Raw genomic sequence first — 72,089 nt, 5'->3', positions numbered from 1 at the left:
GGAAGAAACTTGTGGTAATAGCTAATCAACCCAAGGAACGACCTCAACTGGGATACATTTTCCGGAGCGGGAGCTTTCACAACAGCTTCGATCTTGTCAGGTGACTTATGAAGCCCCTCCTGGTCAATGACGTGACCGCAGTACGAGATTCACTTCTGAAAGAACTCACATTTCTGGCGATTAACTCTGAGTCCATATTCTTTCAATCTGGTGAGCACCTGCTCCAAATTCGCGAGGTGTTCCTTATCATCATCTCCTGTAATCAGAATGTCGTCCAGGTAGCATTGTGTGCCTGGAATTCCCTGTAATACCTGCTCCATGGCCCTTTGCCAAATCGCTGGAGCCGATGCCACTCCAAAAACCAGTCTATTATACCGATATAAGCCCTTATGTGTGTTGATCGTGAGATACTGGCGTGACGCTTCATCAACTTCCATCTGTAAGTACGCCTGCGCCAGGTCTATCTTGGTGAAGTGTTTCCCGCCAGACAGCGAAGCGAAGATATCCTCAATCCGCAGAAGCGGATATTGCACCGTGTGAAGAACCGGATTAACAGTGATCTTGAAATCGCCACAGATGCGAACCTTCCCGGGTTCCCCCGGCTTGTTGCTCAACGAACGCTTCATGACGGGAACAATGGGCGTGGCCCATTCGCTCCAGTCCACCTTTGACAGTACTCCTGAATGTTCTAGCCCTTCCAGCTCTGCTTCCACAGCAGGTCGTATCGCATAAGGTACCGGTGTGGCTTTGAAAAATTTTGGGTTTGCATGTTCTTCAACCTTGATGTTTGCCGTAATTCCTTTCAGTGTTCCCAGTCCCTGTTGGAACACCTCCTTAGCATCGTCCAATATTTTGGACAGTCGTTTAGGTTTGACATCATCCTCTTTACAGGAATCTACAGTTAGTGCTTGTAAGGAATGCCAGTCCATATTTATTCTCCGGATCCATTCCCGTCCCAGTAGTGGTGGACCTCCCTCAGGTAACACATACAAGTCCATTCCCTGACTTTCTTTACCATTGTAGACCACCTTTACCTTTATCTTTCCGATGGGGTATACTCTTTGCCCCGTGTATGTTTTCAATACAATCTCCGTATCCCTCAGGGGAATGTGTGAGAATAACCTTTTGTACTCTTGCTTATTCATGACCGTCAATGCCGATCCAGTGTCCAATTCAATCTTCACTTGGACTCCTGCTATCCGAAGCATGACCCAGATAGTTTGGTGGTCTGCTGTGTTACCCACATTATGTATTTTTAGACAACCCAGTTCCTTACTGCTGGAGTCTGAATCCGTCTTTTGTTCATCCGAACTGTTCTCTGTCACCTTGTGTACTTTCTTGTACTTCTCCTGCGGCGACTTTTTGTCACTGGTCTTCTTTCCTGACCGGCATACTTTCGCTATGTGACCAAGTCTGCCACATTTCCTGCATTCTTTATCTTTGAACCAGCACTGGTTCTGATCATGCGTTGTCCTTCCGCAACGATAACACTTTGCTGCACCCAATGCCATTTCATTGGTGCTGAATTCCGATGGCCTTTGCTGCATTTCCGCAATGCCTCGTGCTGCTGCCTCGTGCGATGCTGCAATGCTGAAAGCTTTGTCCAGCGTAAGATCCTTTTCCTCTAGCAGTCGCTTCTGGGTTCCTTCCTTTAGTAGCCCACACACGAACTTATCTCTCAGAGCGTCTGCTAGTCCTGTACCGAACTGACAGTACTTTGATAACTTGCGCAGTTCGATTAAGAATTCAGCGTTGCTTTCCTCTTTGAGCTGAATTCTTTTGTAAAATTTAAATCGTTCTGCTATCAGCAGCGGCGTGGGGTTTAAATGCTCTTGCAGGATAGTAACAATCTCAGCGAAACTCTTTCCTACCGGTTTATCTGGTGTTACAAGGTGCCTTAATAACCCGTACGTCTTCGCACCCATCGAGTTTAATATGGTTAGTGCTTTCTTATCCGCCGGTACCTCATTCGCTGTACAGTAAACTTCAACGCGTTTCACATAAGTGGCCCAATCTTCTACATCGCTATCAAAAGCAGTGATGTTACCCGTTTTTGGCATCTTGTTGAGTTTCCTTTATTTTATTTATTTTTCCAAAATGGCGGCTTCCCGCGCTTGGCGGCTTTTCCCGCGCTTATCTTCTTCCCCCACCGACTAAAATGGCGATTACCGCGCTGTTGCCGTTCTCGCCTCCCAGCGGTCCTTATTTCCCCCGACGCTGCTGCTCTTGTTCCCCGCCGCTCCCGCGGTCCTCGTGGACATTAACGCTTTTCTGGCTGCTGCGCGTCTCTGCCCGATTGCAGTCCAGCCCTTTTCACCGGCTGCGGTCGTGTTCTCCGCCCTTTTCTTTGGTTTCCCTCCCCTTCTCCCACTGACAACTCGGCCGACTTTCTCTCCGTGTCGCTAGATCGGGCTTACCCGCCGCTGTCGTAGAAGGGATGATCACTGCCTGTTGCTGATGGTGGACTTCGTGGCCAGCAAATCCAAACCGGGTTCTCGATGCCTCCCGTGCGATGCGGTGCTCAGCAGGATGATGAGGCGGATGCCCCTTTTTGACGCCCGTTCTGAGGACGAAGCTTCCTTGGATGCAAAACTGCCGCTAGGTACGATCAGACTCGTCGCCACTGTTGAGTCTGTGTTTTCCAAATGTAGTTATGCTGAATAACTGGACACAGACAACAGAATACTTAAACAGGTCTTTAGTAATTGAGGGTCAGGGCTGAACTGAAATACAAACTGCTCCACAGAGTTTATATACCGGTGTGGTCACCACCGGTACTACAATATACAGGAGCCATCAGAAAGTAGTTCATCACCTTAAGGTAGTCTCTTAAGGTGGTACAGGTTACATACACTACAGAAGCTCGGAACCTGCTAGCAGTTGAGCTCGGAACCTGCTAGCAGTTGAGCTCGGAACCTTCTAGCAGTTCCAGAGAGGCTTTCAAGCAGACCAGACCTATTTGCATTGTATCCTACAGTTTCCTGTACAGCTTCGTTTGTTCATTAAATTTTATTGTTTTTGATTTTCTGAATCGATCTCAATTCTTCGGCTAGGAACCCCAGTTCCTATATTGGTGACCCCGATTTCTTCGAACAATTTTCGTTGAAATTACATCATGGACACGAACGCCGTCACCCTCAAACTGCCGCAATTTTGGGAGCAACAACCGGCCGCGTGATTTTTCCAGGCGGAAGCCCAACTTGCAATCCGGGGAGTAGCAGCGGATTTGACCCGTTATTATTACATGGTCTCCGCCCTCGACAGCGCCACGGCCTCGCGGGTCGTCAGCCTCCTCGAGAGTCCACCGAACGATGGCAAGTACGAAGCTTTAAAAGCACGTTTACTGCAGATTTTCGGTCTGTCCAAGTCGGAACACGCTCGCAGACTTATCTCCATGCCCGGCCTTGGGGACTCAAAACCCTCAGAGCTCATGAGCCAAATGCTCACGCTTTTGGGCTCGGAATCGCAATGTTTTCTGTTCCGCGAGCTGTTTCTCTGTCAACTACCAGAGCCAATACAGACGGCCTTGGCCAATTCCGCAATCACGGATTGTGCTGAACTCGCCGCGGAAGCGGATAAAATATTCACCGTCTCACAACAATCTTGTGCAGCCACGAGGTGCCAAAACTATGCTTAACTCGCCGCAGAGGCGGATAAAATATGCTGCTGCACACAGCCATGTTGTGCAGCCACGAGGCGCCCATCCCCCACAAGAGCGAATCCGACTCCTCCTCCTGCAGGCTGGTGTGCATACCACGCTCGTTTCGGCGTGAAGGCCAGAAATTGTCGTCCACCCTGCAGTTTCTCACCAAAAAAAAAACCTACCTCAAAGCAGCGGTTTCTGAGAAGATCAATAAAGGCCTAAGGGACGCGCTGGAGTTGCGATGGCCGTCGGGTCCACAGGGAAACTCCTATGCATTACAGACTCCCTGTCAGGGCGACGTTTTCTCTGTGATACTGGCTCCCAGTGCAGTATCCTACCAGCGTCGAAGCTAGATCTTCAATCCGGCGGTCAAGGTCCCCCCCTCGAGGCAGCCAATGGTGTGGTCATTCACACGTTCGGAAAGCGTAGGGTCCAATTGAGTTTTGGCGGCCAACATTTTGTTTGGGAGTTCATCACGGCGAAAGTCTCACAGGCCATCCTGGGGGCAGATTTCTTCTGCGCAAACGGGTTTCTCGTCGACGTCCGACACTGCCGGCTAATCGGTGCCTCCACTTTTCATTCGGTCCCCTGCCACCGAAGCACCGCGATGTCTTGGTCAGTTGCCTGTGCAGTCCCATCTCCAAATGAGTTCTCTCGTCTTCTCAGTGAGTTCCCTGAGCTCACCAGGCCCACATTTTCTTCTTCAGTCGCGAGGCACGGTGTGGCACACCACATTACCATGACAGGATCCCCCGTTTATGCGAGAGCTCGAAGGCTGGAACCAGGCAAACTCGCGGCCGCCAAGGCGGAGTTCCATACAATGGAACGCCTGGGTATTATTCGACGTTCGAATAGTCCTTGGTCCTCGCCATTACACATTGTTCCTAAGCCGGGCGGCGGATGGCGACCATACGGCGACTACAGACGCCTGAATGAGGCTACCACACCAGATCGGTACCCAATTCCTCACATTCAGGATTTTTCAGCCCATCTGGCAGGGAATTCCATCTTTTCCAAAGTAGACCTCGTCCGAGGCTATCATCAAGTGCCCGTGCATCCTCAGGACGTCCCCAAAACTGCCGTCATCACACCTTTTGGGCTCTTTGAGTTCCTTCATATGCCGTTTGGGCTGAAGAATGCAGCACAAGCCTTCCAACGTCTCATGGATTCCGTGTTGCACGATCTGCCGTTCATCTTCGTCTACCTAGACGACATCCTTATTGCCAGTAACAGCACAAAAGAACACATTACGCACTTGCGTACCCTTTTTTCTCGTCTCAGCCAACATGGCCTTATTATCAACCCGGCCAATGCCAGTTTGGGTTGCACAGCATTGATTTCCTGGGACACAGAATCACCTCAGAAGGCGCCGTCCCACTGGCCACGAAGGTGAAAGCAGTCACCTCGTTCCCTCTTCCTCAGACCGTCAGGGCCCTCCAGGAATTTCTGGGAATGGTCAATTTTTATCATCGGTTCGTCCCCAAGGCGGCATTGTTGATGCAATCTTTGTACGAGGCCCTCAGAGGTAAATCGGGCAAAGACCCGATCGATTGGACACCCCAGATGGACCAGGCTTTCCTCGACACTAAGAACGCTTTGGCTGCTGTGACCATGTTGGCACATCCCCTTCCGGGCGCAACCATTGCCCTTACCACCGACGCATCTGATTATGCCATCGGGGCAGTACAGGAGCAGTGGGTCGACGGCACATGGCAACCACTGGCTTTCTTCACCTGCCAATTGCGGAAGAACGAACGCAAGTATAGTACTTTTGATAGGGAGTTGTTGGCATTGTTTCTGGCCATCCGCCATTTTCGCTTCCTACTGGAAGGACGCCCATTCACAGCTTTTGTAGGCCACAAGCCACTTACTTTTGCGATGGCCAAGACAGCGGAACCATGGTCAGCACGGCAACAACGTCATCTTACGTACATATCTGAATTTACAACCGACATAAAACATGTCTCAGGCAAAGACAACCTGGTGGCAGATTGTCTCTCCGGCGCCCAGCTCCACGCAGTACACCTGGGAGTCAACTATGTTGGTTTGGCAAAAGAACAGAAGGCAGACCCTGAAGTGCAGGCATACCGGACCGCACCTTCCAGCTTACAAGTGGCTGATGTCAGTTTCCAGGCCGCAGGGACCACACTCCTGTGTGACATCTCGATGGACGTCCCACGTCCAATCGTTCCAGTCGAATGGCGCAGGAGAATTTTCGACACTATCCACGGGTTGTCACACCCTGGCATGAGAGTGTCACAACGACTCATGGCAAAGAAATTCATCTGGAAGGGCATGCATCTCGACGTCCATGACTGGACCAATACCTGCGTGAGTTGCCAGAAGTCCAAGATACAACGCCATGTTAAGGCCCCAGTTGCCACTTTTCCGGTTCCGGAGCGTCGATTCGACCATGTGCACATGGACCTGGTTGGTCCTCTCCCTTCCTCTCGCGGGTACACTCACCTCCTCACCATGGTAGACCGCACCACCAGGTGGCCAGAGGCAATTGCTTTGGTTGCCACCACAGCGGCAGACGTCTCCAGAGCCTTCATCTTGTCGTGGGTAGCTTGGTTCGGGGTACCGGCTGACATCTCCTCCGACCGGGGGCCTCAATTTACCTCTGAGCTTTGGAATGCCGTAGCTCAAGGTTTGGGCACCAAGCTTCATCGTACCACCGCCTACCATCCACAGGCGAACGGACTGTGAGAAAGATTCCACAGGTCCCTTAAAGCCGCACTGCGTGCTAGTCTCCGTGGGCCTAGTTGGGTGGACAGGCTCCCTTGGGTGCTGCTAGGTCTTCGCACGGCGCCTAAGGACGACCTGCATTCTTCTTCAGCAGAGCTGGTTTATGGCCAACCACTCAGAGTGCCTGGCGATTTTCTTCCTCCTCACACGGAACCCTGGTCCCCAGCTCAGCAGCTCGTCAGCCACCAGGAAGCAGCTAGGAATTTCATCCCAGTGCCTACGTCGCATCATGACCTGCAGTGCTCCCATGTCCCGGTGGATCTTAAGAGCGCAGAATACGTGTTCATTCGGCAGGATGCTCACAAAAACCCGCTCAAACTGCTTTACACAGGTCCGTTCCGCGTCATCTCGTCAGGTGACAAGTCCTTCACAGTCGACATCGGCGGTAAGCCTGACCACATCTCCATCGACCGGTTGAAACCGACGCATCTGGATCTGAGCGAACCAGTCGTCACCGCTCAGCCGCCTCGTCGTGGTCGTCCACCGTCGACTGCCGGTCCAGTACAGCCACAGTCATCCACCGAGTCGCCAGTGCCCGCCTCACCGGTCCGACCACAGCCGGCCTCTTCTCCTCCGCCTGCGGCATCATCCCAACCACAGCCAACGGCCAATTCATCTTCTAGCGCTCCTTTCCAGCTGCCGGGGTATCGCAGTCGGTCGGACAGACTCGTCAGACCCCCTTCTCGCCTTACCTTCTCTGTTAAAAGCAATTCTGGGGGGGCGCATGTGGCAGAACCACCAGAGGATTACGGACAATTGTATATAATTCCTTTTACAGCAATGTAGTACAGCTGGGGGCTGCACCTTTAATGTATCTGTTAACTGTACTAGGGCTTCTTTCCTGTACTCCGCGTGATGACGTCATGCCGTCCGTCACGTGATCTCTTAACGGCGGGAAGAACGTGATGACGTCATGACGTCAGAGCTCGGAACCTGCTAGCAGTTGAGCTCAGAACCTGCTGGCAGTTGAGCTCGGAACCTGCTAGCAGTTGAGCTCGGAACCTTCTAGCAGTTCCAGAGAGGCTTTCAAGCAGACCAGACCTATTTGCATTGTATCCTACAGTTTCCTGTACAGCTTCGTTTGTTCATTAAATTTTATTGTTTTTGATTTTCTGAGTCGATCTCAATTCTTCGGCTAGGAACCCCAGTTCCTACAAGGGTAAACATATCAAGAAAGGCTGGGGGGGGGGAGAAATTCGGTATCACCCCGTTTGGGGCACAATTATCAGCCGGGCGCAAAGTTTAGCACCTGGCGCTAATTATCGCCTCCGACTGTAAACTTGGCTTCTATCTCCCCTGGAGGTGATTGGAGCGCTAAATCAGGTGCTACACACCTCTCTTGAGGCGTTAACGCCGAGGAGCGAGGCACTACCTCAGAGCACTGGCGAAGCTCATGTGATGTCAGTCAGCAATGGAACACAGACACACTGGCGCCGGCCAGTTCTTAAAGGGGAGAGTCGATCTTGCTCTCCATCCACACCCTGCTCATTGCAGCCTTGAATCTCGGCCTGGAGAGATCTGCACATCAAATCTGCTGGAAAGAACAATGGAGAGGCCCAGGGAAAGAGTTCAGAGTGCAGCCCCCATAGTCTCTTCTAAATCGATGTAAGGAAGGTCAAATCAAAATAAACCTGCAAAATGCTGCTCAGTACCCAAAACTCCTTCGCACAGCATTGAATCTCTTCAGAAATCTCTCTCTCTCTCAGAATGCATGGTGCAAAAATGTCGCCGACAAAAGAAAGGCAGGAAGCGGCCGCCTTTAAATAGCGCTCCCCCAGTCCTTTCCCGACTGCAAAACGTTCCCCTCTACCTCTTAGGGCGCTAACGGGAGGCGCAAAGCAACCGAATTTTTCCCCTGGGTCTCTTTTCTCTTGAAAAAAGAAGGCTGATAGAGGTCTTTAAAATTATGAAAAATTTTGATAGAGTGGAAACAGAGAGAATGTTTCCACTTGTGGGGAAGAGCATAACTAGAGGCCATCAATATAAGATAGTCACCAAGAAATTCAATAGGGAATTCAGAAGAAACTTCTTTACCCAAAGAGTGGTGAGAATGTGGAACTCGCTACCACAGGGAGTGGTTGAAGTGAATAGTATAGATGCATTTATGGGGAGACTAGACAAATATATGAGGGAGAAGGGAATAAAGGGTTAATCTGATAGATTTAGATGAGGAAAGACGGGAGGAGGCTCGAGTGGAATATAAACACTGGCATGGACTGGTTGGATCGAATGGCCTGTTTCTGTGCCGTATATCCTATGTAATTCTATGTAATCCTATGTAAAGGCAACATTTCTACTGCTGGCTTGTACAGGGATGTACAGGTGATAAATGTGCTGGCGGCTCCCAGCATTGAGGACTTGGCTATCACCAAACCCATCAGTCGCGGGGCTTTCGATGAAGTGTACCTGGCTCGGAAGAAACATGATGAGAAGAAGCTGTACACCATCATGTCAAGTACTGGACTGAATCGTCAGCTGAAGAGGAAAGTGCAATAGCCGAAAACTTACTGCTAAATGTAATCAAAAGTAACCGAGGTATGTTATGTGGCACGATGATCATGTTGAAACCTTTTCACACTTAGCCATGTCTGGGCATGCTTCCTGGGATTGGGGTAGAAACAGGTTTGGATGGGTTCAGATTTTACTAAGACCCATATATTACAAAATGCCTGGCTTTTACTCCCCAGTTTTCTGTGGTACATCAGATATAGACTCTATGGTTTGACTTTGACATTAATAGAATAACCATTGTGACAGGTGATGTATTAAGTCTTTTTCTCTGTTGGTTTCGATGGCCTTTTCTGACCAGTGATTTGCTGAAAAGAGCGCATGTCTGGGAGCAAAGGTCACGGAAGATCAGCGAGGGGTCAGGTTGGGAAAAAAACAGCAACTCAATTTCTATACCAAATCTCATGATTTTTTAAGAGTTTGCCTTTTGATTTATGAGGTGGTGGAGTTGATAATACTGAGTATATTAGAAATCAAGCTTTTGAAAATTGATATGTGATCTAAATGTGCACAAACATTTTTAATTCAGTACCTTTATATGAACCTGTACCCTATTACAGTTTATTGTGGCATTAGATGCGTGAAAATCTAGTACTGTAGTTTTATTGAATATATCTCATCAAATCAAAAGATACTTAAACAACATGATTTAATTTCCCAGTTCCAGGGTTTTGGTTCTCCACCATCCTATTGCCGAATATTTGAGCAACTTGAGGGCTAGACTTTCTGCCTATTGACAATGAATTGCCGCAAAATCTAGTTCATCATGTGTCTATGTCTGTAAATATGTGAGGTGGCGCTATTGTGGGGTGACCTTGTTGTTAAATCCGTGAATCTTTAGGTAGTGTGTCCTTCAAATAATCGACAGAGACTGCAGAGGAACAATCAACAGGTGTTTACTGGATGAGGGTTGCTCTAAAACTAAACAGTACAGATCCCTACTCAGGGTTTATATACAGGTGTGGTCACTGCCGGTACTACAGTATACAGGAGCTGTAAAAAGTAGTTCTCCCCTTAAAGGTACATACACTATAATTCCTCCCCTTTTAGATTAACAGTACCATAACATTCATTTAACAATTAACACTTTTAACATGCAACATTAGCTGAAAATAGTCCATTTATAAATTCAGTCTTTGGGGCGGCTTCCTGATCCTTTCTGGATAGCGCCTTTCCTGAGTGTCTTGCTCTTGCTGCGGAGGCGATTCTGCCCCCCTGTCGTCGGTTGGTTCATCAGCTTCCGATGCTACTGTTTCTGGGGTAGATGCTACCTGTATGTCGGGTTCATCACCAGGTACACGAGACATGGGGTTGACTCGTTCCTGTGACGCTAGGATCTGGTCGACATGGCGTCTCACAATGTTCTCCCCAACATCCACTGTGTACATTAGTGGCCCCTGCCGTGTGCATATCGTTCCTCATTGCCATTTCTCTGTTCGGTAGTCGCGGGCCAAGACTGGTTGCCCTACATTGAAGCTCCTTGTCGGCTTCTCATTGATGTGCTGGAATTGCTTATTCTCAACATTTCTTCGTACATTTGGTCTGAGCAAATCCAGACGAGATCTCAACCTTCGGTTAAAAAACATCATGGCCGGGGTCTGGTTGGTAACTGCATGTGTCGCATTTCTGTAGGCTAACAGGAAATTGTCCACCTTATGCTGCAGTGGAATCTCGTCATCACACATGGCCCTTACTGCCTTTTTAAAGGTTTGTACGAACCTCTCAGCCAATCCATTTGTGGCTGGATGATACGGGGCAGATGTGTAATGTCTTACCCCATTCCTTCTCATAAATTTCCGAAACTCTTCGGACACAAACTGTGGTCCGTTATCAGAGCAAATCTGCTCTGGCAAGTCGTTCCTGGCAAATATGGTCCGTAGGACTGCAATCGTTTTCTCCGTGGTGGTGGAGAACATTTTGATCACCTCAGGCCATTTCGAGTGCACATCCACGGCTATTAAGAACATTGAGTCCATGAATGGACCAGCAAAATCGATATGCACCCGTTGCCATGGAGAGGAGGGCCACTCCCATGGGTGTAGAGGGGCATGTGGTGGTGCATTTTGGACCTTCTCGCATCCTGAGCAGCTCTTTGTCAGGTCCTCGATTTGCTGATCGATCCCCGGCCACCACACATAAGCCTTAGCAAGGCTTCTCATTTTCACCCCTCCCAGATGGCCTTCGTGAAGCTCATTGAGCACTTTCTCCCTTAACTTGGGTGGAATTACCACTCGGGATCCACACATCAAGGTCCCCTGGCATACTGACAGCTGCTCTCTTCTGGATGAGAATGCTGGCAACAGTGAGTCGCCATGTGTTGGCCATCCCTTCACCGTCAAATCATATACCCGAGACAGTGTCGGGTCATTTCGGGTCTCCTTCTCTATATCCGCGTTAGTTACTGGCAAGCGTTCAATTATAGTCGAATAAAATATTTCGACAGGGTCCACTGCTGGTGCTTCCTCCGCAGTAGGCAGTGGCAGGCGTGATAGCCCATCAGCGTTTCCATGTTGTTTCGTGCCCTTATACTCTATTTCATATTGGTTCGCCCCTAGAAAAAGGGACCATCTTTGTAGCCGTTGCGCAGTCATCACCGGAACACCCTTCTTTGGATTAAAGATGGAGACAGGTGGTTGGTGGTCAGTCAGCAAGGTGAACTTCTGCCCGTGCAGATAGTGGTTGAACTTTTTCACTCCCCACACTAGGCTGAGGGCCTCCCTGTCAATCTGGGCGTAGTTATGCTCGGCTGAGGTTAGTGACTGAGACGCAAAGGCTACTGGCCTCTCCAAGCCGTCCGGGAATTTGTGCGACAGCACCGCTCCAATACCATAGGGTGATGCATCACACGCCAACCGAATTGGTAGTGCTGGGTTGAAATGAGCCAACACCTCTTTTGATTTGATCAATTCTTTGCACTTCTGGAAAGCTCGTTTACATTCGTCATTCCACTTCCATGGTACCCCCGTTTGCAGTAGGGTGTTCAGTGGGTGTAGTACTGTAGACAAATTCGGCAAGAACTTATGGTAGTAGTTCACCAGCCCGAGGAACGACCTCAGTTGTGACACATTTTCCGGTGCTGGAGCCTTGACTACTGCCTCAATCTTTTCAGGGGACTTATGTAACCCCGCTTCATCAATAACGTGGCCACAATACGAGATCTGTTTCTGGAAAAACTCGCATTTGTGGCGATTAGCTCGTAGCCCATATTCGTTCAATCTAGTGAGCACCTGCTCCAGGTTGGCGAGGTGATCACTGTCATTTTCGCCCGTGACCAGGATGTCGTCCAAATAACACTGGGTCCCTGGAATCTCTTGCAGGGCTTGATCCATTGCCCTTTTGCCAAATAGCCGGAGCTGATGCTACCCCGAACACCAGCCGGTCATATTGGTAGAGGCCTTTGTGAGTGTTGATCGTGAGGTACTGTTCCGAGGCTTCTTCTACCTCCATTTGCAGGTACGCCTGGGCCAGATCAATCTTAGTGAAGCGTTTTCCTGCAGATAGCGAGACGAAAATATCTTCAATCCGCGGAAGCGGATATTGTACCGTGTGAAGGACTGGGTTCACTGTCACCTTAAAGTCCCCACAGATGCGAACCTTCTTTGGTTCCCCAGGCGTATTACTCAACGACCTCTTCATTACAGGAACGATGGGTGTAGCCCACTCGCTCCAGTCCACTTTGGACAGTACTCCAGAACGTTCCAAACCTTCCAGCTCTGCTTCGACGGCTGGGTGGATCGTATAAGGCACCGGTCTGGCCTTAAAAAACTTTGGGCCTGCATTTTCCTCTATTTTGATCGTTGCTGTTATGCCTTTTAGTGTTCCGAGTCCCTCCTGGAACACTTCTTGTGCGTCAGTAAGCATTTTTGACAGTCGTCCAGGTGTGACGTCGTCATCCTTTTTGGCATCTACCCTCAGTGCTTGTATGGCATGCCAATCTAACTGTATCTTCCGGATCCATTCACGTCCTAGTAGTGGTGGTCCTCCATCTGGCAATACATATAGGTCCATTTTTGGTGTTTCCTTGCTGTTGTACATCACGTTCACCCTTATTTTTCCTTTGGGGTAGACTTTTTGCCCCGTGTACGTCTTCAAGACAATCTCTGTATCTCTCAAGGATATATGTGAGAATAGCCGCTTGTAGTCCCTTCAGTTTATGACTGTTAGGGCTGATCCTGTGTCCAATTCCATTTTCACTTGGACTCCGTCTATCTTGAGCGTGACCCAGATAGTTTGGTGATCCTCCATTTTGATTACATTATGTAGTTTCAGACAACCCAGCTCCTTGCTTCCGGAGTCTGTATCACTTTTCTGTTCATCTGAACTACTCTCCGTCACCTTATGTACCTTTTTGTACTTCTCCTGTGGAGATTTCTTGCTGCTGGTTTTCTTTCCTGACCTGCAGACTCTTGCTATATGTCCTACTTTTCCACACTGCCTGCACACTTGGTCCTTGAACCAACAATCCTTATGGTCGTGTGTTGTTCTGCCGCAGCGATAACACTTCACTGCTCCATATGACACTTCATTTGTGCCATATTCTTGCGGTCTCCGTTGTATCTCTGCAGCGCCCCGTGCTGCTGCTTCATGTGATACTGCCATGCTGAAAGCCTTGTCCAGCGTAAGATCCTTTTCTGATAGAAGCCGTTTCTGGGTTCCTTCACTTTGAAGCCCACACAAACTTATCCCTTAAAGTATCTGCTAGTCCCGTTCCAAACTGGCAGTGTTTCGATAGCTTGCGCAGTTCTGTTAAATACTCAGCATTACTTTCATCTTTATGCTGGTTCCTTTTGTGAAACTTAAATCTTTCTGCTACCAGCAGCGGTGTGGGGTTTAAGTGGTCCTGTAGGATTGCCACTATGCTTTCAAAATCCTTTTCCACTGGCTTCTCTGGGGTTACTAGGTTTCGCAGTAAGCCATACATTTTTGCACCCATGGAATTCAACAATACCAGTGCTTTCCTGGCATCTGGCACTTCATTCGCCTTGCAGTACACTTCTATGCATTCTACATATGTCGCCCAATCTTCGACTTCATTGTCGAACGCTGTGACACTGCCACTCTTCGGCATCCCTGGGTGTGGTTAGACTGGCTAAAAATGGTGTCTCCCGCGCTCTCCCTTCTTCTCCGCTGGCTCAAAATGGCATCTCCCGTGCTTTCCTTTCTTCCCGCGCTCTCCTTTCTTCTCCACTTTGGCTCAAAATGGCGTCTCTCGCGCTCTCCCTTCTTCTCCGCTGCGGCCCAAATGGCGTCTCCCGTGCTTTCCTTTCTTCCCCCGCAGATGCTGCTCAGCCCTTGAACACCGGCCGCGCTCTGCGCGTTTTCCTGCGCACCTCTCTCGTTGACGCCGCTCGGTCCAGAACCCCGGCTGCGCCCTGTGCGCTTTAGCCTCTCTCTCTTTTTTTTTTCCGTCGACGCCGCTCGGTCTTCAACCGTGGCTGCGCCCTATGCGCTTTACCCTCTCTCGTTGATGCCGCTCGGTCTTCAACCCCGGCTGCACCCTGTGCGCTTTACCCTCTCTCTTACCCGTCGACGCTGCTCGGCCTTTTTCTGTGCCGTCGGTCGGCTCCCGCCGCCGCTGTCTGGGAAGGGTCTGCGCAGCACCTGCTGCCAGCCCGCTGCGCTGGATCGTCGCGACTGGAGAACCAAGCCCAGCTCTCCACAGCCTCCTCTGCGATGAGTTGCAGGTAGGTTTGAATCCACTCGTCGCCACTGTTAAATCCGTGAATCTTTAGGTGGTGTGTCCTTCAAATAATCGACAGAGACCGCAGAGGAACAATCAACAGGTGTTTACTGGATGAGGGTTGCTCTAAAACAAAACAGTACAGATCCCTACTCAGGGTTTATATACAGGTGTAGCCACTGCCGGTACTACAGTATACAGGAGCTGTAAAAAGTAGTTCTCTCCTTAAAGGTACATACACTACGCTTGTGAGCCACTCGCTGAAGATGTGTGAGGTGAAGCTGTTGCAGGGTATATGAATAACTGCAATAATCCTGGTCCAGCAATGCCTTGATTTTAAAATGCTCATCCTTGTGTTCAAATCTTTCCATGGCCTCGCCCCTCCCTATCTCTGTAACCTGCTCTAGCCTACAACCCTCCAAGAACTCTGCGCTCCTCCAATTCTGGCCTTTTGTGCATCCCCAATTTTCTTTGGCCCACCATTGGTGCCCGTGCCTTCAGCCATCTAGACCCCAAGCTCTGGAATTCCCTCCCTAAAACTCTCTGCCACTCCACCTCGTTCTCCTTTAAGATGCTCCTTACAACCTACTCTTTGATCAAGCTTTTGGCCACCTGTCCTAGTATCTCCGTAAGTGGCTCAATATTTGATAACACTTATGATGTGAAGTGCCTTGGGACGTTTTACTACGTTAAAGGCACTATTTAAATGCAAGTTGTTGCTGTTGTTGAATGGCCTTGTGAGCCAACCCCTGCAGCGATACGTAGGGCTGGATTTTCATTGAGGAGGCGTGTAGGAGGCGGGACTACAACTTTCGGGGTTGTAGTCCCGCCTCCATCAAGTTGTGGCCAACCCACGCGATTTTCACTTGATTGACCTTGTTGAGCCCGCCCAGTGGGCACAGCAGGCCAATTAAGGGCCACCCGGCAACAGGTGACGTCACAGACAGACATTTCATCTGTCAAGAGCTTTTGACAGATGAAATATCAGAGTTTCACAGCTGTTTGAAGCTGTCAAACACTGACAATCTGTACACTAAGTTAATTCCTTCCTCTCAGGATGATTTAGAGATCTCTCCGGAACAGAAAGCTGAATGCTGCAGATTTTGACAGGTCGCGGCCATTCTGCTTTCTGTGCTGGTGAGATGAGGGACTCCCGAGACCTGAAGGAAGGAATGCTGTAAAGGTAAGTACATGTAAGTAAAACTTCTTTAAACACTTTACACACACCAAACACACTTACCCCTGCACTCATGCACCCATCACTCACCTGAATTAATGGTACTCTTTTATTATATTATTTAAGTCTCAACCCCTCCAAGCTCTTCATCCCGACGGCATGCCTCGCTAACTTGGCGTGGTTTGGAGCCGTCGGGAATCCCACACTTCACCAATAAAAATAGGGATTAGGCTAAAAACTGCCTGTTAACTACCTGTTAACAGGCAGTTAATTGGCACTAATCCTCTTCCCGCCTCAGGGAGGTGGGTCCCAGCGTGGGTCGGGTACCCGCCTCCTTTGAAACTGGCACGGAGGCGGGTTGGGGTGGGATGGGTTCATGCCCCCCATTTTCAAGAATTTAACCCCCCACATGTCTCCAATCCCGCCTCCACGGCTCAAAGAAAATCCTGCCCAATGTATACAAGTAAATTTATGCCTGTCCATTGCCACTTAAAGTTGTTACAGGGTATGTGATTAACCCTCCTGGCCCACGAAGAGATGCCAATGAAGCATGTGGAGTTTCACCCTGTTGAGACTTAAATTGCATATTGTAACCACCTTTGCCAAAGTGCTTCTGGCTCTTACAGATTGGGGCAGTAATTCCTCCCCAAACGCGTGAGTACGGAAGGGGTACTCACGCGTCTGGCCGGAGGAAATGCCGGTTTTCAGCATGCACAGCACATGCGCTGAAAACCGGCATTTCCTCTCCTCTAACCCAAGAGTTGAAGAGGCTAGCGCGTGCGCTGTAGGGGGCAGCGCGTGCGTCTTGGATTTCCTCTGTTTTGGGGGATTTGCGCATGTCTAAAGGCCTCCGGTCTTTATGCTTATAAAAAGCACACGTAAGTATTTATTTTTACAGGTAAGTGGTGTTTTAGTGCAATTTAGAATTTTTTTTCCCACAGGTTTATTATTTTAAAGAATCTACAATAAGGTAAGTTTAGTTTTAGACCCTTTTTATTAAAAATTTATTTTTTTCAAAAAAAAAAATTATTGTTTAAATTTTTTTTAAAACTTATTTATACTTAATTTAATGATTGGGATGTTTTTTTAATTTTTATTTAAAGTTTAAATAGTGTTTTGGGCCCCCGTAGTTTTCATGAGTTTGACAGTTCTTACTCTCAAACTCATGAATGAACCTTCCCCTCCCCTGATTGGTTGTACAGTGCTCACCTGATCCCAGCCGGCACATCGCACTAACTACGCCGCTGGATCAGGTAAGCACTGTGCGCTGACATCTGAACCGGGCCTGTGACAGGAAATGCAAGCAGGCCCGGGCTTCAGATGTCAGCGCGCAGGGTGAGTGCAGATCGGGGGCTTGCACGCGCGGCAAGCCCCCGACACCAAGTTCTGGGCCATTGTGTTTTATATAACTGATGACAAACCAAGCCATTTTAGATCAGCTTGGAGGCACAACACGATGACACTGACAAGTACAGTGCTCGCTATGACCACCTACGGATGAAAAATCAATAGCAGAAAGCTACAGAAGAAGAGGTTCAGACCAGTACAATACATTCTGTTTTTAAAAGAGCAATATGCATTATTAGTTATTTATTTAATATTTTAAAAATGAGGGACCTAATCCTCCAGCCTCCCGAAACTTCGCCGCCATTTTTTCCCCTGCTTTTCCTCAACTGCGTCGGCCCGCCGGAGCGGGTGGTGAGTTGGGGTCACTCGGGCCGGGCCTCACAAGCGCTCGGCCCGAGACACACAGCGGGGGACCGGCAACGGCCGGCCATCAACCGCCCGGCCCGACACACAAAGCGGGGGAGCGGTAGTGGCCGGCCGTCAACCGCGCCGCCCTCTAAACTGCCCTGGCAACGCCAGGCCCCCCCCGCTAGTAATATAATAAAAGAGTACCATTAGTTCAGACCGCTCCTAACTTATCTGTTCCAGGAACATACTCTAATTTATTTAGATTTACTATGTGGTGAGGGGGTAAGACCTTGCTAAATTATTTTTAAAATTTAAATAATTTGATTTGAAAGTTGTTACTGGTAGGATTGCAATCTTAGTGATACTGCCACTAAAATGTCAATAAAATTGTTATGACTACATAATCATCAGCACCAGTAGAGTATGTATGTAAACTGTTCTGTCTCATTTGTGTGAGATCAGGAGATGTGGAATTAAGTGATGTGATGTGCAGTTACGTGATGTGTATGGGATGAAGAAGAAATAACTGAAAGAATTAAAGTGTGACTGAGTTGTTTTATAATATTCATATAACACTATTTTATGACTTATATATGTGAATGTATATAGTCTCAGTACTTATCAATTCAGAAGGGCTAATTAAATATAATTTAATATTTCCCATTCTGCATGAAGGAGGTATTAACCTACTGAGGGATAGGTAGGGTACTGCCTATCTGATGGACTATTGAGAATGGGGACTCCATGTGATTGGTTTTCCATGAGTTTATTAAAGATCTAGGGGGAAAAATTTGGTTGGTTGCGCCACCCATTAGCGCCTAAAGAGGTTGAGAAGTGGGGCGCTAACCAACTAGCACCCGGGTGCAGCAAACCCTGCGCCTCTTCTTAAATTGAGCGGACATTTAGCGCCGGCGCTAAACCGTTGCGCCCGCTCACCGGCGCACGCAGATCATGACGTCATTTCAGTGTACAACGCCCTTGGGGCGCCCCAGACCGGAAATTCAGTGGCGCCTCCCTTCGTTCCGCCTGGCGCTACCAAGGACAGGTTACGTTGAACGTTTCCCAGTCGCTGTTGGGCTGGGGGGGCACTATTTAAAGGGGACTCTTCCTGGATTATTAGTGGTAGCCATTTTTGTACTACACCTTCTGTGAAAGAGAGAGAGAGAGTTGCTCAGAGACAAACGGAGAGCCATTTCTGCAGTGAGCCAGAGCTGGCTGAGGAACTTTAGCCTTCTGAACATTACTTTGCAGTTGGTAAGCTTCTCAATCAGCATAACTTTCAGTGCGCACTTACTATGGGGGCTGCATTGGATGGGAACGTCATCCTCAAGCATATTGACAGGGCACAGAGACGCAGGGATAGAGTGGCAGGCATGGCCAGACAGAGGAGGGCCAACAGACATCGGCACACGAGACCTTATGCTGCCAGGGTTTTCCGCCAACAGTTTTCGTATATCAACATGTCGGAGGAGCAGTGTTTCCGAAGGCTTCGCTTCAGTAAGGAGGTGGTCACTGAGCTCTGCCACCTGCTTCAGCCAGATCTGCAGCCTCAACTAAGGTGCAGGACATCTCTGTCAGTGGCTGTGAAGATCACTGTGGCTCTAAACTTCTATGCCAGCGGCTCCTTTCAGGCCGCTACTGGGGACATTGCCAGCATCTCACAGTTCGCGGTGCATTGCTGCATCCGTCAAGTGACTAATGCCCTCTTTAAAAGGAGACGGCAGTACATCTCCTTCCCAATGACCCCGGACAAGCAGCGAGAGCGCGCAGAGGGCTTTGCAAGGATAGCGGGCTTCCCCATGGTGCAGGGCGCCATTGACTGCACGCATGTGGCTTTGCGGGCGCCTCTAGAGAATGCGGAGGATTTCTGCAACCGAAAGGGGTTCCATTCTTTGAATGTGCAGCTGGTCTGTGACCACCGACAGCCGATACTCGCTGTCAATGCCCACTTTCCAGGCAGCAGCCACGACACCTTCATCCTGCGCCAGACTTCTGTGGCAGACCTTTTCGAAGCCCCGGCTCATCCAGGAGGCTGGCTTCTCGGAGACAAGGGCTATCCTCTGTGCCCCTGGCTGATGACCCCGCTCCATTCGCCCAGCACCCCTGCTGAAGAACATTACAATGAGAGCCATCAAGCGACCAGGAACATCATTGAGCACACAATCGGCGTGCTCAAGCAATGGTTCCGCTGTTTGGACCATTCCGGAGGAGCCCTTCAGTACTCACCTGAGCGAGCCTCCCACTTCGTGGTTGTGTGTTGCATGCTGCATAACCTGGCAATCCTCAGGACCCAGCCAATGCCACCAGACATTGAAGCACCAGCAGAGGAGGAGGAGGAGGAGGAGGAGGATCACCAAGATGGGAGGGAGGCACAAATTGCAAGGGCCGTCCGTCAGAGGCTTATAGCAAGTCGCTTCTAGGCCCCTCTGAGGGAATGCTTTCTGCCATTCCAAGAACATGAATGGAACCGTTCTGCTACCCCTAAGCCGGTCAAGGCAACAATTAGTGCAAAGAACAGACATGGACATTGTGAATAAATAAACTTCTTTATTTAACAAAATGTGTATCCTTCCCACATGACAAAGCAATGGAAACAAACAGCAAAACAAACAGACTGCCACATAACTGTCTCTCACACCCTGGAGACAATGTCCAAAACATAACTGTCTCTCACACCCTGGAGACAATGTCCAAAACATAACTGTCTCTCACACCCTGGAGACAATGTTCAAAACATAACCAACATTGAGACCAACATCCTCGGCCTTGAATGAAAGAAATAACATAATTTAGCAGCACCTCCTACTTTTTGCCCCTCGATGGTGATCTGCTTCCCTTGCGGAATTGCCCCCTTCCCGCCCTGCAGCTCCTCCATAATGGGACCCCAGTGGCTGCAGCAAGGCTGGGGGAGGCCTGCTGACTGTCCAAAACTGAGACCACAGATGCCCTTGAGGTACGGCCTGGACCAGCTCTGGGCCTGGAGGGCCCGGCTGCTGACTGCTCCAACCCCACATGGGCGGAAGCAGTCTGTCCTACAGGTGGTAGCAGCTGCAGTGGAGAAGTGCCAGTGGTGGCATCAGGAATGCTGTCATCCTGAGAGCGGACAGCAGCTCCCTGGTCGGCTGACACACTGGCACTCTGACGGGGCAGCACCGCAGCATGCGCAGCAATCGGCTGGTGCACAGATTGCTGGCCTGCTGTGGCGCGGCGAGGGCCCCGGGGAATCCTAACCGATCCAGCGAGGGTGGCAGCAGTCAGTGCTCGCGTGGCCTCAATCTGCGTCTGCATGAGACCAGCCACTGACTGCGTGGCAGCACTCAGCACTTGCATGGCAGGTGCCAGTGCTTCGCCGAAGTCCTGGAGAATCCTTGCCAGTGCTGTGCCGAAGTCCTGCACACTCCTTGCCTGTGCTGCGCCGAAGTCCTGGACACTCCTTGCCAGTGTCTCAATGGAATCGGGCATCCTTGCCACTGCAGCCATGAGCTTAGTGTGCCTCAGCCCAGCCTGGGCGCTCATTTCTGCAAGGACACGCACCTCTTCTGCGCTCTGTGCAGCAGCACTCGCGGCCCGACTCGCCCTCCGGGGAGACGGCCCCCGAGCTTCCCTAACCCCCTCGCGTTGCTGCAGGCCGCTGGGTCCTGGAGCTGCATCCTCCTCAGACCATTCCCCCCCCCCCACTCCCCTCCAGGGAAGGCGCCTCCCCAGTCTGGACATGGGCTGGCTCACCTGAGGGTGGTACGGATGGTCCGGCTTCCTCCTCCTTGTTGCCTCCAGAGTCACTCGCACTGGCAGCTTGAGGGCCCGCCTCCCGAGCTGGTGATGCAGCATCTGAAAGCAGGGAGGTTCAAGAGTGGCTTTAGCGAAAGGACAGGATGGCAGCAAGGGATGCATGAGTGCTGCAATGCTCTGAGTTGGGTCGAGAGTGAAAAAGCATGCTGGAACAAGTGGAAGGAGAGAGGTCAAAAAGGTGATGACCTTACCATTGCTGTCCACAATGGGGTCAGCATCTCCAGAGACGACGGGGTCAATCATCCGCTTGCCACAATCCGATGGACTCGCTCCTCCAGGTCTGTAAGGGTCTGCAGGTGAGGCTGGCCTCCTCCGGTCCGATGCTGTTGCCTTCTATTATGGGCCAGCTTGGCCTGCAAGAGAAAGGACGGGGTGTAATGAAACCTGGAGCCCTGATCTGGGATGACATGCCTCCCATGGTCGATTACCCCTTACATTATGCTGCCCTGATCTGGGATGACATGCCTCCCATGGTCGAGTAACCCTTACATTATGCTGCCCTGATCTGGGATGACATGTCTCCCATGGTCGAGTAGCCCTTACATTATGCTGCCCTGATCAGGGATGACATGCCTCCCATGGTCGATTACCCCTTACATTATGCTGCCCTGATCTGGGATGACATGCCTCCCATGGTCGAGTAGCCCTTACATTATGCACAGAGCTGAATGTGCATGTGTGTTTCCAGAAAGGGCCATGGGTGCTGGATGACAGCTGGCCATTGGGGCTTTGCACACCCTCTGGCCATAAAGTGAGGTCCAGATGGAGGGATGACGAAGATTCTGAAAAAGGCACTCACCCTGACGATCCGAGTGAGGTCGTTGAACTTCTTCCTGCATTGCACAGGAGTCCTGGGAACCATGCTGCTGGAGGTGACTCTGTGGGAAACCTCCCTCCAAGCTCTGCGATAGTCGCTGTGTTGAGGCCTCCTGCCATTCTCTGGGTAGAGTACAGATCGCCTGCGCTCCACCGCGCCAACCAGAGCATCCAATGCCCCCTCGCTGAAGCGCTGCGCTCTCTCCCTGGCCCTCTCCATGTTCAGGCAGTTGTCGATGCCACAGATAGGTTACCGCCGAGTTTGAGGCCTACGAGGCACAGGGTGCGGCTGGAGGTGATAATCGATCCGCCCCTTTAAGAGCTGGCTGGCGCCAGCGTGCCTGGCTGAACTCGATAATTGACAGCACCTGCGCTGCGCCCGCCCGCGGAGAAATTGCGTCGCGCTGCCGGATTAGCGCCTTAAGACTGTCGTGCAGCACCTGATTTAGCGCCGCAATCACCTTCAGGGGCGCAGCTACCCAATATCGCTTGAGGTGGCAATAAATTGCGCCTGGCGCTAAACTTTGTGCACCGCCAACACCAGCGCCCCAAACGGGGCGATACCAAATTTCTCCCCCCTAATATATTACAATTAAACAAGATGATGTTAGCCTTCTAATTCATCAACACTGTCCTTGTCACAAGTCCACTTAAGGTCCAAATCTGAAGATTACTCCAAACTCAAAGGTAGTAATCTCCGGATTACTCCCGGTGCCATGTGCTAGTGAGTACAGGAATTGGAGGATAGAACAGATGAATGCGTGGCTGGAGAGATGATGCAGGAGGGAGGGCTTTAGATTCCTGAGGCATTGGGACCATTTCTGGGGAAGGTGGGACCTGTACAAGCCGGACGGGTTACATCTCAACAGAGCCGGGACCAGTATTCTCGTTGGGACGTTTGCTAGTGCTGTTGGGGAGAGTTTAAACTAGCTTGGCAGGGGGATGGGCACTAGCATGTAGGAGTGGAGGGGAGGAATGGGGTGCACGGAAGAGTGAGTGTGTTGGATGGTACTGGAAGGGAAGGTAGTGCTGGAGGCGGACGTAGTACCATATTAGATAGGAGCAGACTAAGAAAGACAACGAAAAATTCAAAAATGGGTTTAGAATGCATGTACGTAAACGCAAAAAGTGTGGTGAATAAGGTTGGTGAGCTACAAGCACAATTAGCTGTGTGGCAATATGATGTTGTGGCAATAACAGAAATGTGGCTTAAAAACGGTGAGGACTGGGCACTTAATATTCAAGGGTACAAGGTGACCAGAAAAGATAGGGAAGGAAAAAAGGAAGGTGAGGTGGCAGTGCTGATTAAGGAAGACATTGTAGAGTTGGAAAGGGAGGATGTTCTTGAACGGACAAGGACAGAATCCATTTGGTTAGAGATGAGGAGCAAAAAGGGTATGATCATGGTATTGGGGGTATTCTATAGACCTCCAAATAGTGAGAGGGAGGTAGAGGAGGAAATCTGCAGGAAAATCGCAGAGACATGCAAAAGCTATAGAGTGGTGATATTGGGGGACTTTAATTACCCAAATATCGATTGGGGTAATGCTAGGGTAAAGGGAAAGTATAGTAATCTGGGATGTTCTGATTAAGGTTATCCACCAGGTGGTGCTGTAGCCAATGCTGCTACTAAGGTCAGGGGTTTGCTTCCTGTTAAGATCAGGGGTTTGCTTCCTGTTAGGTCAGCAAAGGTGGAATGCCAGGATGCTGGATGCAGGCCTGTCTGTATGTGTTTCCCAGTTGTTAATAAAGTACTCGTGTTAATTCTACTACCTCGCCTCTTCGAGTTCCTTGTCTCACTACATGGATTTATCACATTTGGCGATGATGTAACAAAAGGACCCTGAATAAAGAAGAAAAGTCTGCCGGGATGTTTAAACAACAAAATCACAAGCTATGGTTAGCTACCAGTTGGAAGAGAGCATGGCTGCCACGGTAGGAACGGTTTCGGCTTTTGATATTCAAGCACAAACTTAGGAGGAATACTGTGAAGTGTTGGGTTATTTTTTTCGAAGCAAATGAAATAAATGATGCCGGAAAAAGGAAAGCCATTCTGCTTAGTTCAGTGGGAAGCCAAACCTACAGTTTGATGAAGAATCTGCTCAGTCCTGAAAAGCCTGGAGACAAATCATTTGTTGAATGAGTGGCCTTGCTAAAAGAACATTTCAACCCTAAGCCTAGTGAGATTGTACAGCAGTTCAAGTTTAATTCAAGGAACAGAAAAGAGGAAGCGAGTGTAATGGACTATGTAGCGGTGTTGCGTAAATTAGCACATGATTGCAATTATGGGAACAACCTGAAGGAAATGCTGAGAGATAGGCTAGTTTGCGGAATAATGGACGACCAAATGCAGCGTAGATTATTATCCGAGACTGGGCTTACTTATGAAAAAGCATTGGAACTTGCTCAAGCCATAGAGACAGCAAACCGAGATGTAAAAGAAATACAGGGTTCAGACAGGGCTAATGCTAAGCAAGTTGCAGGTCAGGTTGTTGGGCACAAGTTGAACATGCGTCAGAAACCACAACGTGAGCATGTGAAGGCATGTTATAGATGCAAGGGCGATCACCTGGTGAGTGAATGCCGGTTTCTGGAGGAAAAGTGCTACAAGTGTGGGAAACAAGGACATATAAAACGAGCTTGCAGGGTGAAATCACCTGTGGAGGAATCCAAACCAAAAGGGGGAGGACAGCAAAACCAAGGGAGAGAAGTGAAAAAACATGGAGCACACCACATCAGCGGGGAAGCTGAGGAAGAAGAGGACATGTTCATAATGTATAGCATGTTAGAGAACATTCCAAAAGTGGCTCCTATCACATTGCAACTGACAGTAAATGACTCTAAGGTGAACTTTGAAGTGGATACAGGGTGCGGTGTGACCATAATGAACAAGGCAGAGTACTCAAAATTGTGGAACCGTGCAAAAGTTCCAGAGTTAAAGCCTTGCTCCCTGCATCTTAAAACATATACAGGTGAACGAGTAGCGACATTAGGTACAGCTAAGGTAACTGTGCAACACAGGGACACAGTGGAACAGCTACCTGTAGTTATAGTATCGGGTACCGGACCAAACCTGTTAGGTCGGGGCTGGATAAAAGAACTTAAATTAGACTCGGGAGCAGTACATCAAATAGATACGGGTAAACAGTTGACTTTGCAAGAAGTGTTGAGTGAACATGCGAATGTGTTCAAGGAGGAACTTGGCACATTTAATGGCCCCCCAGCTAAGATTTATGTAGACAAGGAGACACCGCCAAGGTTTTTTAAACAACGACCTGTGTCTTATGCCATGAAGCCAAAGGTAGAGGCTGAGCTTGACCGTCTATTGAGAGAGAACATACTGGAGCCAGTGAAATGTTCGGAATGGGCAGCTCCCTGTTTTAAAACCGGACAATTCGGTAAGACTCTGTGGAGACTATAAATTGACAGTCAATCGGGTGTCCAAACTAGAGCAGTATCCTATTCCCAAAACAGAGGATCTCTTTGCAAACCTGGCTGGAGGAAAGAAATTCACAAAGTTGGATATGAGTCATGCCTACTTGCAGATTACACTGGATGACGAATCAAAGAAGTATGTCACCATAAATACACACAAGGGCTTGTTTACATATAGCCGCTTACCGTTTGGTGTCTCATCTAGTCCAGCTATCTTCCAGAGGACAATCGAAGGTGTACTGCAAGGGATTCCACATGTTTCCATCTATCTGGATGACATTCTGGTGACGGGAAGAACCGACCAGGAGCATCTGAGCACTCTGAGAGAGGTACTAGAGATTGGAGAGGGCAGGGTTCCAGGTCAAGAGGAGTAAGTGCACTTTCCTGGGGAATGAGGCAGTGTTCCTGGGACACAGAGTGGACGCCACTGGGCTCCATCCACTCAAGGAGAAGGTACAAGCACTGCAGGACGCCCCTGCTCCTACAAATGTAGCTGAGTTAAAAGCTTACCTGGGACTGCTGAACTATTATAACAGGTTTTTACCAAACTTGTCAACTGTGTTAGCACCTCTTCACAAACTACTGTGCAAGGAGACACAGTGGCAGTGGGGAGAGGAGCAGGGGGTTTCATTTGAACAGTCCAAGAAACTGATGCTGTCGTCGGATGTGCTGGTTCACTGCAATGCAGAGAAAGACATCATTCTCTCTTGTGACGCTTCACCTTATGGGGTGGGGGCAGTTCTTTCACACTGCATGGAAGATGGAACTGAAAGACCAATAGGATTTATGTCCTGAACTCTAACACCAGTGGAAAAAAAACGGTTCCCAGTTAGACAAAGAGGGGTTAGCAGTAATGTTTGGGTTACAGAGGTTCCACAAGTACATATATGGCAGGAAGTTCACCATATGCACCGATCATAAACCTCCTCTCTTTTTTCAATGAAATGAAAGCAGTTCCACAGATGGTGTCACCCCGGATCCAGAGGTGGGCCGTGACGTTGAGGGCATATGAGTATGTCATCGTCTACAAGGCGGGCAAGTACCATGGGAACGCAGATGCCTTGAGCCGTCTTCACTGCCAGGCACACCTATCCGTGCAGCTCCAGAGGACAGAGTGTTGATGTTGGAGGACACTGACATGGCACTTGTGACTGCAGAGCAAGTAAGAACATGGACAGGTAAAGATCCAGTACTGTCTAGAGTTCGAGAATATGTGGTGAGGGGATGGCCACAGCATCGGGAAGGGGCTGACTTCACACCCTACAGTGTCAGGAAAACAGAGCTGAGTGTGCAGGATGGTTGCATGTTGTGGGGAGCACGAGTGATTATTCCACAGCCAGCACAACAGTCTATCCTAGAGCAACTACATCAGTGTCATCCTGGGGTCTCGCGTATGAAAGCCTTGGCTAGGAGTTACTTGTGGTGGCCAAAGCTAGATGAGGAGATAGAAAATCTAGTCAAGACATGCAGCACTTGTCAGGAACACCGGAAGGCACCAGCAGCGGCTCCTCTCCACCCCTGGGAGTGGCCGGATAAACCATGGAGAAGATTGCACTTAGATTATGCGGGTCCATTCATGGGGAAGATGTTCCTCATAATCATTGATGCACATTCCAAATGGATGGATGTTTATCCTGTAAATTCTGCTTCCGCCACTCCTACTATAGACTGCCTGCGTCGGAGCTTCAGTAATCAAGGGCTACCGGAGATCGTGGTAAGTGACAATGCCACTTGTTTTGTGAGTACAGAGACAAAAGAGTTCTTGAGAAAAAATGGCACAGTGCAGGTGACCTCGGCTCCATATCATCCGTCCTCAAATGGACTTGCGGAGAGAGCCATACAAACATTTAAAGAGATGATGAAAAAAAGTACAGAAGGGAGTTTAGCAGCCAAAGTGTCACGGGTTCTGTTCAGCTACAGAATAACACCTCAATCCACCACAGGACTCTCTCCTGCTGAGATGTTATTAGGTCATAGACTACGCTCCACTCTTGACCTTGTCCACCCAGACCTAAAAAGGAAAATGGAAAACAGACAAAACAAACAAAAAGAGAACCATGACAAAAGAACAAAGAGCCGAAGTTTTGGAGAAGGAGATGCGGTCCTTACCAGGAATTTCAGTTATGGACCCAAGTGGATTCCTGGCTTCATAGACTCAATGACCGGTCCCGTATCATACAAGGTCATGTTGGGTGATGGTAGGGTAGTACGCAGACATGTAGATCAGATACTTACCAGACAAGGGGAAATTGAAATGAAGTTTCCAGATGCAATGGTGTGGTGATTATTCTTTATGTTAAGTAAGAAGTATTGTGATTGGTTGTTTGTTTCCTGCCTTGGGATATATGCTGTAATCTCATTGGTAGTTGATGTCATGTGATTTGTGGTGGCCATCTTAAATTCAGTTCTTTCCAGCCTTTAGTTGGGACTGGGTGTTGAAAGATGTGCTACAGGATTTTTAAGTTAATAAAGCCTAGATTAGAAAGGCAAATCTATTCTTTATTTCAAATGGCTGAGGACAGGTTTGCCGTCAGTTATCCAAGTGCATCTGTGGTGCCACCACCAGGGACAGAGACAATTCCACAGGAACCCATTCGTCAAGAGGAAACCATCGTTGCAGAGTCAGATACTCCGAGCACTGCTCAGGAGCAGCTGGTGGCTTCACCACAAACAAGCAGGGACTTTACTGTCAGACGTTCACAAAGGACTCGCAAGCCACCAGAGAGATTGATACTGACCTGTTAGATTTGTCAAGTATGGAACATGGTGAATGGAGACTTCTTATGTGACCCTTGGGAATGGTTGTTGGTTAAGAAATTCTACTGAAATCTTAAGGGAGGAGGGATATAGTAATCTGGGATGTTATGATTAAGGTTATCCACCAGGTGGTGCTGTAGCCAATGCTGCTACTAAGGTCAGGGGTTTGCTTCCTGTTAGGTCAGCAAAGGTGGAATGCCAGGATGCTGGATGCAGGCCTCTCTGTATGTGTTTCCCAGTTGTTAATAAAGTACTCGTGTTAATTCTACTACCTCGCCTCTTTGAGTTCCTTGTCTCACTACATGGATTTATCACAGAAAGAAGGGGGAGGAATTTCTGAAATGTGTTGAAGGAGAATTTCCTTGACCAGTATGTTCTTGGCCCAACTAGGAAGGAGGCATTGCTGGATCTGGTGCTGGGGAATGAGGTGGGCCAGGTCGACCAAGTGTCTGTGGGAGAACACTTGGGTACGAGTGATCGTCGTATCATAAGATTTATATTAGCAATGGAGAGGAGCAAAGAACAATCTAGAGTGGAACTTCTAAGCTGGAATAGGGCTAACTTCAATGGGATGAGAAAGGATCTAGCCAGGGTAAAATGGAACCAAAGACTGACAAGAAAAACCGTAATGGAACAATGGGTGATCTTTAAGGAGGAGATGTTCCAGGAACAGGCTAGATGCATTCCAACAAGAGGGAAGGGTAAGGGAACCAAAGCAAGGGCTCCTTGGATGATGAGGGAGATTGAGAAGATGATGAAACAAAAAAAGAGGGTGTATGATGAATGTCAGGTGAATTCTTCAAGGGAGTACCAGACCAAATATAGTAAGTTGAGAGGGGAAGTGAAGATAAAAATAAGATTGGCAAAGAGAGAATATGAGAGTAGAATGGCGGTTAACATAAAAGGGAGCCCAAAAATCTTCTAGAGTCATAGAGTCATAGAGTTATACAGCACAGAAAGAGGCCCTTCGGCCCATCGCGTCCGCGCCGGCCATCATGCCCTGTCTAATCTAATCCCATTTTCCAGCATTTGGTCCGTAGCCTTGTATGCTATGGCATTTCAAGTGCTCATCCAAATGCTTCTTGAATGTTGTGAGGGTTCCTGCCTCTACCACCCTTTCAGGCAGTGAGTTCCAGATTCCAACCACCCTCTGGGTGAAAAAGTTCTTCCTCAAATCCCCTCTAAACCTCCTGCCCCTTACCTTGAATCTATGCCCCCTTGTTATTGACCCCTCCACTAAGGGAAAAAGTTCCTTTCTATCTACCCTATCTATGCCCCTCATAATTTTGTACACCTCAATCAGGTCCCCCCTCAGCCTTCTCTGCTCCAAGGAAAACAACCCCAGCCTGTCCAGTCTTTCTTCATAGCTGAAGCGCTCCAGCACAGGTAACATCCTGGTGAATCTCCTCTGCACCCTCTCCAAAGCAATCACATCCTTCCTATAGTGTGGCGACCAGAACTGCACACAGTATTCCAGCTGTGGCCTAACCAGCGTTTTGTACAGCTCCATCATAACCTCACTGCTCTTATATGCTATGCCTCGGCTAATGAAGGCAAGTATCCCATATGCCTTTTTAACCACCTTATTCACCTGTTCTGCTGCCTTCAGGGATCTATGTACATGCACATCAAGGTCCCTCTGATCCTCTGTCTTTCCTAGGGTCCTACCATTCATTGTGTATTCCCTTGCCTTGTTAGTCCCTCCAAAATGCATCACCTCACACTTTTCAGGGTTAAATTCTATTTGCCACTGTTCCGCCCATCTGACCAACCCATCTATATCATCCTGCAGACTGAGGCTACCCTCCTCACTATTTACCACCCCACCAATTTTTGTGTCATCTGCGAACTTACTGATCATACCTTTTACATTCACATCCAAATCATTAATGTAGACCACAAACAGCAAGGGACCCAGCACCGATCCCCGCGGTACCCCACTGGACACAGGCTTCCAGTCACAAAAACAACCTTTGACCATCACCCTCTGCCTTCTGCCACTAAGCCAGTTTTGGATCCAATGTGCCAAGGCACCCTGGATCCCATGGGCTCTTACCTTCTTGACCAGTCTCCTATGCGGGACTTTATCGAAAGCCTTACTGAAATCCATGTATACCACATCCACTGCACTACCCTCATCCACACACCTAGTCACCCCCTCGAAAAATTCAATCAAATTAGTCAGACATGATCTTCCCTTGACAAAGCCATGCTGACTATTCCTGATTAATCCTTGCCTCTCCAAGTGGAGACTAATTCTGTCCCTCAGAATTTTTTCCAATAATTTCCCTACCACTGATGTTAAGCTCACTGGCCTGTAATTCCCTGGTGTATCCCTACTACCCTTCTTGAATAATGGTACTACATTAGCTGTTCTCCAGTCCTCTGGCACAGCCGCTTATCGTTCTGAACCGAGGTGAGTAGCCACCATCTTGCTTCCATTCTTTTTCCCGCTTTCTGCGTCTTTCTTTTCAAATATACATTTCCAGCAAAAAAAAATTGCTTTTATTAAATTGTTTTAAAAAAACTTCATTCATTTGTAAATATTTTCTCTTACCTGAACATTCTTTTTCCTACCTTTCCCCGTTTTTGTAAGGCCTCAGAACCTAGGCTCAAAGCCTGGGCCTCTCCTGCCCAGCCACGCCCGAGCTAGGTAATTGTCCACGGCTTCTGCTAAGCTCCCCCCCCCCCCGCCGCGCGGTGTCACATTACCCGGGGCAACGGCATCAGCCACGAGGGTCACGGGACATACAGGGTGCGCGCGCAGCAGGAGCAGCTGAGACGCGGCGTCTCTCTCTGTTCCCCGCTCGGCTCGGGCGGGGGGGCGGGGCTCCCGGGAGTGCGGATCTCGGGCGGGGCTTAGAGAGCGGCAAGGGTTACCCCAGCAACCGGGCCTGACGGCCGTCTCTCACAGCCGCAATCGGCTTGGAGAGCAAGAAGGGTTACACCGGCAACCGGGCCCGCCGGCCGTCTCTCACAGCCGCAATCGGCGGTCTTGAAGCCAGCTCGGGAGGGCAGGGCTCCGGAGAGCGGGACGCCGGTGCTCGGGAGAGCGGGGGGGCGGGGCTCGGGACATCGGGGGGGCGGGGCTCGCGACATCGGGGGGCGGGAGATCGGGAGGTGGGACATCGGGAGATCGCGGGGCGGGACCTCGGGAGATCGTGGGGGCGGGGCTAGGGAGATCGGGGGTGGGGCTCGGGAGATGGGGGGGCAGAGATCGGAGGGGGTGAGCCTCGGGGGGGGCAGGGCTCGGGAGATCGGAGGGGGCGGGGCTCCGGAGATCGGGGGGGCGGGGCTCAGGAGATCGGGGGGGGGCTTGGGAGATCGGGGGGGCGGGGCTCCGGAGATCGGGGGGGGTGGGGGCTCGGGAGATCGGGGGGGCGGGGATCGGGGGGGGCTCGAGAGATCGGGGGGCAGGGCTCCGGAGATCTGGGGGGGCGGGTCTCGGGAGATTGGGGGCGCGGGGCTCGGGTGATGGGGGGGCGGAGCTTGGGAGATCGGGGGGCTCGGGGACTCTCCCCCTTCCCCCCTCCCTCTCCCCCCTCCCCTCCCTCCCCTACCCCCCTCCTCCCCTCCCCTTCCCCCCTCCCCTTCCCCCCTTCCCTCCCCTCCCCTTCCCCCCTCCCCTTCCCTCCCCTTCCCCCTCCCCTCCCCTTCCCCCCCTCCCCTCCCCTCCCCTTCCCCCCTCTTCCCCCCTCCCCTTCCCCCCTCTTCCCCCCCTTCCCCCCAGTCGCTCTCTCGCTTCCCCCCAGTCGCTCTCTCTCTTCCCCCAGTCGCTCTCTCTCTTCCCCCAGTCGCTCTCTCTCTTCCCCCCAGTCGCTCTCTCTCTTCCCCCCAGTCGCTCTCTCTCTTCTCCCCAGTCGCTCTCTCTCTTCCCCCCGTCGCTCTCTCTCTTCCCCCCAGTCGCTCTCTCTCTTCCCCCCCAGTCGCTCTCTCTCTTCCCCCAGTCGCTCTTTCTCTTCCTCCCCAGTCGCTCTCTCTCTTCCCCCCCAGTCGCTCTCTCTCTTCCCCCCCAGTCGCTCTCCCTCTTCCCCCCCAGTCGCTCTCTCTCTTCCCCCCCAGTCGCTCTCTCTCTTCCCCCCCAGTCACTCTCTCTCTTCCCCCCAGTCGCTCTCTCTCTCTCTCTCTCTCTCTTCCAACAACAACATGCCTCGAGAAAGCCTCGGCACCGCCGGGCACTCCAGCTAGTATACTTATAAAACACCTCAGGATTTTCCTTTATTTTGCTCGCCAGTGTTATTTCATGGCCCCTCCTCGCTCCCCTAATTCCTTTTTTAAGTATCCCCCTGCACTTTTTATACTCCTCTAGGGCTTCCTCTGTCTTTAGTCCTTTGTATCTGCCAAAAGCCCCCCTTTTTTTCCTAATCCATTCTCGTATATCCCTTGACATCCAAGGTTCCCTGGGCTTGTTGGTCCCACCCTTGACCTTTACAGGAACATGTTGCCATTGCACTCTCTCAATTTCTTTTCTGAAAGACTCCCATTGCTCCGATGTGGATTTTCCTACAAGTAGCTGATCCCAGTCCACTTGGCCAGATCCTGCATTATCATAGTAAAATCGGCCTTCCCCCAATTTAGAACCTTTATTTCCGGTCCATCTCTGTCCTTTTCCATGACTACCTTAAATCTCACCGAATTATGGTCACTGTCACCAAAGTGCTCACCTACTAACACTTCTACCACTTGCCCTGCCACATTCCTCGAATTAGGTCAGTACCGCCCCCTCTCTTGTAGGACTTTCTACATGCTGGCTCAAAAGCTCTCTTGGATGCACTTTAAGAATTCTGCACCCTCTAAGCCTTTCACACTCTGACTATCCCAGTTAATATTGGGGAAGTTGAAATCCCCCACTATTATTACCCTATTATTTGCAGATTTCTCTGAGATTTGCCTACATATCTGTTCCTCTATCTCCCCCTGACTGTTTGAGGGCCTATAGTACACTCCCAGCAAAGTTCTACTGGCATGTAAACAGTAAGCGGGTCATAAGAGGCGGAGTGGGGCCTATTAGAGACAAAGAAGGTGATATATGCTTAGAGGCGCAGGGCAAGGCTAGAATACACGATGAGTACTTTGTATCGGTGTTTACTAAGGAGGTGATGCTGACAAAATATCGGTAGAAGTGGAAAAGGTAGAAGCAATGGAAGGGGTGAAAATCGATAGACAGGATGTACTAGAAAGACTGGGTATGCTTAGAGTGGATAAGTCACCTGGTCCAGATGGCTTGCATCCCAGGTTGCTAAGGGAATTGGGAGAGGAGATAGCAGAAGGGCTTGCCATAATTTTCCAATCTTCCCTAGATGCGGGGGAGGTGCCTGAGGATTGGAAAGTGGCAAATGTGACACCATTGTTCAAGAAAGGGTGTAAGGACAATCCTAGTAACTACAGGCCAGTCAGTTTAACATCAGCGGTGAGTAAAATTTTAGAAACAATAATCAAGGAAAAAATTAACGGGCACTTGGAGAGGTTTAAGCTAATTAAGGAGAGCCAACATGGATTTGTAAAAGGCAGATCGTGTTTGACTATCTAATTGAATTTTTTGATGAAGTAGCAGGGAGTATTGATGAAGGGAATGCAATGGATGTTGTCTACATGGATTTTCAGAAGGCGTTTGACAAAGAACCACATAGAAGGCTGATTAACAAAGTTGAGGCTCATGGAATAGGTGGCTCAGTGGCAGCTTGGATAAGGAATTGGCTTAAGGACAGAAAACAGCGAGTTGTGGTAAATGGCTGTTTTTCAGACTGGAGGATGGTAGACAGTGGTGTTCCCCAAGGGTCAGTGCTGGGGCCACTGCTTTTTTTGATATATATAAAAATGACCTGGATATTGGAATACAGAGTAGAATTTCTAAATTTGCCGATGACACCAAACTTGGGGGTATAGCAAACAGTGAGGATGATACCAATCGACTGCAACTGGACATAGAAAGGCTAGCAGAATGGGCAGACAAGTGGCAGATGGAATTTAATTCAGAGAAGTGTGAGGTGATGCATTTTAGCAGAAGGAACAGGGAGAGGCAATATACACTTAATGGCACAGTTTTAAAGAGTGCAGGGACAGAGTTAATGTGCATAGGTCCCTGAAGGTGGCGGGACATATTGAGAGAGTGGTTCGCAAAGCATATGGCATCTTGGGCTTCATAAATAGAGGTATTGCATACAAAAGTAGAGCGGCTATGCTTAACCTTTATAAAACGCTGGTTAGGCCACAACTGGAGTATTGCGTCCAGTTCTGGTCACCACACTTTAGGAAAGATGTGAAGGCCCTTCAGAGGGTGCAGAGGAGATTTACCAGAATGGTTCCGGGAATGGGGGATCTTAGCTACAAGGACAGGTTGGAGAAGCTGGATTTGTTTTCATTAGAGCAAATGAGGTTGAGGGGTGATTCGATAGAGGTGTACAAGATTATGACGGGTTTGGATAGGCTAGACGGAGAAAGGCTGTTCCCACTGGTTAATGGTACAATGACTAGGGGACACAGATTTAAGGTTTTGGGCAAGAGCTACAGCGGGATGTGAAGAAAAACTTTTTTACGCAGCGAGTGGGGAGGACCTGGAACTTGCTGCCAACGGAAGTGGTGGAAGCGGAGACACTCAATATTTTCAAGGGGAGACTGGCTAGGCACTTGAGGGAAATAAACTTGCAGGGCTACGGGGATAGAGCAGTGGAATGGGACTGACTGGATTGCTCTACAGAGAGCTGGCACAGACTTGATGGGCAGAATGGCCTCCTTCTGTGCCATTATAACTCTATGACTATGACTATATTATTCCCAGATGTGTTCGAGGGAATGGTAGCAGATACTCCAATGTCACCTGGAATTTTGGTGGAGGTTCTCTCGATCTCTTGCCATAAGTTTGATAGAATCGTCATTTACATCATTTTTCCAGGATTCCTGCCAAAGTTATGGTTGGTGATTGGAAGAAAACCCACAGAAATTTTATGCCATTGTGTTTTAGCTACATCATCCCTTCTCTTGCGGAGGACAGATTTATGTGTCTAACATTTTACTTCATGAAATAATCTGAAATTCCATGATCAGTACCCAAAGTACCATTGAGGAACAAGAGCCCTATCAACTGACTCAAGATCAGACACAAATGTTGGTGCTGAAGTGTTAAGAATGTCTCCGTGGTTAAGAAAAGAGTGGAAATTTAGTAAAGAATAGGTTCACAAAAATAATTGTCAGTATTTGGTGTATGTTAAAATCACTAAGTAACACTCTAGAAGGATGTTAGAGTGCATGAGTTAATTGCCAAGCAGTCCGTTCACATCAGTTCCCTTTGATCATGGGTGGGCACATTGCATGGTGGTTCGCAGTCAATTGTGGCAATGATGTAGAGTGGGATCATGTGTTTGGCATTTCTCAGCGGTTAACATCAAGGAAAGGTTAGGAGTAAGATTTATGATCATCAAGATTGAGACAGGCTGAAACCCCATTTGAACGTACGGAACTGTATTTATGAATGTTTACTTGCGCGTAAGACTCGCATTAATATTGGTCACATTTTTTATCAAAATTAGTGATTGTCAATCCCAATGGCTAAGACTCAACAAGCCTGCCAATCTTTATTTTGGTCTCTGGAGCTGAGGAATCCAGCATGAAATCTGACTGTATATAGCAATTACTCTGCAATAGACAAAAATAGAAGGTCTGTGAAAAATAGTGGCATCATATTACGCAAGAGACCATGTGGACTAGATTTACCACCCATTTATAGTTAAATGGGTCAAAAATCTAGCCTCTATCCACTGTATGAGAAAAATCATATGTATCTAAAGTTTCTTGTCCTTTAAAACCACCTTAGGCAAGATATTTTGGTTGAGATTGGAAAATTACCTATTCCTCATTTCAAATAAGGCATTGCATTTCAGTAACTGTTTGTGATAAGACAGATTTCAGTGAAATTTATACAACATAACATCCATTGTTACAACTTCATAGATTTTAAGCAGGCATTTGACAGTGTATGGCGAGAACGGATATGGTACATTTTGAGGATGTATGGTATTCCTGAGAAACTTGCAAGATTGATAGAAAACATCTATAACAAGTCCCTGAGTGCTGTTGGGGTGGATAGGAAACGAACAGAATGGTTTAGATCAACAGTTGGGGTGTGGCAAGGATGCACACTGTTGCCTGATTGATTTAATCTAGCACTGGAAGCAGTAATGAATCTTGCAATAAAGATGATATTGGAAGAGTCTCCTTATGTGGCAAGATTTTAAACAATCTCAGATTTGCTGATGACATTCACCTTATAGCAACATTTAAAACAGATTTGCAAAAACTAACTGAGGTGTACGTGGAGAGTAGCAAATTCAGATTACACAATGGCCCAGAAATTCGGGTCGGGGGCTTTCCGCGGGTGTAAGCCCCGACCTGCACTTACCTACCGTGCCGGCCGTTGTGCTGTGGGCCCCTGTGGAATTACAATCCTGGGCCTACTCCAACTGCTGGCGCGTGGTGCTTGCGTATCCCAGGGGCGCAGTTAGTTCGATGCGTCCCCTGGGATCACGTGGGCCATGGAGAGCCAATCGGAGCAGGGAATGCTCCATTCATAAGATTGACAGGAAGAGCTGTCAAAACTTATAAATACTACGGCCCCAAAATAGCACTAAATCTTCAAATATTTTTTTTTTTAAATCACATTTTTTAAATAAACTATAAATTACATGAAATAACTATTTTAAACAATAATTTAAATTTTTGAAATTTAAAAAAAAAATTCTAACGGGGCTAAAAATAAACTTATCTTGCTTTAAAGTATTTAAAAATAATAAACCTGTGGAAAAAATGTTTTAATTTTAATTAATTCACCACTTACCTTGTAAAAAACAGGCCTTACAACTGCTTTTTAAATTAACACAAAGATGCCACTTGAGAATCATCACAGAACACAGTTGGAGGGGATGCAGTTGAACAGTTTGTATACCTTGGTGGATTAGTGTCAGAGAGCGGGAGTTGTGAAGAACATCAAAAGAAGAATTGGATTGGCTTCTGCTGCTTCAGGAAGGTTAAGCAGGCTAGGGAAGACTAAAGATATTTTGGTTAACGGTAAGAGTTTATGAAGCGATGGTTATCCCCATATTATTATATGGATCTGAGTATTGGAACATGAACAGTTGACGAGTAAAAAATACTAACAGCAGAGCTGAGTTGTTTGGGAGGAATAGTACTAGGAGTATCCAGGATACAAGCTTGGTTTGTATCTACCTATAGTTACATGCTCTGGCCGCTGGGCCGTGTTGCAGCAATTTACTTTCTGAAATTTTTGTCTAGTCGCCATCTTGGCAAAGGAGAACAACAGGTGAGTTTAAAGCAGTATTGCCAACCCCATCTCCTCATAAATCAGAAGATGAACTCTTAAAAATCATGAGATTTGGCATAGAAATCATAAGTTGCTATTTTTTTCAAGCATAAACCAATATAGATGGACAGTTGATTTACAAACCTCATTAGTGGCTTTATTTAATCTCTAACAGGTCACAACTCTTTACAAAAACTATATTACTGCATCTGAAAATGATTTACAAAAAAAAACATTTAAAAATCCGATCCATTACCATCACAATGCCATGCATCTCAATCCCTGCAGCTGCCAACCAAAGGTAAATTCTGGGGACAAAAATCAAAAACTCCTTCCGCGGAGTCAGGAGTCACGATCACCACCCCCGCCTCACCGCCCTCCACTCCGCCACCGTATGCTGCTCCAAGCCCCTCCTGGGACTTGCCCGAGGGCTGGTGCTGCCATTGATGTCTTTGCACGAGCAAGCTGCCCGTGGAGGCGCGACCAGTGTTGGCAGCTTGCCCCGAGTATGCCGATGTGGCCCGAGGACCGATTTCTACCAATCCTCGGGCCTCTTGCTCCTGAGGCACCCCTCCTATATTTAAAACATTTTTGGGGAGCCCCCCGTAACACAATGAGTATTCTATTTGTATAAAAATTAAGCATATATTTATTATTATTTTTACATAAGAACATAAGAAATAGGAGCAGGAGTAGGCCAATCGGCCCCTCGAGCCTGCTCCGCCATTCAATAAGATCATGGCTGATCTGATCCTAACCGCCAATCCACTATCACTGGACCATCTCCTGAATCTAACAGAATTAGACACACGAAACAGGAGCAGGATCAGGCTACACGGCCCCTGGGCCCACTCCGCTACCCACAGGGCCATGACCGATCCGAACCTAGACTCATGTCCAAATTCCTGCCCGCTTCCCGTAACCCTTAATTCCCTTTTCTTCTAGGAAACTGTCTATTTCTGTTTTAAATTTATGTAATGATGTAGCTTCGACAGCTTTTTGGGGCAGCATATTCCATGGACCTACCACCCTCTGAGTGAAGTAATTCCTCCTCATCTCAGTTTTGAAAGAGCAGCCCCTTATTCTAAGACTATGCCCCCTAGTTCTAGTTTCACCCATCATCGGGAACATCCTCCCCGCATCCACCCGATCCAACCCCTTCACAATCTTATATGTTTCAATAAGATCGCCTCTCATTCTTCTGAACTCCAATGAGTAGAGTCCCAATCTACTCAACCTCTCCTCATATGTCCATTCCCTCATCCCCGGGATTAACCGAGTGAACCTTCTTTGTACTGACTCGAGAGCAAGTATGTCTTTTCTTAAGTATGGACACCAAAACTGTATGCAGTATTCCAGGTGCGGTCTCACCAATACCTTGTACAACTGAAGCAATACCTCCCTATTTTTATATTCTATCCCCCTAGCAATGAAAGCCAGGGCAGCACGGTGGCATAGTGGTTAGCACTGTTGCCTCACAGCGCCAGGGACCCGGGTTCAAACAGGTGACTGTCTGTGTGGAGTTTGCACATTCTCCCCGTGTTTGCGTGGGTTTTCGCCGGGTGCTCCGGTTTCCTCCCACAGTCCAAAGATGTGCGGGTTAGGTTGATTGGCTATGATAAATTGACCCTTAGTGTTAGGGGGATTAAATACGTGGGGTTACAGGGATAGGGTGGGATATGTGTTGGTGTAGGGGTTACGGGGATTGGGTGGGATATGTGTCGGTGCAGGCTCGATGGGCCGAAATGGCCTCTATCTGCACTGTGGGGTTTCTGTGATTCTGTGTGTGTGTGTGTATGTGTGTGTGGAACATTCCATTGGCCTTCTTAATCACTTGCTGCACCTGCATACTAACCTTTTGAGTTTCGTGCACCAGGACCCCCAGATCCCTTTGTACTTCAGTACTTTCCAGTTTCTTGCCATTAAGATAATAACTTGCTCTACCCAGTATTGTATTCCATCTGCCAAATCTCTGCCCACTTACTTAGCCTGTCTATGTCCCTTTGCAGGTTTTTTATGTCCTCCTCACTCGCTACTTTCCCTCCCATCTTAGTATCATCTGCAAACTTTGATATGTTACACTCGGTCCCCTCCTCCAAATCATTAATACAGATTGTAAAGAGTTGGGGACCCAGCACTGACCCCTGCGGAACACCACTGGTTACTGATTGCTAGTCTGAGAATGAACCATTTATCCCAACTCTCTGCCTTCTGTTAGATTGCCAATCCTCTATCCATGCCAGAATATTACCCCCAATCCCGTGATTTTTTATCTTAAGCAATAATCTTGTGTGGCACCTTGTCAAATGCCTTTTGGAAGTCTAAATACACTACGTCCACTGGTTCACCTTTATCCACCCTATATGTTACTTCCTCAAAGAACTCCAGCAAATTTGTCAAACATGACTTCCCCTTCATAAAACCATGCTGACTTTGTCTTATTAAGTTATGATTATCCAAATGTCCTGTTACTGTCTCCTTAATAATGGACTCCAAAATTTTACCTACCACAGATGTTAGGCTAACCGGTCTATAGTTTCCAGCCTTCTGTCTACTGCCCTTTTTAAATAAGGGTGTTACATTAGCAGTTTTCCAGTCTGCCGGGACCTTTGCTGAGTCCAGGGAGTTTTGGAAGATTATTACCAATGCATCCACAATCCCTACCGCCACTTCCCTCAAGACCCTAGGATGTAAGCCATCAGGTCCAGGTGATTTATCCGCCTTGAGTCCCATTATTTTACCGAGTACCACTTCCTTAGTGATTTTGATCGTGTTTATCTCCTCCCCCCCTATAGCCCCCTGCTTGTCCAGTGTTGGGATATTCTTAGTGTCCTCTACTGTAAAGACTGATACAAAATATTCATTCAGTGTTTTTGCCATCTCCATATTTCCCACCATTAATTTCCCAGTCTCATCCTCTAAGGGACCAACATTTACTTTAGCCACCCTTTTTCTTTTTATATAACTATAAAAACTCTTACTATCTGTTTTTATATTTTTTGCTAATTTACTTTCATAATCTATCTTCCCTTTCTTAATCAATCTTTTTGTTATTTTTTGCTGTCTTTTAAAGTTTTCCCAATCCTCTATCCTCCCACTAGATTTGGCTACCTTATATGCCCTTGTTTTTAGTCGAATACTATCCTTAATTTCTTTACTTAGCCACGGATGGCTGTCTTTTCTTTTACACCCTTTTCTTCTCAGTGGAATATATATTTTTTGGAAGTTGTAAAATAACTCCTTAAATGTACACCATTGATCATGTATCGTCTTACCCTTTAATCTATTTTCCCAATCCACTTTACTCAATTCCGCTCTCATACCTTCATAGTCTCCTTTATTCAAGCTTAGCACGCTTGTTTGAGATCCAACCTCCTCACCCTCTAATTGAATATGGAATTCAACCATGTTATGGTCACTCATTCCAAGGGGATCCTTTACTAGGACATTTTTAATTAATCCTGTCTCGTTACACAGGACCAGATCTAAGGTTGCTTGCCCCCTGGTCGGTTCAGTTACATACTGTTCAAGAAGCCCATCCCTAATACACTCAATGAACTCATCCTCAAGGCAGCCCTGCCCAATACTTAATGTAAGAGCAGGAAGGTGCCTGGGTTCGGTCCCTGGTCTATGCTGATTTACCAGATCTGAGCTAGGGTGGCAGTAACATCACTCATTTTCATGGCCTCAACTCAGGTTTCAACAAGTTCTAACTTCCTCTATTTTATATAATAGTTATTAAAAGCAGTGAATGGGCTGCATGTAGAATCAATCAAAAAAACTTACCGAGATAAATCTGTACAAGCCAGTGAACTTGCTCAACAACATTGCAATAAATGGTGTCCGACAGAACAGTGAGATCTACGCATGCACAGTCTGAGACTATTCCAATCATCTCAATCATCACAAGGAATTTAAACTAGTAAATGCGGGGGGGGGGGGGCGGTGAGGGGAGGAGGGCTCAGGTGGAAATTGTAGTAAAAATAGTAGTTCAAAAACAAACGAAAGGGAAGAGAGTAGAGTAACAATCAGAAATTGCTTTAGGCACTACATGTAGAGGGAAAACTAAAAGATGCAAAGTGATTAAATCAGGTGAAAGAAATGCGTGAGAAAAACATTAGAACTGTAGGACAGGCTAGATGTGTGGCCCAGATAAGCATACTTTATACAAATGCACAAAGTATAAGGAATAAATTGAATGAACTGCAGGCACGAATTCAAATTGGATGGTATGACATGGTAGCCATTACTGAGACATGGCTGCAAAATGGTCAGGCCTGGGAACTAAATATACCAGGTTATAAGGTCTACAGGACAGATAGGGAAAATGGCAGAGGGGGAGGAGTAGCCTTCGTGATTAACGATGAAATCACTTTAATGATGAGAGGATATAATGAGAGGTAAGCAGGCAGTGAAGACTTTATGGGTAGAATTAAGAAATAGGAAAGGATTAAAGGCTGTAGTGGGAGTTGTGGTTAGGCCCCCTGGTAGCAGCTGTGAAGTGCTAGATTGTATAAATGCAGAGATTGGACCAGCATGCAGCAGATGCAGAGTGGTTTTAATGGAAGATTTTAACTTTCATATAGATTTGGATAAGCAGACTAGCACCTGTCAGAAAGGTAGTGAATTTCTTGAGTGTGTCCGGGATAGTTTTCTACAACAATATGTCCTAGAGGCAACAAGGGAGCATGGCATGTTAGATTTAGTAATGAGTAATGAGCCAGATTTAATTAACAGCCTAACTGTGCGTGAAAATTTATCCAGCAGTGATCATAACATGATCGAGTTCAACATAGCGTTTGAAAGGGAGAAACACGAAACAGCTACTAAGATTCTAGATTTGGGTAAGGCCGACTTCAACGGGATGAGACAGAGACTGTCCACAGTAAACTGGGAAAATCTGTTAATGGGTAACAGAAGATCAGTGGGAGATGTTCAAAAGAGAATTTAATGTGATACAGAACCAGGTTATACCCCTGAGGGGCAAAAGTTCTACTTGCCAGAACAAAAGCCATGGACGACTAAAGAGGTAAGGGACAGCATAAAACTAAAAGAAAAAGCATACAAAAATGCAAAAAATAGCACAGATCCTGGAAAACATATAGAAAACATAGAAGATAGGAGCAGGAGTAGGCCATTCGGCCCCTTGAGCCTCCGCCGCCATTTAATGAGATCTTGGCTGATCATCCAAATTCAGTAACTTGTCCCTGCTTTCTCCCCATATCCCTTGATCCCTTTAGCCTTAAGAAATATATCTAACTCCTTCGTGAATATATTTAATGAATTGGCCTCAGCTGCCTTTTGTGGTAGAGAATTCCACAGGTTCACCACTCTCTGGGTGAAGAAATTCCTCCTCATCTCTGTCCTAAATGGCTTACCCCTTATCTTTAGACTGTGACCCCTGGTTCTTGACTCCCCTGCCATTGGGAACATCCTTCCTGCATCTAGTCTGTCTAGTCCTGTTAGAATTTTATAAGTTTCAATGAGATCCCCTCTCATTCTTCTAAACTCCAGCGAATATAAGCCCAATCGACCCAATCTCTCCTCATACGTCATTCCTGCCATCCCAGGTATCAGTCTGGTGAATCTTCGCTGCACTCCCTCCATGGCAAGAACATCCTTCCTCAGATAAGGCGACCAAAACTGCACACAATACTCAAGGTGTGGTCTCACCAAGGCCCTGTACAATTGCAGCAAGACATCCTTGCTCCTGTACTGGAATCCTCTTGCTGTGAAGGCCAACATACCATTTGCCTTCTTAACTGCCTGCTGCACCTGCATGCTTACCTTCAGCGACTGGTGCACAAGGACACCCAGGTCTTGTTGCACTTCCCCTTCTCCCAATCTATTGCCGTTCAGATAATAATCTGCCTTCCTGTTTTTGTCACCAAAGTGGATAACCTCGCATTTATCCACATTTTACTGCATCTGCCATGCATCTGCCCAATCACCCAACCTGTCCAAATCATACTGGAGTTTCTCGGCATCCTCCTCACAGCACACACGCCCACCCAGCTTTGTGTCGTCTGCAAACTTGGAGACATTACATCTAGTTCCCTCGTCTAGATCATTAATATATATTGTGAATAGCTGGGGTCCTAACACCGATCCCTGCGGTACCCCACTAGTCACTGCCTGCCACTCGGAAAAAGACCCGTTTATTCCAACTCTTTGCTTCTTGTCTGCCAACCAGTTCTCTATCCAAGTCAGTACCTTACCCCCAATCCCATGTGCTTTAACTTTACATGCTAATCTCTTATGCGGGACCTTATCGAAAGCCTTCTGAAAGTACAAATACACCACATCCACTGGTTCTCCCTTATCTAGTTTACCAGTTACATCCTCAAAAAATTCCAGTAGATTAGTCAAGCACGATTTACCTTTTGTAAATCCATGTTGACTTTGTCCGATCCTGTCACTGTTTTCCAAGTGCTCTGCTGTTACATCTTTTATAATGGACTCTAGCATTTTCCCCACTACCGATGTCAGGCTTACCAGTCTATAATTCCCCGTTTTCTCTCTACCACCTTTTTTGAATAGTGGGGTTACATTAGCTACCCTCCAATCCATGGGAACTGTTCCAGAGTCTATAGAATTTTGGAAGATAACCAGCAAAGCATCTACTATTTCTCGGGCCACTTCCTTAAGTACCCTAGGATGTAGATCATCAGGCCCTGAGAATTTATCGGCCTTCAATCCGGTCAATTTCCCTAACACCATTTCCCTACTGTTGTGTATGTACCTTTAAGAGAATAACTGGTCTCAGACTGCAGTACCGGCAGTGACCACCCCTGTATAAAAGGCGCTAGAGAGCCTCTGTTTGTTAGTTTTCACTATTGACTTCCACCAGTAAAGACTTGTTTGTTTTCACTCCTGCTGGTCCGTGTCTCAATCATTCACGGACTTAACACCTACAAATACTGATTTCATTCAGTTCCTCCCTCTCATTAGACCCTATGTTCCCCAACATCTCTGGGAGGTTATTTGTGTCCTCCTTTGTGAAGACAGAACCAAAGTATGTATTTAATTGGTCTGCCATTTCTTTGTTCCCCATTATAAATTCCCCTGATTCTGACTGCAAGGGACCTACGCTTGACTTCACCAATCTTTTTCTCTTCACATATCTATAGAACCTTTTACAGTCAGTTTTTATGTTCCCTGAAAGCTTACTCTCATACTCTATTTGCCCCCTCTTATTTAATCCTTTTGTCCTCCTTTGCTGAATCCTAAACTGCTCCCAATCCTCAGGTTTGCTGCTTTTTCTGGCCAATTTATATGTCCTCTCCTTGGATCTTAAGCTATCCCTAATTTCCCTTGTTAGCCACGGTTGAGTCACCTTCTTTGTTTTATTTTTATGCCAAACAGGGATGAACAAATTATGTAGTTCATCCATGCGATCTTTAAATGTTTGCTATTGCCTATCCACTGTCACCCTTTAAGTAACGTTCCCCAATCCATCCTAGCCAACTCGCGCCTCATACCATCGTAGTTTCTTTTATTTAAATTTAGGACCCTAGTCTCTGAGTCAAATACTTCACTCTGCATCTTAATGAAGAATTCTATCATATTATGATCGCTCCGCCCCAAGGGGCCTCGCACAACAAGATTGCTAATTAATCCTTTCTCATTACATAATACCCAGTCTAAGATGGCCTGATCTCTAGTTGGTTCATCGACATATTGGTCCAGGAAACCATCCCGTATACACTCCAGGAATTCCTCCTCCACAGTATTATTACTAATTTGGTTAGCCCAATCTATATGTAGATTAAAGTCACCCATGATAACTGCTGTGCCCTTATAGCACGCGTCTCTAATTTCCCGTTTAATGCCAATCCCAACCTCAGCATTACTGTTTGGGGGTCTGTATACAACTCCCACTAATGTTTTCTGCCCCATGGTATTTCTCAGCTCTACCCATACAGATTCCACATCATCAGAGCTAATATCTTTCCTTACTGTTGTGTTAATCTCCTCTTTAACTAGCAATGCTACCCCACCTCCTTTTCCTTTTTGCCTATCTTTCCTGAATATTGAATACCCCTGGATGTTGAATTCCCAGCCTTGGTTACCCTTGAGCCATGTCTCCGTAATCCTAATTATATCAGAATGGGAAAGATACAAAGAACAACAACAGGTCACAAAATAGATAGTAAGAGCTACAAAAAGGGAGTATGAAAGGAAACTTGCAAGGGTTATCAAAAGCAACACTTTTTTTACAATTATATTAGGAAAAAGAGGGTAGTCTGGAGCAATGTTGGCCCCTTATAAACTGATAGCGGTGATATTATCAATGATAAGGAAATGGTGGACATGTTCAATAATTATTTGTGTCAGTATTTACAGTAGAGGAAGAGGAAAGCATGCCAGAAATTCCAAGGAAACTAAATCAGGGGCAGGGACTCAATAAAATTAATTTAAGTAAAATAACAGTAATAAAGAAAATAATGGCACTAAAAAGTGACAAATCCCCAGAACCAGATGGTTTCCATCCCAGGGTTTTAAAGGAAGTAGGTGAGTACCTCACAGATGCCCTAACTATAATCTTCCAAAGTTCTCCCAATGATGAGTAATACTCAAATTGGCAGGAGGTGACTAGTGATGTCCCACAGGCAGGGATCTGTGTTGGGGCCTCAACTATTCACAGTATTGTAAGATTTGGATCACAGGTCACACACAGATTACCCAAACGGTCTTAGGAGTTGTAAGGCTTTTTATTAGAGTGCTACAGTTTAAATATAATCAGATACTACATGCGATTGAAATAGATATAGTAGACATACAACCCGTAGCAGGTGAGAGCGATCTACGGCCCCGCGTTGGCACGGACAGAGTGAGATGACCAGACAGACAAACAGATGTCGGATGGATAGTGGACGTACGGTTGTCGATGAAGGTTGATGGATGTCTCTGTCTGCAACAATGGTCACTTCTGTTGGGTCCCTCCTCGAGCTGCCGGAGGTGTTAGGCTGTCAGCCAGCATGGGATCCACCTCAAAGGTCGAGCCTGATCAGTGTTTCATCCACTCCAAGGAAGCCCTTCCTCTTAACAGCTAGCTTCGCTCTCATCGTTGCCCATTTTTATATCTTATTTTGGTGGGCTGGGATCACAGATGTCCATCATTTTTCATTCAACGCATAACTTTTATTACTAGACCATCTTATTTCCTGAGCTGGAGCTCAGTTATTTCTTATCTTTAGTGTTAAATGTTTTATTATGGTTAAGAATGTTTTGCTTATTTGGCTGGCTGGTTCCCTGTCTGTTTGGGAGGCCTGCTTGTGCTTGCGTTGACCTAAGGCCTCTCTCTGTTCTTATCTGATGTGATTGGAATCCTTTCTGGGTGACCAATCAGTGGGTTAGCAGATCTATTTCCTACGGAGGCATTAAACACCTTATAACTTGCAACTTTCTTTAGGATTGAATGTTTCTTACAGTATTTATCAACAACTTAGATGATGACATAGAAAGTCATATATCCAAATTTGCAGATGACACAAAGATAGGTGGAATTGTAGGAAGTGTAGATGGAAGCATAAAATTACAAAGGGATAACGGCAGATTAAATGAATGGGCAAAACTGGCAAATGGATTTCAACGTAGGCAAATGTGAGGTCACCTACTTTGGACCTAAAAAGGATAGAACAGGGTACTTTCTAAATGGTGAAAGGGTAAAAACAATGGCGGTCCAAAGAGACTTGGGGGTCCAGGTACATAGATCATTAAAATGTCATGAACAGGTACAGAAAATAATCAAAAAGGCTAACGGGATGCTGGCCTTTATATCTAGGAGGACTAGAATACAAGGGGGTTGAAGTTATGCTGCAGCTATACAAAACCCTGGTTAGAGCACACCTGGAGTACTGTGAGCAGTTCTGGGTACCACACATTAGGAAGGATATATTGGCCTTGGAGGGAGTGCAGCGTAGGTTTACCAGAATGATACCCGGACTTCAATGGTTAAGTTACGAGACGAGGTTACACAAATTAGGGTTGTATTTCCTATAATTTAGAAGGTTAAGGGGTGATCTGATCAAAGTTTTCAAGATATTAAGCGGAACAGATAGAATAGATAGAGAGAGGGGGGAGAAATTGAGTCGTGTCCCTTTTGGGGCGCTAACTTCGCCGGGGCGCTACTTTTAGCGCCCTGGAAAAATTAATGTCCCCGCGGCCGAAATTGAGTGGTAGCGCCCCAAGAGGGAAGTGGGGCGCTACTGGAAGTGCCCCGCTTCCCTCTTACGGTGCTGCAAGGGAATATCATGGCGCTGCATGGCACGGTATTGTAGGCCTTCCTCCCCTTCTTAAAGGGGAGGGGCCTTGCACAGCGCGACCCGGGGCCCAGCTGAGCCACCGGGGCTCGGAGTGCCGGCAAAAGAGCCCAGCACTCGAGAAGTGCTGGGCTCATGGAACACAGCTGGCACACCATGGGGGGACGGGTCAGGAGGCCGGGGACGGGAGCGGAGGCAGGTGCTGGCAGGCGGCCAGCAACAAAAATGGCTGCACAGCACCTCGCCTTTAAATAGCGCTGCCCCGGCTGCAGGGAGGCCCCCCTGACCCCGTCAGACATAACGTCTGGCAGTAAGTCAGTGGGCACTACTGAGGATCGTGGCCGGGGCGCTGCGCATGGTGATGACATCATCGCCGGTGGCGCAGCGCCACGGGGCGCTAACGGTTAGCACCGCTGCTAACCTCCAGCTTGTAGGGGGTGGTGTGTAGGTCAGCTTCACCTCTGACTTATGAGCAGTTCGAATCGCTCCCACTCCCTTGGTTCTAGACCTTGGACTTATTTGGGGAGGTGTAATGACATTGCAGCAGACAACTGAATTTTGGTGAAAGAACTTTGATCTTTATTTGAGGAAGAAAATACACAACACAATAATCTTAACACTCTAAATTAGGGGAACACTTCGGAATATACAAGGGAAAATAACAATAGACAGAATACTTCACCCCTCCCAATCCCACTTCACTAGCTAAGTTGGGCTCCAGAGGACCAGGGATAATGTTCACCAAAACGACTTCTTTTAACAGTTGTAGAGGTTCGCGATTTCGGGGTTCTCTAGATGTGTCAGTTGGGGCCTGCCATACCCCAGATGCGGTAGAGGACTTCACCTGCATAGCTGGTCAGTCTTCGCAAGTCCGCTGATGCGGTTGGGTGCGTATTGGATCTATCAGGTGAGTACCCAGTTTCCTTTGGTTAGAAATAGGGCCTAGAGTCTTTTGGATAAAATCTTACCCAGGGGTAAGTCAGGATAGATTGTAGAGTGGAAAAAAGCTTGCGGATCTTTGGTTTCTTCCAAGTTGGTTTCTTGTTGATCACGGTGGCCCAATATTATCCGGTTGCTGGTAATATTTTTGGTTGTTTGTTTCGTGGGACCCTGGTCTGCCGCGATGGTATGTTACTTCTTCGAGAGGGAGAACTGCTTCGAGATGGACTTCTTGATCCCAATGTTGATGGATCTCTTCTGGATCGATGACTCCTTCGAACTTGAACCATTGACTCGAACTGCTTGAACTTCTTTTCTGTGTACTCTCTTGAACTCCACTCTGTGAGAAACAGGCCTTCAATTATACGGATTGAGGCCTGCTAATCTGCGCGCCAAATCAGTTCTGGCTTATTGTTAGTTTTGGCGGGCTCGTTAATTTTGATTGGTTTGAATTGTTTAATTGGTTTTGGGATGGTCCCATCGATCTTAAGTTGTTGTAAGAATGTGTGAAGTGGTTTCGGCATGGTCCCATCGATTGTTTAACCTCTTGTTTAATTGCAGTAAAGTTGTCTTTTCCTGTGGGGGCCAAGGTTCTTTTGTTGGTTGGTGGCATGTTTTGCATTATGCAAGGTTTTGGATGGTTCTGTAATTTTGGTGGGAAGTGCTTTTCTGTTGATCTATTGTCAGTGTGTAAAATGACTGAGACAGTCTAGATAGTCCCCAGACAGCTTGATTAATGCCAATACCCAAAACTGTCCATTTACAGAGGCCAATCCCAATTCCTTTGTTGCAGCCTTTTTCCTTCCACAGGCTCGAACATGCTTTTAAAAATACCAAAACCCTGGGGTCTTTGATTTTAAATCTCCCTTTGGCCCAATATTCTTATACGATTCTGACATGGTTTATTAACAGTCCAAAAATCCCTTCTTTAGGGTACTCTTCTTGGTTTTGGGGGATCTGCTGAATTTTGCGAATCTTACAAGCTGAATTTCGGGGGAAGTGTTGGTGACGCCGCGCCCGGGTGCGAGTTGCTTTGCGTTCCGTTAGCGCACTCTTAGGGCGCTAACGGGAGGCGCAATGCAACCAAATTTTTCCCCCAGACTATTTCCACTGGTTGGTGTTGGATCCGTGGTTCAGTGGATATGCTGTTATTAAATAATCACACAGATGCCGTACATTAACAATAAACAGGTCTTTACTGGAGGAGGGTAGTCTCAAGACTGGGGGTACAGAGGCATGCGCAAAGCTTATATACAGGTGTGGTCACTGCCGGTACTACAGTATACAGGAGCTGTAAAAGTAGTTCTGACTTAAAGGTACATACACTACAATTCCTCCCCTTTTAGATTAGCAGTACCCCTAATATTCAAATAACAATTAACACTTTAACATGTACATTAAACAACAATAGTCCATTTATAGATTCAGTCTTTGGGGCGGCTTCCTGACCCTTTCGGGATAGCGCCTTTCCGGAGGTTCTTGTTCTTGGTGCAGAGGCGATTCTGACCCCTTTTCATCGGGTAGTTCATCGGGTTCCACTGCTACTGGGTCTGAGGTAGATGCTGCCGGTATGTCGGGTTCAACCCCAGGTACTCGAGACATGGGGTTGACGTGTTCCTGTGACGCTAAGATCTGATCGACGTGGTGTCTCACAATGTTCTCCCCGACATCCACTGTGTACATTAATGGCCCCTGCCTTGTACATAGCGTTCCGGGTTCGCATTTCTCTGTTCGATAGTCCCGGGCCAAGACTGGTTGCCCTACATTGAAGCTCCTTGTCGGCTTCTCGTTGATGTGCTGGAATTGTTTGTCCTCAACATTTCTTCGCACATTTGGTCTGAGCAAGTCCAGACGAGATCTCAACCTTCGGTTAAAGAACATCATGGCCGGGGTCTAGTTGGTAACTGCATGTGTCGTGTTTCGGTAGGCTAATAAGAAATAGTCCATCTTATGCTGTAGTGGAATTTCATCGTCGCACATGGCCTTTATCGCCTTCTTAAAGGTTTGTACGAACCTCTCAGCCAATCCATTTGTGGCTGGATGATACGGGGCGGATGTGTAATGCCTTACCCCATTCCTTCTCATAAATTTTTGGAACTCGTCGGACACAAACTGTGGTCCATTATCAGAGCAAATCTGCTCTGGCAAACCGTTTCTGGCAAATATGGTCCGTAGGACTGCAATCGTTTTCTCTGTAGTGGTTGAAGACATTTTTATCACCTCAGGCCACTTTGAATGAGCATCCACTGCTATTAAGAACATTGAGTCCATGAATGGACCAGCAAAATCAATATGCACCCATTGCCATGGAGAGGAGGGCCACTCCCATGGGTGTAGAGGGGCATGTGGTGGTGCATTTTGGACCTTCTGGCATCCTAAGCAGCTCTTAGTTAGGTCTTCGATTTGTTGATCGATTCCCGGCCACCACACATAAGCCCTAGCAAGGCTTTTCATTTTCACTCCCCCCAGATGACCTTCATGTAGCTCATTTAGCACTCTCTCCCTTAACTTGGGTGGAATCACCACTCTGGATCCACACATCACTGTCCCCTGGCATACTGACAGCTGTTCTCTTCTGGATGAGAATGCTGGCAGCAGTGAGTCGCCATGAGTTGGCCATCCCCTCACCGTCAATTCATATACCCAAGACAGCATCGGATCATTGCGGGTCTCCTTCTCTATATCCGCGTTCGTTACTGGCAATCGTTCAATTATTGACAAATGAAATATCTCGATAGGGTCCACTGCTGGTGCTTCCTCCACAGTAGGCAGTGGCAGGCGTGATAGCCCATCAGCGTTCCCATGCTGTTTCGTGCCTTTATATTCTATTTCATATTGATTCGCCCCTAGAAACAGGGACCATCTTTGTAACCGCTGTGCAGTCATCACTGGAACGCCCTTCTTAGGATTAAAGATGGAGACAAGTGGTTGGTGGTCAGTCAGCAAGGTGAACTTCTGCCCATGCAGATAGTTGTTGAATTTTTTTACTCCCCATACTAGGCTGAGGGCCTCCCTGTCAAACTGGGCGTAGTTGCGCTCGGCTGAGGTTAGTGACCGAGACGGGAATTTGTGCGACAGCACCGCTCCAATACCATAGGGTGATGCATCACATGCCAAACGAATTGGTAGTGCTGAGTTGAAATGGGTCAATACCTCTTTTGATGTGCTCAATTCTTTACACTTCTGGAAAGCTCGTCTACGTTCGTCATCCCACTTCCATGGTACCCCTGTTTGCAGTAGGGTGTTCAGTGGGTGTAATACCGTAGACAAATTTGGTAAGAACTTGTGGTAGTAGTTTACCAGCCTGAGGAACGACCTCAGTTGTGACACATTTTCCGGTGCTGGAGCCTTGACTACTGCCTCAATCTTGTCAGGGCACTTATGTAACCCCTCTTCATCGATGACGTGGCCACAATACGAGATCTGTTTCTGGAAAAACTCGCACTTGTGGCGATTAGCTCGTAGCCCATACTCCTTTAATCTGGTGAGCACCTTCTCCAAGTTGGCGAGGTGATCACCGTCATTTTCGCCCGTGACCAAGATGTCATCCAAATAACACTGGGTCCCTGGAATCCCTTGCAGGACCTGATCCATCGCCCTTTGCCAGATAGCCGGAGCCGAGGCTACTCCAAACACCAGCCGGTTGTATTGATAGAGACCTTTATGAGTGTTGATCGTAAGGTATTGTTTCGAAGCTTCTTCTACCTCCATTTGCTAGTACGCCTGGGCTAGATCAATTTTGGTGAAGCGTTTACCTCCAGATAGCGAGGCGAAAATATCCTCAATTCGTGGAAGCGGATATTGTACCGTATGAAGGATTGGATTCACTGTCACCTTAAAATCCCCACAGATGCGGACCTTCTTTGGTTCCCCAGGCGTATTACTCAACGACCTCTTCATTACAGGAATGATTGGTGTAGCCCACTCGCTCCAGTCCACTTTGGACAGTACTCCTGAATGTTCCAACCCTTCCAGCTCTGCTTCAACAGCTGGTCTGATCGCATAAGGCACTGGTCTGGCCTTCAGAAACTTTGGGCTTGCATTTTCCTCTATTTTAATCGTTGCTGTTATTCCTTTTAGTGTGCCTAATCCCTCCTGGAACACTTCTTTTGCGTCAGTTAGCATTTTTGACAGTCGTCCAGGTGTGATGTCGTCATCCTTTTTGGCCTCAACCTTCAGTGCCTGTATGGAATGCCAATCTAATTGTATCTTCCGGATCCATTCACGTCCTAGCAGTGGTGGTCCTCCATCTGGCAATACATATATATCCATTTTAGGTATTTCCTGGCCTTTATATGTGTGGTAAACCACTGTTGTTAGTATTGTTGTTCACTGTTAGTACTGTTGTTCACTCTTGCATATTGTTGTACTTGTCTGTGCATGCCTCAGCTGACTCCGCCCCTGGCTCCACCCTCATGGCTGGGTATAAAGGTCGCTGCTCAGAAGCCTCCGGCCCTTTTGGATACCAGGCAACCACAAGAGGCATGCTCTGTTCTTTGGTAATAAAAGCCTGTTTATTACTTTCTCAATCTCCAGTCTTTTGTAGCAATTGATAGTGCATCAATTTTATTACCAAAGTTAAATGTTGGCTGCGGATGCTGATCAACCGATGGCGCAAAACGCTGAGCAGCAGGCGCTGCTGCGAGCCCTCAGACCAACATGCCTGGACCTAGACCCCCAAGAAGCGGGTTCGTCGACTAAATTCGCACAATGGCTGCGTTGCTTTGAGGCGTATCTGGAAGCCTCGACCGTGACTCTTGATGAAAATAAACTGAAAATCCTGGCCTCGAAGGTGAGCCACCAAGTCTATACTTTAATCCAAGATGCGACGACCTACGCGGCGGCTATCGACCTACTGAAAGGGCAGTATGCACGCCCGGTTAACACGGTCTATGCCAGGCACCTTTTAAGATCTCGCAGACAGCAGCCCGGGGAATCGGTGGAAGCCTTCCTACGGGCACTGCGGGTACTCGGACGCGGCTGCGACTGCAAGGAAGTATCGGCCGCGGCACATGCGGAGGGACTGATACGAGACGCTTTCGTTGCGGGTCTAAGGTCCGACTACTCCCGGCAGAGGCTGCTGGAGAAGGGTGAAATAGACCTGACAAAGGCAGTGTCCCTCGCGCTCTCGCTCGACGCGGCCCACAGAAATATGGACGCTTTTTCCCCTCATCGCCCCGCGCCGTGGACGCCGCAATCTTGGGCCATGGGACCGCCACCTCCGACTGCTGCAGCGATGTCCAAGGCACAAAAATGCTATTTTTGTGGCCAAGCTAAACACCCTAGAGCACGCTGCCCCGCGAAGAATGCTACCTGCTCCGGCTGCGGGAAGAAAGGTCACTACGTTAGCGCCTGCAAAGGGAAGACCGCTAACGCCAGCAGCGCTGCGTGCGAACCGTGGGCGCAGCCATCTTGTCCGCCATCTTGGGCTCCCCCAGCCGCGTGGGGATTGGGACCGTGGGCGCCGCCATTTTGTCCGCCATCTTGGACGCCTCCGACTTCAACCACGGGGGACCCGGACTCAACCACCGCCTCATCTGACGACCACATCGACTCGCTCGACCATACGCTGGCCTCCGTGACGCTGGACCAATCTCTCCCTCATCAACTGTCCAGGTCCATGATGGATATTACGGTAAACGGCCGCGCCACTACCTGCCTTTTTGACAGCGGGAGCACGGAGAGCTTTATCCACCCCGACACGGTGCGCAGTTACTCTCTCCCGGTCCTGCCGACGCGCCATCGGATCTCTTTGGCTTCCAAAGCCCAGTCAGCGGACGTCGGTGGCTACTGTGTAGTGACCCTTTCAGTAAGGGGCACAGAATACAAAAATTTTAAACTTCTGGTCCTGCCCCATCTCTGCGCTGCCGTTCTACTGGGGTTGGATTTTCAGTGCCACCTTAAGAGTGTCACATTAGCGTATGACGGACCCCTCCCCCCACTCACAGTCTGCAGCCAGCAGCTTTTAAATCGCCCGCCGTGCACCATTTGCAGCCTCTCCACCCTTAAAGTCCCCCCCCCCTCCTTGTTCGCTAACCTCACCCGCGACTGTAAGCCCATCGCTACCAAAAGCAGGCGTTACAGTGTTGGGGATAGGAGCTTCATTAAATCTGAGGTAGCGAGACTCCTGAAGGAAGGGATTATTGAAAGTAGCACCAGCCCATGGCGAGCACAAGTGGTGGTAGTGAAGACTGGCGAAAAACAGCGCCTAGTTATTGACTACAGCCAGACGATCAATCGCTACACCCAACTAGATGCATACCCACTCCCCCGCATATCTGACATGGTCAATCAGATAGCACAATACCGGGTGTTCTCGACGATTGATCTGAAGTCGGCATACCACCAGCTCCCCATCAGGGCTGAGGACCGCCAGTACACAGCTTTTGAAGCTGACGGTCGGCTCTATCACTTTCTCAGAGTTCCCTTCGGCGTCACCAACGGAGTTTCTGTCTTCCAACGGGAGATGGACCGGATGGTTGACCAGAACGCGCTCCAGGCCACTTTCCCATATCTAGACAACGTCACCATCTGCGGCCACGACCAGCAGGACCACGACGTTAATCTAGAGAAATTCCTCCGGACGGCCCAGCGGCTGAATCTCACATACAACAAAGACAAATGTATGTTTCGTACTACGCGCCTTGCTATTCTTGGCTGCGTAGTGGAGAACGGAGTCATCGGCCCAGACCCCGATAGAATGCGCCCCCTTATGGAGCTCCCCCTCCCCCACTGCCAGAAAGCACTGAAGAGATGCCTGGGGTTTTTCTCTTACTATGCTCAGTGGGTGCCCAACTATGCGGATAAAGCCCGACCCCTCATCAAGTCCGCCTCCTTCCCCCTGACAGCAGAGGCCTGTGCAGCCTTCACTCTCATAAAAGGAGACATTGCGAAGGCCACAATGCACGCTGTGGATGAGTCCCTTCCTTTTCAAGTGGAGAGCGACGCATCCGACTTTGCCCTAGCTGCAACCCTTAACCAGGCGGGGAGACCCGTGGCCTTTTTCTCAAGGACCCTCCAGGGCCCCGAGATTCGACACTCCTCTGTCGAAAAGGAGGCCCAGGCCATTGTGGAAGCCGTGCGACATTGGCGGCATTACCTGGCCGGAAAACGATTTACCCTGCTCACTGACCAGCGTTCAGTGGCTTTTATGTTTCATAATAAGCAGCGGGGCAAAATCAAGAATGACAAGATCTTAAGGTGGAGAATCGAACTCTCCACCTACAATTACGATATCTTGTACCGGCCCGGGAAACTCAATGAGCCCCCAGATGCCCTATCACGTGGTACGTGCGCCAACGCGCAGGTTGATAGGCTACAGACCCTCCACAATGACCTCTGCCACCCGGGGGTCACCAGGTTCTTCCATTTTATCAAATCCCGTAACCTGCCCTACTCCATCGAGGAGGTCAGGACCATGACCAGGAACTGCCAGATCTGTGCCGAGTGCAAGCCGCATTTTTATAGGCCAGACAGAGCGAGCCTGATCAAAGCCACGCGCCCCTTCGAGCGGCTGAGCATCGATTTTAAAGGGCCCCTCCCCTCCTCTGACCGCAATGTGTACTTCCTCAATATAATTGATGAGTACTCCCGTTTCCCGTTTGCCATCCCTTGCTCGGACATGACCAGTACCACGGTCATTAAATGTCTGAATGACCTCTTCGCCTTGTTCGGTTTCCCTAGCTATATCCATAGCGACAGGGGCTCATCTTTTATGAGCGACGAACTTCGGCAGTACCTGCTCGCGAGAGGCATTGCTACAAGCAGGACCACCAGCTACAACCCCCGGGGTAACGGCCAGGTGGAAAGGGAGAATGCGACAGTCTGGAAGGCAGTCCTTTTAAACTTAAAATCTAAGGGCCTTCCGACCTCCCGCTGGCAGGAGGTCCTCCCTGCGGCGCTCCATTCCATTCGGTCGCTGCTCTGTACACCCACCAATGCCACTCCTCACGAGAGAATGTTCTCCTTCCCCAGGAAGTCCACGTCGGGGATTTCGCTACCAACATGGCTGACTTCTCCAGGTCCCGTCCTACTGCGGAAGCACGTGAGGACCCATAAGGCGGACCCCCTGGTCGAGAGGGTGAGCCTCCTCCACGCCAACCCGCAGTATGCTTACGTGGTGTACCCGGACGGGCGGGAGGACACAGTCTCCATTCGAGACCTCGCACCTGCAGGTGCTCCTGAAACACCCTCTTCGCCACCCACCGCTACTCCTGCCTACCCCCAGGACACAGTCCCCGCACGAGACCTCGCACCTTCGGGTGCCTCTGAGAGACCACCATCGCTACCTCCCATTACCCATGCTCTGACCCCTGTAGACGGCATGCAGCAGCCCCAGGGTCCGCCACCTGCTACACCTCCTCTGAACGAGACACCGGGTTCACCGTTGGATGCTGCACCATCACCGCCGCTGCTGCGACGCTCAGGACGGCTTACAAGGCCTCCTGATAGACTTCAGTACACGAATTTTTAGTGCACTTCACCCCGCCGGACTCAATTCTAAACAAGGGGTGAATGTGGTAAACCACTGTTGTTAGTATTGTTGTTCACTGTTAGTACTGTTGTTCACTCTTGCATATTGTTGTACTTGTCTGTGCATGCCTCAGCTGACTCCGCCCCTGGCTCCACCCTCATGGCTGGGTATAAAGGTCGCTGCTCAGAAGCCTCCGGCCCTTTTGGATACCAGGCAACCACAAGAGGCATGCTCTGTTCTTTGGTAATAAAAGCCTGTTTATTACTTTCTCAATCTCCAGTCTTTTGTAGCAATTGATAGTGCATCAATATGTCACTTTCACCCTTATTTTTCCTTTGGGGTAGACATTTTGCCCCATATACGTCTTCAAGACAATCTCTGTAGCTTTCAAGGGTATGTGTGTGTGGTAAACCACTGTTATACCTGCCTGTATGAGTGTTTGTATTCCACTGTGTACATATCTGTACATGCCTCAGCTGACTCCTCCCACAAGTCCAGGTATAAAGGTGACTGCTCCACAGTCCCTCTGTATTCTGGACTGGTCGATCACTCGAGGCACACCTTCATTCTCTTGTTAATAAAAGCCTGATAGTTACTCGCTTAACCTCAGTCTTTTGAGTAATTGATAGCGCATCAATTTTATTAACAAGATTTTTTTATAATGGAGAAGATCCTCACACCAGCATGCCTGGACTTAGACCAGCGGGAGGCGGACGCATCCACCAAGTTTGCTCACTGGCTTAAGTGCTTTGAAAAATTCCTGATCGCCTCCGCTGCAACGGTCAAATCGGATGAGGACAAACTGGATGTCCTGATCTCCAAAGTGAACCACCGAGCGTACTCGGTCATCCAGGACGCGACCTCGTACACGGCTGCTCTCAAGCTCCTCAAGGACCAGTACACGCGCCCAGTGAACGAGGTGTACGCCAGGCACCTCCTGGGGAGTCGTAAACAACAACCTGGGGAATCGACCAAGGAATACCTTCAGGCACTGTCTGTGCTTGGCCAGGCCTGTGGTTGTAAGGATGTAAAGGCCGCCATGTACACAGAGGAACTTATCCGGGACGCTTTTGTGGCGGGCCACAGGTCCAATTACACCCGACAGCAACTGTTGGAGCAGAGTGACCTCGACCTCAACAAGGCCTCTGAACTCGCACTATCATTGGACGCAGCCTACCGGGTCATGGATGCCTACTCCTCTGCACCATGGACGCCGCGGGGAACGACAGCCTGGGACACGGTAGGACCGTCTCATAGCGCCGTGCCACCCCAGCCACATCCCAGCAATGGCCCAACTACCGCAGCAGTGTCCCAAGGCCAGAAATGCTACTTCTGTGGCCAGGCCAAACACCCCAGAGCGCGCTGCCCGGCGAAAAATGCGATCTGCTCAGGCTGCGGGAAGAAGGGACACTACGCCAGTGTCTGCAGGGCCAAAGCCACCCCGAACCCCAGCAGCGCCGCATGTGGGCCGTGCGGGCCGCCATCTTGGGCCTCCCCAGCCATGCGCGAACCACCGGAACAGCAGCCATTTTGGACGCCTCCAGCCACATGGGGATCAGGGACGCCGCCATCTTGGACGCCAGCCGCCATCTTGGCCCCCAACACCGCCTCATCTGATACCCGCAACGACACACCGACCCCTATGCTGGCCTCCGTTACGCTGGACCAAGCGAGACCGCACCAACTGGCCCAGTCCACAATGGACATTAAGGTAAATGGTCACGAAACAATCTGCCTTTTTGACTCTGGGAGCACGGAGAGCTTCATCCACCCCGACACGGTGCGGCGTTGCTCTCTCCCAGTCCTGCCTGCACACCAGCGTATTTCTATGGCCTCCGAGTCCCAGTCGGCGGACATTGGCGGCTACTGCGTGGTGACACTCTTAGTAGACGGGACTGTGTACGATAATTTTAAACTTCTGGTCCTGCCCCACCTCTGCGCTGCCGTCCTACTGGGGTTAGATTTCCAGTGCCACCTTAAAAGTGTTACGATGGCGTACGGTGGACCCCTCCCCCCACTCACAGTCCGCAGCCAGCAGCTTCCAAATTGCCCGCCGCGCACCAGGTGCAACCTCTCCACACTCAGAGTCACCCCCCCCCCACTGTTTGCTAACCTCACCCCCGACTGTAAGCCCATCGCCACAAAGAGCAGGCGATACAGTGCCGGGGACAGGGTTTTCATTAAAACCGAAGTGGAGCTGCTCCTGAAGGAGGGGATTATTGAGGGCAGCACCAGCCCCTGGCGAGCCCAGGTTGTGGTCGTTAAGACCGGCGAGAAGCAGCGCCTGGTCATCGACTACAGCCAGACAATAAATCGCTACACCCTGCTGGACGCTTACCCACTCCCCCGCATAGCTGATATGGTCAACCAGATCGCGCAGTACCGCGTCTTCTCGACCATTGACCTGAAATCAGCATACCACCAGCTCCCTATCCGCCCTGAGGACCGCCAGTATACTGCCTTTGAGGCAAACGGCCGCCTCTATCACTTCCTTAGGGTTCCCTTTGGCGTCACCAACGGGGTCTCCGTCTTCCAAAGGGAGATGGTCGATCAAAATGCGTTGCAGGCCACTTTCCCATATCTGGACAATGTGACCATCTGCGGCCATGACTTGCAGGACCATTACGCAAACCTCGAAAAATTCCTCTGCACCGCCCAACTCCTGAACCTGACGTATAACAAGGAGAAGTGCATATTCCGCACAACCCGCCTCGCCATCCTTGGCTGTGTTGTGGAACACGGAGTCATCGGTCCCGACCCCGACCGGATGCGTCCCCTTCTGGAACTCCCACTGCCCCACTGCCTCAAGGCCCTGAAGAGGTGCCTAGGGTTTTTCTCCTATTACGCCCAGTGGGTCCCCTACTATGCGGACAAGGCCCGTCCGCTGATCAAGTCCACCTCTTTTCCCTTGACGGCAGAGGCCCGCTTAGCCTTCCACCGTATCAAGGAAGACATTGCCAAAGCCACCATGCACGCAGTGGACGAATCCATCCCCTTCCAGGTGGAAAGCGACGCGTCCGACTTTGCCCTGGCCGCTACCCTTAATCAGGCGGGGAGACCCGTGACCTTCTTTTCACGAACCCTCCAGGGCCCGGAGACCAGACACTCCGCTGTTGAGAAGGAGGCCCAGGCTATTGTGGAGGCTGTGCGTCACTGGAGGCACTACCTGGCCGGAAAACGATTTACCCTGCTCACTGACCAGCGTTCAGTTGCTTTTATGTTTAACAACAAGCAGAGGGGCAAAATCAAAAACGACAAGATCTTGAGGTGGAGAATCGAACTTTCCACCTACAATTACGAGATCTTGCACCGGCCCGGGAAGCTCAATGAACCCCCGGATCCTCTATCGCGTGGCACCTGTGCCAGCGCACAGATCGATAGACTCCGGGCCCTCCACAATGACCTCTGCCACCCGGGGGTCACCAGGTTCTTCCACTTCATCAAGGCCCGCAACCTGCCTTACTCCATTGAGGAGGTCAGGACCATGACCAGGAACTGCCAAGTCTGCGCTGAGTGCAAACCGCACTTTTATAGACCAGATAAAAGCCACTCGCCCCTTCGAGCGCCTGAGCGTTGATTTTAAAGGGCCTCTCCCCTCCTCCGACCGTAATGTGTACTTCCTCAACATTATTGATGAGTACTCCCGTTTCCCGTTCGCCATCCCCTGCCCGGACATGACCAGTGCCACGGTCATTAAATGCCTAAACGACCTCTTCACCCTGTTCGGTTTCCCCAGCTATATCCATAGCGACCGGGGCTCATCGTTTATGGGCGACGAACTCCGCCAGTACCTGCTCGCTAGGGGTATTGCCACAAGCAGGACCACCAGTTACAACCCCCGGGGGAACGGGCAGGTGGAAAGAGAGAATGCGACAGTTTGGAAGGCCGCCCTGCTAGCCTTAAAGTCTAGGGGCCTTCCGACCTCCTGCTGGCAGGATGTGCTCCCTGATGCGCTCCACTCTATTCGGTCACTGCTCTGCACTGCCACTAACGCCACCCCTCATGAGAAAATGTTTGTCTTCCCAAGGAAGTCCACATCGGGGACATCGCGACCGCCATGGCTGACGTCCCCAGGGCCGGTCCTACTGAGAAGACACGTGAGGACCCATAAAACGGACCCCCTGGTCGAGAGGGTCGACCTCCTCCACGCCAACCCCCAGTACGCTTACATTGCGTACCCGGACGGGCGGGAGGACACAGTCTCCATACGAGACCTCGCACCCTCGGGGGCCCCAGTAACCCACTACCCACTACCACCACCCCCCACGATCCAATATCCAACCCCAGCAGACGGCACGCCTGGGCCCCGTGACCCGCTCGACACCCACGAGGACTACACACCAGTGCCCCAGCCTACGCGGGACTCGACGACGGAAGTTTCACTACCCCTGCCGTCGCCACGTCGATCACAGCGGCAGACAAAACCTCCGGAGAGACTCCAATACACAAACTTTTAATACACTTCACCCCGCCGGACTCATTTTTAAACAAGGGGTGAATGTGGTAAACCACTGTTATACCTGCCTGTTTGAGTGTTTGTATTCCACTGTGTACATGTCTGTACATGCCTCGGCTGACTCCTCCCACGAGTCCAGGTATAAAGGCGACTGCTCCACAGTCCCTCTGTATTCTGGACTGGTCGATCACTCGAGGCACACCTTCATTCTCTTGTTAATAAAAGCCTGTTAGTTACTCGCTTAACCTCAGTCTTTTGAGTAATTGATAGCGCATCAGTGTGAAAATAGCTGCTTGTAGTCTCTTTGATTTATGACTGTTAGAGCTGACCCTGTGTCCAATTCCATTTTCACTTGGACTCCGTCTATCTTGAGTGTAACCCAGATAGTCTGGTGATCCTCCATTTCTGTTACCTTATGTAGTTTCAGACAACCCAGCTCCTTGATTCCGGAGTCTGTTTCACTTTTCTGTTCATCTGAACCACTGTCCATCACCTGGTGTACCTTTTTGTACTTCTCCTGTGGAGATTTCTTACTGTTGGTTTTCTTCCCAGACCTGCAGACTCTTGCTATGTGTCCTGCTTTCCCACACTGTCTGCACACTTGGTCCTTGAACCAAAAATCTTTCTGGTCATGTGTTGTTCTGCCGCAGCGATAGCACTTCCCTGTTCCATAGGACATTTCATTGGTGCCATATTCTTGCGGTCGCCGTTGTATCTCTGCAGTGCCCCTTGCGGCTGCTTCGTGTGAGACTGCCATACTGAAAGCTTTGTCCAGCGTAAGGTCCTTTTCTGATAGAAGCCGTTTCTGGGTTCCTTCACTTTGTAGCCCACACACAAGCTTGTCCCTTAACGTATCTGCTAGTCCCGCTTCAAACTGGCAGTGTTTCGATAGCTTGCGCAGTTCCGTTAGGTACTCAGCATTGCTTTCGTCTTTGTGTTGGTTCCTTTTATGGAACTTAAATCGTTCTGCTATCAGCAGCGGTGTGGGGTTTAAGTGGTCCTGTAGGATTTCTACTATGCTTTCAAAATTCTTGTTTACCGGCTTCTCTGGGGTTATTAGACTTCGCAGTAACCCATAAGTTTTTGCACCCATGGAATTTAACAGAACCAGTGCTTTATTAGCATCTGGCACTTCATTCGCCCTGCAGTACACCTCAATACGTTCCACATATGTCGCCCAATCTTCGACTTCATTGTCGAACCTAGAGATACTGCCACTCTTCGGCATCCTTGGGTGTGAGTTAACTGTCAAAAATGGCGCCTCCCGCGCGTCCCCTTCTTTTCCGCTGGCACAAAATGGCGTCTCCCGCGCTTTCCTTCCTTCCCGCGCTCGCCCTTCTTCTCCGCTGCGGCTTCTAAAAATGGCGTCTCCCGCGCTCTTTCTTCTTCTCCGCGGCTCAATGGCGTCTCCCGCGCTCCCCTTTCTTCGCCCCGCGGACCCTGTTCAGCCCGTGAGCCCTGGCTGTGCTGTGTGCGTTCTTCTTTTTATATTTTTCGACGCCGCTCAGTCTAGAACCCAGCTGTTTCTCTACCCTCTCTCTCTCCGGTTTGTTTTCTTTTTCTCGACGCCACTCGGTGTTCAACCCCCGGCTGCGCCCTGCGCTCTTCACCCTCTGTCTTACCCCGTCGACGCTGCTCGGCTTTCTCGCCGCCGTCGGTCGGCTCCAGCTGCCGCTGCTCGGGAAGGGTCTGCGCTGGACCTGTCGTCGGTCTCTTGCTGCTCGTCGTGGCTGGGGAACGAAGCCTGGCTCTCCACAGCCTCCCCTGCGAAGTTCAATCTCTGCCTGACTGCTGGGCGGTTGCTCGTGGTCAACGCCCGTGTTCCTGGTCTCGACTATTTTTTTTATTTTTTATGTTGCAGGTAGATTCGAATCGACACTCGTCGCCACTGTTGGATCCGTGGTTCAGTGGATATGCTGTTATTAAATAATCACACGGATGCCGTACATTAACAATAAACAGGTCTTTACTGGAGGAGGGTAGTCTCAAGACTGGGGGTACAGAGGCATGCGCAAAGCTTATATACAGGTGTGGTCACTGCCGGTACTACAGTATACAGGAGCTGTAAAAGTAGTTCTGACTTAAAGGCACATACACTACAATTGGGGATTCTAGGACACGGGGGCATAGTTTTAAAAATTAGAGCCAGACCTTTCAGGAGTGAAATTAGGAAATACTTCTACACACAAAGGGTGGTAGAAGTTTGGAACTCTCTTTCGCAAACGGCAATTGATGCTGGATCAATTGTTAATTTTAAATCGGAGATTGATAGCTTTCTGTTAACCAAAGGTATTAAGGGATATGGGCCAAAGATGGGTATATGGAGTGAGGCTGCAGATCAGCCATGACCTCATTGAATGGCGGAACAGGCTCGAGGGGCTGAATGGCTTATGCCTGATCCTATCTTCCTATGTTCAATACACAGGGGAGCAGGGGAGACTACTGATGGGGAAAACATACCAGTAATGGGACAAATCAAATCACGGACCACCTGAAATCTCCTCAGGGTCCGTGGACCCCCCCCCCACCCTCCCGGCCTGACCTAACCCACGTGACCCAGAGCAGTCAAACACCAGGAGGCGTGACGATGACTAATAAAATAGGGGAAAAAATCATGGGGTCAAAATTGGGTAGCGCCCCGAAAAAGTTAGCGCCCCATGACCAATTTTTCCAGGTAGCGCCCCGAGAGGGAGGAGGGGCACTACTGGAAGCGCCCTGTATCCCTCTTGGGGCACTGCAAGCCAATATCGCAGCACTATGTGCCGCAGCGACACGGTACTGCAGGCCTTCCTCCCCTTATTAAAGGGGAGGGGCCTGTCGCAGCGTGTCCCGGCGCCCAGCTAGGCCACCAGGGATCGGGAGTGCCAGCAAATGAGCACGCACTCAAGAGGAGTGCCAGGCTCACGGAGAGCAGCCGGCACCCCGCGGGTGAACTTCACGGGTGCCGGGGACAGCAACGGGGGCAGGTGCTGGCAGGCAGCCAGCAACAAAAATGGCCGCCCGCCGCCTCCCCTTTAACTTGCGCTGCCCCGGCCGCAGGTAGGCCCCCCTGACCCCGGCGGACATAGCGTCCAGCGGTAAGTCGGGGAGCGCCACCCAATATTACAGCCAGGGCGCTGCGCACGGCGGAAGGCATTAGTGGCGCCGCGCCCAGGCGCTAGTTGATTTGCGCCTCCCATTACGGGAGGCACAAATCAACCGAATTTAGCCCCCCATGACTTTTCAGAGGTGAATCGCAAGATCGCGAGTTGAGGTAAATTTTCATTAAAAATCGCATGTCTCGCGATTAATTTGTGAGAGTTGGTATTACTGTTAAAGTTTTAAATTATTTTGTAGTGTCTTATTATTTTTAATATTCACCCCTGTCCTCCCTGAAATTTAATTCCCCTGACCATGACCCTTGGTGTGCAGTGCCACAGCAGAGTGACGAGTTAAATCAAAAATTAATCTTACTTGCACAGAAGGAAAATTGGGTGAAAAAGTGAAAATGGCACTCTTGCCTAGCTGATCGTAGCTAAAGCATCTCTAGCATTTTCTTCTCTTCCCACTTGCATACAGTCACCTCAAAGATCTCCCAGGATCCATCCATTGCCCCCTCATCTTCCTCATGTACACACGGTGCTGTGTAATTACCCTGTAATCTATATAAATTGGAATTCTGATAAGCAGGGCCCTGTAATTATTGATCTGAAAAAGCATTATTTATTGTTGTTTAAGGGTTTATGCAAATTTGTGAGCTGCAGAAAATATATTTTAGAAACATAGAAACATAGAAGATAGGAGCAGGAGTAGGCCATTCGGCCCTTCGAGCCTGCTCCGCCATTCAATGAGATCATGGCTGATCATCCAAATTCAGTACCCTGTCCCTGCCTTCTCCCCATATCCCTTGATCCCTTTAGCCTTAAGAAATATATCCAACTCTTTCTTGAATATATTTAATGAACTGGCCTCCACCACCCTCTGTGGCAGAGAATTCCACAGGTTCACCACTCTCTGGGTGAAGAAATTCCTCCTCATTTCAGTCCTAAATGGCTTACCCCTTATCCTTAGACTATGACCCCTGGTTCTGGACTCCCCGGCCATCAGAAACATCCTTCCTGCATCTAGTCTGTCCAGGCCTGACAGAATTTTATAGGTTTCGATGAGATCCCCTCTTAATCTTCTAAACTCCAGTGAGTGTAAGCCCAATCGACACAATCTCTCCTCATACGTCATTCCTGCCATCCCAGGTATCAGCCTGGTGAAACTTCGCTGCACTCCTTCCATGGCAAGAACGTCCTTCCTCAGGTAAGGCGACCAAAACTGCACACAATACTCAAGGTGCGGTCTCACCAAGGCCCTGTACAACTGTAGCAAGACATCCTTGTTCCTGTACTCGAACCCTCTTGCTACGAAGGCCAACATACCATTTGCCTTCTTAACCGCCTGCTGCACCTGCATGCTTACCTTCAGCGACTGGTGCACAAGAACACCCAGGTCTCTTTGCACTTCCCCTTCTCCCAATCTATTGCCATTCAAATAACAATCTGCCTTCCTGTTTTTGCCACCAAAGTGGATAACCTCACATTTATCCACATTATAGTGCATTTGCCATGTTTCTGCCCAATCACCCAACCTGTCCAAATCATACTGGAGTTTCACGACATCCTCCTCACAGCATACCCTCCCACCCAGCTTTGTGTCGTCTGCAAATTTGGAGATATTACATCCAATTCCCTCGTCCAGATCATTAATATATATTGTGAACAGCTGGGGTCCTAGGACCGATCCTTGTGGTACCCCACTAGTCACTGCCTGCCACTCGGAAAATGACCCGTTTATTCCAACTCTTTGTTTTCTGTCCGCCAACCAGTTCTCTATCCAAGTCAATACCTTGCCCCTAATCCTATGTGCCTTAATTTTGCACGCTAATCTCTTATGTGGGACCTTATCGAAAGCCTTCTGAAAGTCCAAATACACCACATTCACTGGTTCTCCCTTATCTATTTTACCAGTTACATCCTCAAAAAATTCCAGTAGATTAGTCAAGCATGGTTTACCTTTTGTAAATCCATGTTGACTTTGTCCGATCCTGTCACTGCTTTCCAAGTGCTCTGCTATTACATCTTTTATAATGGACTCTAGCATTTTCCCCACTACCGATGTCAGGCTTACCAGTCTATAATTCCCCGCTTTTTCTCTACCACCTTTTTTGAATAGTGGGGTAACATTAGCTACCCTCCAATCCATGGGTACTGTTCCAGAGTCTATCGAGTTCTGAAAGATGACCAGCAATGCATCTACTATTTCTAGGGCCACTTCCTTAAGTACCCTGGGATGTAGATTATCAGGCCCTGGGGATTTATCGGCCTTCAGTCCCATCAATTTTCCTAACACCATTTCCCTACAAATACTGATTTCTTTCAGTTCCTCCCTTTCATCAGACCCTATGTTCCCCGGCATCTCTGGGAGGTTACTTGTGTCCTCCTTTGTGAAGACAGAACCAAAATATGTATTTAGTTGGTAAGCCATTTCTTTGTTCCCCATTATAAATTCCCCTGATTCTGACTGCAAGGGACCTACGCTTGACTTCACCGTTCTTTTTCTCTTCACATATCTATAAAAGCTTTTACAGTCAGTTTTTATGTTCCCTGCAAGCTTACTCTCATATTCTATTTTCCCTTTCTTAATTAATCCCTTTGTCCTCCTTTGTTGAATCCTAAACTGTTCCCAATCCTCAGGATTATTGCTTTTTCTGGCCAATTTATATATCCTCTCCTTGGATCTTATGCTATCCCTAATTTCCCTCGTTAGCCACGGTTGAGTCACCTTTTTTGTTTTATTTTTATGCCAAACTGGGATGAACAAATTCTGTAGCTCATCCATTCGGTCTTTGAATGTTTGCCATTGCCTATCCACCGTCAACCCTTTGAGTGCCATTCCCCAATTTATCCTACCCAACTCGCTCCTCAGACCATCGTAGTTTCCTTTATTTAAATTGAGGACCCTAGTCTCTGAGTCAACTACTTCATTCTCCATCTTAATGAACCAGTTTTCTTCTCAAGACATTGACTCAAGTTGGAATGCCGTTCCACAGGTACTGAAACCATCTGGTACTTTCCCAAATAACTGGAGAGCACGTCTTGACATGCTGCTGATGTGCACTTGCCAGCAGTAATCACCGTAATCATAAGGCGCAGGAACACTGGTTAATCTTTTTCCTCCTGTGGCCAAGACCAAATTGTGGCTAATTGCAACAACCGCTCTACCACCCTGTCTGAGATCAGCTGATTAATCACAGACACAGGATCAATCCCAGGGCGTTCCTAATCTGTGTGGCTCAGCACCACATCAGTGCATTTATATACTGATCTAATTGGAGATACAATCTACATTGATTTCATGGTTAAAATTATTTTATATTTACATTTTTTATATGTACCTTTTTTAATATTTATATTTACAGAGTGAATATATTTACAAAGTTAAAGAAAGCAGCAAATTTGATACATGCAGCTCAGTCCTAAAGTAAACGTGGAGTTCCTACATTACAACAGTGACTACACTTCAAAAAGTACTTCATTGGCTGTAAAACACTTTGGGACGTCCAGTGGTCGTGAAAGGCGCTGTATAAATGTAACACTTTTTTTCCTTTTTGAAGGAATTAGAACAGGCAATTTGAAACAAAACAAGAAAATCCATGATATGTAACTCTTTACTGACTTCTTTTGAACAACAACTTGCATTTTTATAGCGCCTTTAACATACTAAAATGTCCCAAGGCGCTTCACAGGAACGTAATCAAACAAAATTTGATACTGAGCCACATAAGGAGATATTAGTACAGATGACGAAAAGCTTGGTCAAGGAGGTAGGTTTTAAAGAGCACCTTAAAGGAGGAAAGAGAGGTAGAGAGGCGGGGAGGGAATTCCAGAACTTAGGGCCTAGGCAACTGAAGGCACGGCCGCCAATGGTGGAGCGATTAAAATCGGGAAAATGCAAGAGGCCAGAATTAGAGGAGCGCAGAGATCTTGGAGAGTTGTAGGGCTGGAGAATGTTATAGAGAGAGGGAGGGATGAAGCCATGGAGGGATTTGAAAACAAGGATGTGAATTTTAAAATCATGGCATTGCAGGACCGGAAGCCAATGTAGGTCAGTGGGCACAGGGGTGATGGGTGAACAGGACTTGGTGCGAGTTAGGACACGGGCAGCAGAGTTTTGAATGAGCTGAAGTTTATGGAGGGTGGAAGATGGGAGGCCGGCCAGGAAAGAATTGGAATAGTCAAGTCTCGAGGCAGGAAAGGCATGGATGAGGGTTTCAGCAGCAGATGAGCTGAGGCAAATGCGGAGTCGAGTGATGTTATGGAGGTGGAAGTAGGCGGTCTTGGTGATCTATGCGCTCCTCTAATTCTGACATCTTGCGCTTTCCCGATTTTAATCTCTCCACCATTGGTGGCCGTGGTGATGCAGTGGATATATGGTCAGAAGCTCATCTTGGGGTCAAGTATGACACCAAGGTTACGAGCAGTCTGGATCAGCCTCAGACAGTGGCCAGGGAGAGGGATGTAGTCAGTGGTGTGGAATGAAGATAATGGCTTTGGTTTTCCCAATATTTAATTGGAGGAAATTTCTGCTCATCCAGTCCTGGATGTCATATGACTAATCGGAGACAGTGAGGGGTCAAGAGAAGTGGTGGCGAGGTAGAGCGGGGTATCATCAGCTTACATGTGGAACCTGATGTCGTGTTTTCAGATGATGTCATGGAGGGGCAGCATGTAGATGAGAAATGTAGTGTATGTGCCTTTAAGAGCCCCATGTGTACTGTAATGCCGGTAATGGCAACTCGGGCTATATAAGCCTGTATATTGTGTTGTATCAGTTAGTTCCCCTCCAGACTTTGTTTAGTAAACACCTATGAAACCAACTCCTGTCTTCAGTGTCTCTATCAACACACAGACACAACAGTGGCGACGAATTGGAAACGGACTTACCTGCAATTTGGCAGCACCTCAAGGACATCGATTCCTCTGGCGTCCAAAGTTGAAGAAAAATCAAGAAAAAGAAAAAGCTGTGGTTTCACCAGCTAGCCAAGCTGGTGGCAGGTACTGCAATAATCCTTCCTGGGCATTGGGCTGGGGCTCCAGCGGCTGTCTCTACAGCTGGGCCAAGCAGCGAAATTGGAGGCAAGCAGTAACAGACGGGGAGGGAGCACTCGGGAGACGGCCGGCGCTGCAAGCAGGTCGGCGTTCAGACCTAGAGAGAGAGTCCGGCGGGAACGAGTCTCCAACTGTAAATAAATAAATAAAAAGAACGGAAACCGCGGGAAACAGCGTTGTCATCGCCAGCAGCGGCGGGGAAGCGCCATATCTTTTCTGCAGAAAAGAAAGAAAAGCGCGGGAAGCGCCATTTTATTTCTAGGATGCCTAAGTCTGGCAATATTGATGCTTTTGACAACGAGATAGAGGATTGGACCACATATGTGGAAAGAGTGGAGGTATATTGCACCGCAAATGGAATAGAAGATGAAAAAAAAGCTTCAGTACTGCTAAACCTAATGGGCGCAAAGACATACGGGCTGTTACGAAACTTAATCACTCCAGCCAAACCAAAGGACAAGAATTTTAAAGAAATTGTTGATACCCTACAGGAGCACTTAAACCCAACACCGCTGCTGATAGCGGAACGATTCAAATTCTTCAAGAGAAATCAACACAAGAATGAAAGTAACGCTGATTACCTCACCGAATTAAGAAAGCTATCAAAACACTGCCAATTCGGGGCAGGACTAGCAGATTATCTTCGAGACAAATTCGTCTGCGGTCTCTTAAGTGAAGGAACACAGAAAAGGCTGCTTTCTGAAAAAGATTTAACACTGGACAAGGCTTTCAGTATGGCTGTATCATACGAAGCAGCCGCAAGAGGAGCTGCAGAGATACAACAAAAGACACAGGACTTCGGCACCCATGAAATGACACAGGGTTTCGAGAGATGTTATCGCTGCGGCAGATCCACCCATGACCAGAGGGACTACTGGTTCAAGGACAAAGCATGCAGGCAATGCGGAAAGATTGGACACATTGCACGGGTATGCCGATCTGGACAAAAAAAATCCACAGACAGGAAAAAAAAAATCAATAAAGAAAAGTACAGAAAGGTACAAATGATGACAGACAGTAGCTCCGAAGACCAGAAGAGTGATAGCGACTCCGAAAACAAGAGACTAAGCTGTCTCAAATTACATAATGTAATTGCCAAAGATGATTACCAGACCATTTGGGTTACCCTCACAATAGAAGGGTCCCCAGTTAAAATGGAGCTAGATACAGGATCAGCTCCAACCGTCATAAATCGACGGGATTACGAGCGGCTATTTCCGCATATACCTTTAAAAGACACATCCATTATCTTGAAAACATATACGGGGCAGAAAGTATACCCCAAAGGAAAAATAAGGGTGCCTGTTGTATACAACGGCAAGGAAATACAAAAGTTGCATTTATACATTCTACAAGGTGGTGGTCCACCGCTGTTGGGACGTGAATGGATCAGGAAAATACGTTTAGACTGGCACTCCATTCAGGCACTGATGGTGGCCAGTAAGAAAAAAAACGATGATGACGTCATACCTCAACGATTAAAAGACATCTTGGCCAACGCCAAAGAAGTGTTTCAAGAGAAACTAGGAACCTTGAAAGGCATCACCGCCTCAATAAAAGTGGAAGATGCAGCAATTCCCAAGTTTTTTAAGGCAACCATACGCAATTCGTCCAGCAGTCGAGGCAGAGCTGGAGAATTTGGAAAAGGCAGGCGTATTATCCAAAATACATTGGAGCGAGTGGGCAACACCCATCGTTCCAGTCATGAAGAAAGCATTGAATAATGATAAATCTGAAGAACAGAGAAAAATTCGCATCTGTGGAGACTTCAAGGTGACTGTAAACCCGGTCCTTCACACGGTACAATATCCTCTTCTGAGGATAGAAGATATTTTCGCCTCACTATCCGGAGGGAAACGTTTCACCAAAATTGACTTGGCACAGGCATATCTACAGATGGAGGTTGAAGAGGCCTCTAAAAAATATCTCACGATAAATACACACCAAGGTCTGTACCAGTACAATCGACTGGTTTTCGGAGTAGCATCCGCTCCAGCTATCAGGCAAAGAGCTATGGAGCAAGTCCTCCAAGGGATTTCGGGGACTCAATGCTACCTAGACGACATCCTTGTAACAGGAGAAAACGACAATGAGCACCTTGCCAATTTGGAGCAGGTGCTCACTAGGCTGAGAGAACGGGGCCTACGAGCAAATCGCCCCAAGTGCGAATTTTTCCAAAATCAAATATCATATTGTGGCCACATAATTAATAAGGAAGGGTTGCATAAGTCACCTGAAAAAATTGAAGCGGTCATAAAAG

The sequence above is a fragment of the Somniosus microcephalus genome, chromosome 4 (genome assembly GCF_052327205.1).
Source record: "Somniosus microcephalus isolate GS21.2 chromosome 4, FLI_Smic_1.0, whole genome shotgun sequence".
NCBI lineage: Eukaryota > Metazoa > Chordata > Chondrichthyes > Squaliformes > Somniosidae > Somniosus > Somniosus microcephalus.
This window is presented reverse-complemented; position numbering follows the sequence as displayed.